At 38.7% G+C, this 72089-nt stretch overlaps 1 protein-coding gene across 1 annotated transcript; it reads left to right on the top strand.

Annotated features, from left to right (window-relative positions):
* Window positions 1–23813: 23813 nt before the first annotated feature.
* On the top strand, window positions 23814–56075 carry KRTAP11-1 (keratin associated protein 11-1; the record flags this gene model as incomplete). The annotated part of the gene is made up of 4 exons (XM_079921459.1): window positions 23814–23940; window positions 27518–27601; window positions 28691–28830; window positions 55536–56075. The coding sequence occupies 4 exons, from the start codon at window positions 23814–23816 to the stop codon at window positions 56073–56075; spliced, it is 891 nt and encodes a 296-aa protein (XP_079777585.1).
* Window positions 56076–72089: the final 16014 nt, after the last annotated feature.

Below are 72089 nucleotides of genomic sequence, written 5' to 3'. Positions count from 1 at the left end.
CATTCTCTACGTCTGTGTCTTTATTTCTGTCCTGCCCCTAGGTTCTTCAGAACCATTTTCTTTTTGATTCCATATATATATATGTGTTAGCATACCGTATTTGTTTTTCTCTTTCTGACTTACTTCACTCCGTATGACAATCTCTAGGTCCATCCACCTTACTACAAATAACTCAATTTCATTTCTTTTTATGGCTGAGTAATATTTCATTGTATATATGTGCCACATCTTCTTCATCCATTCATCTGTCGATGGAGACAGGTTGCTTCCATGTCCTGGCTATTGTAAATAGAGCTGCAATGAACATTGTGGTACATGACTCTTTTTGAGTTATAGTTTTCTCAGGGTATATGCCCAGTAGTGGGATTGCTGGATCATATTGTAGTTCAATTTTTAGTTTTTTAAGGAACTTCCATACTGTTCTCCATAGAGGCTGTATCAATTTACATTCCCACCAACAGTGCAAGAGGGTTCCTTTTCTCCACACTCTCTCCAGCATTTATTGTTTGTAGATTTTTTAATGATGGCCATTCTGACTGGTGTGAGGTGATACCTCATTGTAGTTTTGATTTGTATTTCTCTAATGATTAGTGATGTTGAGCATCCTTTCATGTGTTTGTTGGCAATCTGTATGTCTTCTTTGGAGAAATGTCTATTTAGGTCTTCTGCCCGTTTTTGGATTGCGTTGTGTCTTTTATATTGAGTTTCATGAGCTGCTTGTATATTTTGGAGATTAATCCTTTGTCTGTTGCTTTGTTTGTAAATATTTTGTGCCATTTTGAGGGTTGTCTTTTTGTCTTATTTATTGTTTCCTTTGCTGTGCAAAAGCTTTTAAGTTTGTTTATTTTTGTTTTTATTTCTATTTCTCTAGGAGGTTGGTCAAAAAGGATCTTGCTCTGATGTATGTCATAGTGTTCTGCCTATGTTTTCCTCTAAGAGTTTGATGGTGTCTGGCGTTACATTTAGGTTTAATCCATTTTGAGTTTATTTTTGTGTATGGTGTTAAGGAATGTTCTAATCTCATACTTTTACATGTATCTGTCCAGTTTTCCCAGCACCACTTATTGAAGAGGCCGTCTTCTCTCCATTGTATATTCTTGTCTCCTTTGTCAAAGATAAGGTGACCATATGTGCATGGGTTTATCTCTGGGCTTTCTATCCTGTTCTATTGATCTATATTTCTGTTTTTGTGCAAGTACCATACTACTTGATTACTGTAGTTTTGTAGTATAGTCTGAAGCTGGGGAGCCTGATTCCTCCAGCTCCATTTTTCGTTCTCAAGGTTGCTTTGCTATTCAGGGTCTTTTGTGTTTCCATACAAATTGTGAAAATTTTGTTCTAGTTCTGTGAAAAATACCATTGGTAGTTGGCTGGGATTGCATTGAATCTGTAGATTGCTTTGGGTAGTATAGTCATTTTCACAATGTTGATTCTTCCAATCCAAGAACATGGTATATCTCTCCATCTCTTTAATTTCTTTCATCAGTGTCTTATAGTTTTCTGCATACAGGTCTTTTGTCTCCATAGGTAGGTTTATTCCTAGGTATTTTATTCTTTTTGTTGCAAAGGTAAATGGGAGTGTTTCCTTATTTTCTCTTTCAGATTTTTCATCATTAGTGTATAGGAATGCAAGAGATTTCTATGCATTAATTTTGTATCCTGCTACATTACCACATTCATTGATTAGCTCTAGTAGTTTTCTGGTAGCATCTTTAGGATTCTCTATGTATAGTATCATGTCATCTGCAAACAGCAACAGTTTTATTTCTTCTTTTCCGAGTTGGATTCCTTTTATTTCTTTTTCTTCTCTGATTGCTGTGGCTAAACCTTCCAAAACTATGTTGAACAATAGTGGTGAGAGTGGGCCACCTTGTATTGTTCCTGATCCTAGTGGAAATGGTTTCAGGTTTTCACCATTGAGAATGATATTGGCTGTGGGTTGTCATATATGACCTTTATTATGTTGAGGTAAGTTCCCTCTATGCCTACTTTCTGGAGAGTTTTTATGCTAAATGGGTGTTGAATTTTGTTGAAAGCCTTTTCTGCATCTATTGAGATGATCAAATTGTTTTTCTCATTCAGTTTGTTAATATGGTTTATCACATTGATTGATTTGCATGTACTGAATAATCCTTGCATTACTGGGATAAACCCCACTTGATCGTGGTGTATGATCTTTTAAAGTGCTGTTGGATTCTGTTTGCTAATATTTTGTTGAGGATTTTTGCATCTATGTTCATCAGTGATATTGGTCTGTAGTTTTCTTTTTTTGTGACATCTTTGTCTGGTTTTGGTATCACAGTGATGGTGGCCTCATAGAATAAGTTTGGGGAGTCCACCGCTTCAATTTTGGGATGATTTGTTGTCTATTCAGGTATTCCACAGATGCAGGGCGCATCAAGTTGATTGTGGAGATTTAATCTGCTGCTCCTGCAGCTGCTGGGAGAAATTTCCCTTTCTCTTCTTTGTTTGTGCAGCTCCTGGTGTTCAGCTTTGGATTTGGCCCCACCTCTGCATGTAGCTCACCCTCTGGCATCTCTTCACTACCCAGACAGGAGGAGGTTAAAGTAGCAGCTGATTAGGGGGCTCTGGGTCACTCAGGCCTGCGGGAGGGAGGGGTATGGAATGCGGGGCAAGCCTGCAGCCACAGAGGCCATTGTGACATTGCACCAACCTGAGGTGTGCTGTGTGTTCTCCTGGGGAGGTTGTCCCTGGATCACGGGACCCTGTTAGTGGTGGGCTGCACAGGCTCCCAGGAGGGAGATGTGGATAGTGACCTGTGCTTGCACACAGGCTTCTTGGTGGCTTCAGCATCAGTCTTAGCATTTCATGCCCATCTCTGGTGTCCACGCTGATAGCTGCAGCTCGTGCCTGTCTCTGGAGCTCATTTCCAGAGTGCTCTGAATCCCCTCTCCTCTTGCACCCCAAAACAATGGTCTCTTGCCTCTTAGGCAGTGCCAGTCTTTTTCCCGAAACTCCCTTCTGGCTAGCTGTGGTGCAGTAGCCCCTTCAGGCTGTGCTCATGCAGCCAACCCCAGTCCTTTCCCTGGGATCTGACCTCTGAAGCCTGAGCCTCAGCTCCCAGCTCCTACCCACCCTGGAGGGTGAGCAGACAACCCTCTCAAGCTGGTGAGTGCTGGTCGGCACTGAGCCTCTGTGCAGGAATCTCTCTGCTTTGCCCTCTGCATCCCTGTTGCTGCGTTCTCCTCTGTGGCTCTGAAGCTTCCCCCCTGCCCACCCTATCGTCTTCACCAGTGAAGGGGCTCCCTAGTGTGTGGAAACTTTTCCTCCTTCACAGCTCCCTCCCAGAGATGCAGGTCCCATACCTATTCTTTTGTCTCTGTTTTTTCTTTTGCCCTACCCAGGTACCTGGGGAGTTTCTTGCCTTTTGGGAGGTCTGAGGTCTTCTGCCAGCGTTCAGTAGGTGTTCTGTAGGAGTTGTTCCACATGTAGATGTATTTCTGATGTATTTGTGGGGAGGAAGATGATCTCCATGTCTTACTCCTCCACCATCTTGAAGGTCCCCCATATCTAGTGTTTCTAAATCAGAAAGAGTCTTTGACTTGTTTTTGGCTTTGCTTCTGATTTTCCTTATCAAAACACTGTGAACATTTTTCTTTTAATCTGATCAAAACAGACTAAGTCTGAAATCATAAGTGCTTCTTGCTTTTATATTTTTGGAATTCCATAGAAAATGCTTTCATTTGAGTAAACTGTGTTGTAGGCAGAACACTATGGTCTGAGGAGGTAAGGATGATTGGGAGGGAAGGAAATATAAGGCCTCTAGACTCTATCATTGTATTAAAAGACAAACTGAACTGTTCCTTTAAGATTCTGATTATTTCATAGGCTTCTGTCCAAACATTTCAAGGGGAAATGTGTTTTTGGGTTGGGTGTTTTGCTCACTAGTTTGGGTTACTGCCAGCTGGAGAAAACGCTGCTCTGGCAGTTTGCAGTCAAACTGGAAGTACAGGGTATGTGGAATCTCCTGGAAAGTGTTCTCTTGAAATTCCTAGTAGTCAGTGTGCATTGAATCTGTACATTGAATGTACAGGTACATTTGGCTGGAACTGGTGTGTGTTTCATTGCTGGCTGTGTCCCATTAGCCCAGAGCCAAGTACTATGAGCTCCTTGGTGATTCACGTGGGACCCCTGAGGGGTGGGCACTGGCATTGTCTGTGAGCTTCCGAGGCAGGGACTGTACTTAGTCCCGTGGAGATTTCTGTTCTCTCAGGAACCTTGCTGGCAACTTTTCTCTATAGGACCCATAGCATCTCCTGTATGAGGGCAGAGGAGGCTGGTTATGAAGGTAGATTGGGAACTTGGCTTCTTATTTCTTGTTGAAGTTTTTCTCACTCTGATTCTTCTTCTCAGCCACTGAGATACAGACTCAAAGCCAAATTGTGTTTTTCCTTTTGATGAAATTTTGTTTCATTAGCTCCTGTGTACTTTGAAAGAGTGGCTAAAGACATTAGCTATAGATGGAAAATACAGGGAAGGGAACAAAAAGCCTCAATCTTATAGATTTGTGGAGAAACTGAGCATGGGAAACTCATGAGAAGAAGTAGAAATGGAAGTGGGGAGAGTTGTCCAAGGGAATTCAGGAGAAATGGGCCTAAAGCAGTATCTCCTTCAAACTCTATTTTGTGAAATCAGAATCACAGGGGTGCTTGTTTTAAACAAAACAATAAAACAAAATAACAAAACAAAACAAAATCACACACAAAAAATTTTGACCCCATTTCAGATTTACTGGATCAAAGTGTAGAGGGGTAGAGTGGGGTGGTGTTATGGACTGAACTGTGTCCTCCCCAAATTTATATGTTGAAGCTCTGACCCCCATGACCTTAGAATAATCTGACCATATTTGGACATAGGGTCTTTCAACAAGTCACTAAATTAAAATGAAGCCTAAGGGTTGTATCTAATCCAATCTGACTGGTATCCTTATAAGAGGAGGGAATTTGGACCCAATCCAGTGACACTGTGATCTTGGACTTTCAGGCTTCAAAACTGTGAAAAAGTACATTTCTATTGCTCAAGCCACCCAGTCTGTGATGCTTTGTTATGGGAGCCCTAGCAAACTAACGTAAGTGGAATAAGCATTTTTAAGATGTTCCGCAAGTGATTTTTATGCACAATAAAATGAAAGAATCACTATTTTAGGGTTTGGAAAAATGAATCTGAATTGGATCCCATTTGTTTTTTAAATTTGCTGAGCAGCAGATTAAAATGATCATCAGGAGGAATAAAAAGGTGAAGAGGAGGGAGGAAATTCAAGTCCACAAATCCCTATTGAATAAGTACAAAATACAGGGCCAGGTGAGTTTTGTTTGGTCTTCAGGACCAAGCAGATAATGGAATCAGATACCAGGTCTTGGCACAACATCAAAGGGCTCAGCTTCCAGGCACATGGTGTCCCTGCCACCCTCCTCGACTCAGCTAGGTGTACTCAATACTGCCTTCTTTATCCTCAAAAATAAACAATTGGTGGTGTCCAGTCCTTAGAAGTAAATGACTAGTTCATTTCACAAGCACCGAGTCTTGACAAGCATGAGACAAGCAGGTCACTAGGGCACGAAACTTAAGGAGGCAAGGTTGTGTAAGTGCTGACTCTACCTGTGTATGAGACAGAGAGCTAGGGTCCCTGGGCATAGAATTTAAGAAGGCACTCACTTAAAATTTTTGTTTTAATTTTTATATAACTTTTAAAGTTTACTTTCCATTTACAGTTATTACAAAATATTGGCTATATTCCCCGTGTTGTACAATACACCCTTGAGCCTGTATTACACCCAATAGTTTGTAACTCACACTCTCCCACCCCTATGTTTCCTACCCCCCAACTCCCACTAGTAACCACTAGTTTGTTCTCTATATCTGTGAGTCTGTTTCTTTTTTGTTATATTCACTAGTTTGTTGTAGTTTTTAGATTCCACGTATAAGTGATCTCACAGTATTTGTCTTTCTCTGTCTGACTTACTTGACTTAGCATAATGCTCTCCAAGTCCATCCATGTTGTTGAAAATGGCAACATTTCATTCTTTTTTATGACTGAGTAGGATTCCATTGTATGTATATACCATATCTTCTTTATCCATTCATCTGTTGGTGGACACTTAGGTTGCTTCCATATCTTGGCAATTGTAAATAGTGCTGCTATGAACATTGGGGTGCACGTATCTTTTCAAATTTGTGATTTTGTTTATTTCAGATATATACCCAGGAATGGAATTGCTGGGTCATATGGTAGTTCTATTTTTAGTTTTTTGAGAAACCTCCATGCTGTTTCCACAGTGGCTGTGCCAATTTTCATTCCTACCAATAGTGCACAAGGGTTCCCTTTTCTCCACATTCTTGCCAACATTTGTTATTTGTAGATTTTTTGATGATAGCCATTCTGACAGGTGTGAGGTGGTTTTGATTTGTATTTCCCTGATGACTAGTAATATTGAGCATCTTTTCATGAAGCCTGTGAGCATCTTTTCATGAAGGCTCTCACTTTTGGATCTTGGCAGTGCAAGGTGAGCACTAGCACAAACTTGCTTCCTTAAGTTTCAGGCCTTAGGCACCTGCTTGTCTCATCCTGGTTCAGGCCCTGGCACTATGCAATGGGAACTAGTCCATTTCCCTCTAAGCACATCCCCTACCTTTTGTATATTTTTGCAAATGAGGAAGGCAATGTTGCATGGATCTGACTGACTCTAGGAGGGTTGCAGGGACATCGTGTCCATGGAAGCTGAGCCCCTCAGTGTTGTGTCAGGCCTGATGTCTGCTTGATTCCTGGTTCTTCTTGGAACTGAAGGCCAAGAAAAACCTTGCCTGCTTATTGACTGTGGTCAGGTTGAGTGAGGGTTTGGGGACAGGTGGGGATAATTCCTCACCCTTTCTACATGCTTTGTGCTAACAGCACTTTTGTGCACCTGTCTGGTGCATTTAAGGGAGTGCAAACAAAAGCTGGCAATGTTTTTGTTGAGTTTCCTGTTGGCTGAAGTTTGCTTCTCCTGCAGGGTGAGGTCTAGTCTAAGGATTATCCAGTCTTAGCACCAACCCCAAGGAGTCTTTCAAGTTCATCTCATCAGTTCTCAACATCAGATCCAAAAGTAAATGATCATAGAGTGTTTAGGGATTTTGGGATAATTGAGCAGAACCCCTTATTCTGCTGATGAGAAAATTGAGACCTACAGAAGGGAACTGACTAAGCAAGATATCAGAGCAACATACTGGAAAAAGAGGAGCTAGCAACTATGTTTAGATACTTAGGCCAAGTTCTGTCTCCCACACTAGGCTGAGTCAGACCACGCAGACGGCCAGGTGGTTTCTTAAGGGATCTATTTAGCTTCCTTAAATGCTGAGGCCCATACAAAAGGACATGCTCAATGCCTCCTTGATAGGTCCCAGATCCACACGGGAGGCACTTCTGAAATACAGTTGAGCAAGCTGATGTTCAGCTTCTCCCTCCAGCTGTCACTAAACAGGTGATTTCTTCTCAAGAACAAGTGAATGTGTTTTTTCATTAAAAAATGAAAGAATTGCCCTAGGGTATTGCCTTAGAGGACTGAAACTAGAAATCAGCATTGTGCTAGAGCCAGGAGTTCATACCCTGCTGTAGACAAGGAATCTATAAACCTGCTGAAATTATATGAACTGTTTTGTATGTTTTGCATGTTGGTTAAATTTATACGTTGACTTGACTGGGCTGAAGGATGCCCAGACAGCTGGTAAAACATTATTTCTGAGTGTGTTTGTGAGGGACTCTCTGGAAGAGATTAGCATTTGAATCTGCAGACTGAGAGAAGGTGGGTGGGTGTCATCCAATGCATTGAGGGTCTGAATAAAGCAAAACTACAAATTGTGGGATTCTCAGCCTCCGTGGTTGCATGAGCTAATCCCTCCTAATAAATTTCTTTCTACATATCTATATATGCCCTACTGGTTTTGTTTCTCTGGAGAATGCTGCTATCACAGTTTCTTTATTTCATTGCCACCATTTCTTTTCTCTTCACCAGTACCTGGTGGGAAGTGTGACTTCACATGATAACACAGCAAAATCATGTCATGAGTGGCAGTTAGAAGTAAATTAGGTTTACTTGTCTTGTAGATGCTACAGTGTGAGGAAGGTAGGATTTCTCTCCACACTCCCAGTGTGGGGACCCAAGTAAGAACCCCTGGACTTGGAATGACTCTCAAGCAGCATCCTGAGCTTCAGCCATGAAGGACTGTGGGAGGATGGTACCAGGAGTGCAGTGGAGTGGAAAAAGAGGACAATTTGACCAGGGTACAAGGGCTTCCTGGTGCCCATCCAAGGTGACTTTGGCTCTGATAAATTTAAAGCCAACCAGTTGGGAAGAGTAAGGAAAATTCTGCACTATTTTGTGACAGCTGAGTGTGTTTGTGACCAGCTTTGAGCAAGACTGAATTATTTGTCCCTAGGAAAACAGTATTTTATAGCAGTTTAGGAGTGTGGAGCAGAGAACTGGACTGATCAAATCCAAATCCAGTTCTGCCACTCATTAGAGAGGTAGCTTTGAGCAACTTATCTAATATCGGTGTACCTTTGATTTCTTATCAGTTGAAGGATAACAATCATAGCAGCCACACCCCATTTGGTACTTCTGAGGCTTAAATGAATCAAAGCAGTGTCTGGCACATAGTAAGCTAACAAATATTAGCTATTAAATTGCCAGGGACAATGACATATGCACTGGTCCTGGAAAGAATAGTCATCAGCTCTCTAAAAATACCCAGTCTTGTCAAATACAGTAATGTCCTTAGGGTTGGCACCTCAAGATTTTAAGTTAAATTTTGTCATTTTGTGCTTCAGTAAGGAAGCACCGTTTGCTGTACTTAAAAATTCTCGTTCTGAGTAGCAAAAGCATTAGAAAAGAGGCCCATAGTATGAGTCAAAGGCATTGCTTTGTTTTTATAACCTGGATTCTCCTGAAAGAAGGAAGTTGGTTGGCAGATTTAAGTGCTTGTTTCTAAGATGGTTGAAGTGTTATTTCTCAATGAAATTCTGGCAGCTTGCTGCAACAACATAACTGGCAGGGACAGTTATAATTCTTGCCCTTGTTTTGGCCAGCACTGATACCTTGTGGGCAGCCATCACTGTAGTGCTGTCTTCCTAATTCTCCAGAGAACTTCTCTGTTCCCCTTCTCCCCTCCCACCCCCAATCAACAACTGGGGATTATGTAAGTTTACCCTTTGGAAAACTTCAGAGGTCAGAAAACTTAACTTGCTCTCTCTCCCCTTTATTCAGGAATGGGACCCAAGCTGCCAGGTTTTAGAAAGCTGGAGCATTTCAAATCAGACCACCTGCTTTTTAAATGTCAAAAACAGCAGCAGTGTTTACAATTCTATAAAACAAATATTCGCTAGTAACACCAAAAGCAAATTTCAGGGCATTATGTATCCACTACCAGGTGAGAAGACTCAAAGACTAAGAACCAGGCAGGTAAATATTTGGCTCTCTATGTACAAATAACATGAAAGTCCTCTTCTTCTCACACTTTAAAAAAAAACTGTTTTGTTAATGCTGATAAAAACATGGTATGTTTCCTTTGGTGCTTACTTTAACTTCAAGACATATACAATGAATCTAGTGTTTGTTTTTATATAATAGTCTTATTCGTTTCTCCCCTTTGCTTTAGGCCTGGGGAGAGTGCAGGTATTTCTGAAATTCAGGGAAATCCATGTCTTTTCCAATGCTGCCTCTGGTTTTTTGATAGCATTTGTGTAATGAGTAATTCTTGTGCCATCTTGTTCATCATTATATGACCTTTGAGAACATTCAAATTTTATTTAGTGATTCTGTGCAGCATCTGTGTTGTCAAGAAGGAGAACACTTAGGGCCAGAAATAGGACATATATCCAGGACATACATCCAGTCTACCATCCTTTTGCATGGATGCTTTTTATTCTTCCTTTCAGAAGTGAGTTTCAGTTTTCAACCACACCTATATATAGGTTGTTAGGTAGTTGGGTATGTCTCTTTAATTTTCACATTTGTTATTTTACTTGGAATTCCATTTTTTTACCATAATGTAATTGACTTTTCACCTGAATGTCTGAGCATCTGGTCAAAGGTTGCTGTTGGACTGCACTCCCCAGGCCTGCAAGCCCTGTACTCGCCCAGCCTCAAGACCGAAGAAAGAACCTGGAGTCAGTGACAGAGACATCAGTGGTTTAATTGATAGGAAGAGCTTACATGTCTGAAGCAATGTCATGGAAATAGTCTTTGCTCCCAGAGGAAGAGGGAGATTACCAGTTATAGGGGGAAGTGATGTCAGGTTAGCTCATCAGTTGCCAGGGAAACCAGCAGAGGAGTGTGTCCCTTTGATAAACTATCAGAGTGGAGGTAGTTCTGATCTAAAGATTAGAACATTCCTTAGCTGGAGCCAAGGGCATGTACATAGGAATTTACTGATTAGGCTCTATGATTTAGAGGGAAGGTCAGTCAGGTGAATAGGGTGTACGTAAGGCAGGGACTGGTCGAGCAGGGGATGCACAGAAAGCAAGAAAACAGCCATCTTGGGTGGGCTGATCATAGTTTCCAACACCAGAGTCTGTGGCAGAAGTAGTGATGTTTGCAAACTAGCAGTTAGGGAACATTCAAGGAAATCTGACTTCTATAAACTTAAACAATCAGGAAGTTTACTGGGTTATGAGCAGTCCACAGGCAGGGCAGGATTTAGGTTAGAGGATCCTGTGTTCAACAGTGTCACCAACACAGGGCTCTCTGTCTGTCCTTGCTGCCATTTAAAGAATTGGCATCCTTCTAAACTTTGCTTCCTCTCTTGCTGAGGCAATTGGGGCTAAATGCTACATCATTCACTTCCTCAGGGGACACACAGAGAAAAATCTCTTCAGTTGGTTGAGATCAGATTGGACCAGGGACCCGAGCCTGACCCCAAAATTATTGCTAAGAGAATGCTGTGTGCTGCTTCTTTGGGCTGTTTCACATTCCACAGAGACTGGATTTCCATGATTGGTTTAAACCATTGTTTGAGGTTTGAGGGTGCATCAGAATCACCTGAAGGGCTTGTTCAAACAATCTGTTGGAATCCACTCCTAGAGTCTACGATTCAGTAAGACTGGGTGGGAGCCAGCTAATAATTTGTATTTCTAACCACTTTCTGGTTATGCTAACATTGCTGGCCTTGGCTCACCTTTTGAGAACAACTGGTTTAAATTCTTAGAATCCATCTCTGAAGCTTATTTCAATTCCTCAAACAAACTTTGCTGCAACAAAACAGTCAGGCTTGGAACGGACTTTAAACAGGCATAGTTTTCCCTCTGCAATCTTTTCAGATATTTTTCTTCTACCACTGTTACTGAGCAGAACCCTGTGGGGTTCCTGGGCACAAAAGACTTTCTGTGTCTCCCATTTCTTTGTTACAGGAAGTAGGCTTCATTCAACCTCCATGACCTCCCCTGAGTTCCAATGGAAGGTTCAAACAGTTGCTAATTAGGGAAGGGAGGGGATCCAGAGACAAGGGAGGAAGAGTCAAAAGAAACCATAGTGTAGCCTTGGGGCAGTGTCCTGGTTCCCCATCAAGAGATATACATAACAACATCTTTGAAACTGTTTTGCAGATACTGAAATCCCCACCAGGTGGGAGAAGTTAAGGGTATGGTGTCCACAAGCTCGTAGACCCCAGACTGGTTGGAACCAGAAGGTTGATGATGCTGATTCCTACTCCACCATCAACCAGTCAGAAGAATGCCCGTGAACTGATCGTGCCCTCTTTGACTCATTGCTATAAAACTTCTCACTACGCTCTCCAAGGGGGTACACACAGTTTTGAGGGCATTAGCCCGCTGTGGCCTCCTTTGCCTGGCAAGGCAATAAAGCTATTCTTTTCTACTTCACCCAACACTCTGTCTCTGAGAATAATTCGGTGTCAGGGTACAGAGGCTGGATTCAGCTTAACTATCTCCTGTTCCCCAGCAACTTTTCTGTCCTCATTCCTGAACTATGGATCCACAGCACCCTCCTCTTGGTAGTTTCTCATCCTGAACTATGGATCCACAGCACCTTCCTCTTGGTAGTTTCTCATACCGCTTCTTGTCATCCCTCCCCATTCCAGAGCAGCCTTTTCTGATGGTGTTCAATGCTCCAAAATGGTCCTCTTTTCTTTTATTCTCGGCCACTCTCCAATGTAAAATTTTACTCCTTCCGTTGCAGATTTCAGTTATTAGGTTGTTATGTGACTAGCTAATATGACTGTCCTTCCCATGATATAGTTACATTTTATAAGAAAATGATGTTAATTCAAATGACTCTCTAGTTTTTGACATGTATAAGGGAAAGTAGTCCATGTATAAGGGAAAATAGTCCTTCCAGATATCCTTGAACATTTCTGGGCATGCTGTTTACTCCACTTCAAATGAGACAGAATAATGATACCTAGAATCTAGAAGGTGAAAGACTCCACTTATAGCAATATTTTAGAATCTAAAATCTAGATTTAATAACCTATTTTCTAGTCTTCTGGATTGTAAGCCTAAAACCACTGAGAGGGCAAGCCAGGGAGTCAAGACTTCTGAGACACATACTGCTAAATTGTGATCTCGTAATTTACTTATTTTGGCTTTTTTCTTTTTAAGAGAGAAATTCATTTTGAGAGTAAGTAAAACACATGCTGTGCAATGTAAGTGATACTCTAAACCTTACTGATCCTCACCTTTATAGAAGTAGTTTAAGTTATGATGAATTCTAACAGCACATACGGCCTTCAAAATAAGCATTTCTATGGAATATAGTTTAGTAAACAAACTTTTATACACTTCTTATGCTTTCTAAAGTAAAATTCATATGCTTTGCTGTGCTAAGCCTAGTTTGAAATAATGTTGAGAACAGATGGCAGGGTGAAAATTTTGATGAATAGCATAATTCTTTTAAATGAAAATCTCACAAGCAAATTTTCTTATCTTCTAGGAAGAAACATAGTATTTATGATGAATCAGTCAATGCTGAATTTACTGAAAATTTAATGTGTAGATCTCAACACTGTATTAGGTGCTATAGAGGAAATGAAAAAGGGTAAATACACATCTTACACTCAGTTGTTCCAAACTGGAATGAATGTTAGGATTGAATGTTGTTTCCTACTATAAATGCAATTAGCTTTCTTTTTAAAATAAGCATTAAAAATTTTAAACTATCTGGATTTACTTTAGATATTCAAAAAATGTGAGATAAGAAAATAACCTTCTTGTTCTAAATTGCTTGTCAGTTAAGCCCAAACCATGTTTTTGAGTAGTCCATCCTTTTTATCCTATTTGAACTGTCCCTTTGATCATTTCCTAAATTATTATGTACCTGGTATCTGTTACTGGACTCTAATATGTTTTATTGTTCTGACATTATATTTTTACGCCAGACTGTTGTCGACTAAAAAAGAATGCACAACCTAAAACTTGAGAGTTATGTTTTATTCGGTGGACAAAACTGAGGACTTAACCCTGGGATATCATCTCAGATAACTCTGAGAGACTGCTGTGAAGGGGTAAGGTGGGAAGCCAGGATACATAGGAGGTTTTGCAGCAAAAGACCATGTAGTCGGAACATCAGAAGATTACTGTTAATTAAAGAAAACCAGATATCTCAAGTAAAGGAATTTAGTGCTTTTCCATTTATGGAAAGATGCGAAGTCTGGGCTCATTGAAGTCATTTATTTGATATGCACCTCCGTTATTTTGAGCCAGCATCCTCTGTTTTCTCATCCTGAGTCTCCTCAGGGTGCACCACTGGGAAGGCTGCAGTGGCTAACTGTTAGATGGGGGCAAATCCTACTTCCATCCTGAGTTCCCTCAGAGCTCACCACAGGGGAGGCTGCAGTGTGATGGTTTGATGGCTGCAACATCTTTTGTTTACTGATACGGCAGGTGGCATTTTTAGTTCACACTGTTTTCACCACTCTTCTTATTTTGATTTAAGTTGAAATTTGATTAGGATTGTGTTACAGTTACAGATCAATTGGCAGGAAATTAATATTATTACTGACTTTTTATGATGAGGTATAAAGTGCATGGCTCTAGGCAGACCTTTATAAGTTATGTAGGCTACTTATATTTCACATTAAATATATTAATATGCTTTTATGGGTGTTTTCTAAATGCTTATTTTTGGTTTATGAAAAAACACTTGATTTTTATATTTTTACTTGTAAACAATCATTTTACCAAAGTATTATATTTCTAATAGTTTTTCAATATAGTCTCTTTGTTTTCCAGGGAAAGAATGACCTCTTCTGAATATAGCAATAATTTTTCCTCAAAGATTACAAAAATGTTACAATTTCTCTTCTGTATTGTTGAAAACACTCAGCTGGTTTCCAGTTTCCCCCATATTGGGCAGCAACTAATTCCTTTGCAGGATAGGTGACCCTCTGCTTTCAGATTAGTCCAATTTACTGGTTAAGCTTGCCACACTGGTGGAAACTGAGGGTTCACATGGAATTTCTGTTCTGTGATTTTTCCATCAGCTCCTGTAGCTTTTCTGCTGCTGCCATTCTTTAAAGGCAAACAGATTCTAAGCAGATGGTTTGCCTTTGCTTCCATTTTCTACCTTCACCTGCAGTTGTTACTCTTTCAGAGAAAGCACCCCTTCCTGCTCTCCATGCCATCCTTAGACTATGTCATGATGAGGAATCAGGGTCAGAGGAAACAGCAAGGTATCATGTCTTTTGTACTGTTGCTGATTTTTTCCCATAGTCTTCATTTTCTCCTTTAGTGTGAAGAACTTCCTTTGTTACTTTTTATATCCATGAATTTTTGGAGATTTTGTTGGACTGAAAGTATCTTTATTTCACCTTCATTTATGCAACAGACCCTTGCTGTTTATAGAGTTATTTCAATAGTTTAAGATTATTCCATTGTTTTCTGTTTTCTATTGTTTTTGATGAGAAATGGGTGATCATTCTTACTATGATTTCCTTGAATAGAATGAGGATTTTGTCTTCTGGCTGCTTTTAAGGTTTCATCTTTGTTTTTGGTATTCAGCAGTTTGACTATAATGTGCCTTTGTTTGTTTGTTTTTAAAATTCACTTTGTTGTTTGTCACATTCTTGGATCTGCATGTTGGTGACTTTCATCAGTTTTGGAACATCCTTGGCTATTAGGTCTTCAAAATTTTCTTGCATCTCATTTTCTCTCTTTTCTTCTGTAAGACCAGTTATGTGAATGTTAGTTCATTCAATATTTTTGTCTCAGATCTATGATTTTTTTGTTTTTATGGGCTTTTTATTCTGTTTTGTTTTCATTCTATTTCCTCTTGTGTTTCAGTTTGGAAAATTTCTATTGATTTGTTGTTAAGTTCACTGACCCTTTCTTATGCTTTGTCCAGTTTTCTATTAAGCCCATCTAATGAAGTTCTGTTTGGTCCTTTTTTTTTTCTTTTTGCTTAAAGTCTCCATTGTTCCTTTAAACTATTTAATCTATTTAAAGTTTAATATAATTATTTAATATAACGTTTTAAAAGTTACTCCATCATCTGGGTCACCCTTGGATCTGACTCTATTGACTATTTTTTTTATTTTTTAAAATTATTAATAGGCTTTATTTTTTTTAGAACAGTTTTAGGTTCACAGAAAAATTGAGTAGAAAGTGCAGAGTTCCCATACACTCCCTGTCCTCACCCTCCACACACATACAGCCTCCCCAGCTATCAACATCCCATGCCACAGTGGTACATTTGTTACAATTAATGAACTTAAACACATTACTATCACCCAAAGTCCATAGTTTACATTAGGGTTCACTATTGGTGTTGTACATTCTATAGGTTTTGACAAATGTACAGTGACATTTATCCACAGTTGTAGTATCACATACAGAATAGTTTCGCTGTCCTAAAAATCCCCAGTGCTCTGCCTATTCATACCTCCTTCTGCCAGCTTCTGGTAACCACTGATATTTTATTCTTTTATTTGCCTTTTCTAGAATGTCATATACTTGGAATCATACAGTATGTAGCCTTTACAATTTAACTTCTTTCATTTAGTAATATGAATTTAAGTTTCATCCATGTATTTTCATGACTTGTTCATTTCTTTTTTAGCACTGAATATTATTCTGTTGCCTGGATGTACCACACTTTATTTATCCATTCACCCATTGAAAGACATCTTGGGGGCTTCCCTGGTGGTGCAGTGGTTGAGAGTCTGCCTGCCGATGCAGGGGACACAGGTTCGTGCCCCGGTCCGGGAAGATCCCACATGCCGTGGAGCAGCTGGGCCTGTGAGCCATGGCTGCTGAGCCTGCGTGCCTGGAGCCTGTGCTCCATGATAGGAGAGGCCGCAACAGTGAGAGCCCTGTGTACCGCCAAAAAAAAAAAAAAAAAAAGAGAGAGAAAAAAGAAAACAAAGGAAGACATCTTGGTTGCATCTACATTTTGGAAATTTTGAACAAAGTTACTATAAAAATCTGTGTGCAGGTTTTTGTGTGGACATAAGTTTTTAGTTCATTTGAGTAAATGCCAAGAAGCACAATTGCTGGATCATTTAATAAGAGTATGTTTCGTTTTGTAAGAAACCACCAAACTGTCAAAGTGGCTGTATGATTTTGCATTTCCACCAACCAGCAATAAATTAGGGTTCCTGTTGCTCTACATCCTTGTCAACACTTGGTGTTGTCACTATCTTTGATTTGGGGCCTTCTACTAGGTGTTTAGTGGTATCACACTGTTGTTTTAATTCACAATTCTATAATGACATGATATTGAACATCCTTTCATACACTTATTTGCCATCTGTGTATCTTCTTTGGTGAGGTGTCTCTTCAGGTCTTTTTCCCATGTTTTTAATTGGGTAGTTCATTTTCTTTTCACTGAGTTTTAAAAGTTTTTTGTATATTTAGCCTAACTGTGTTTTATCAGATGTATCTTTTGCAAATATCTTCTCCCAGTCTTTGGAATCTTTTGGGACTCTCCCACTTTTCTTATTCTCTTGATGTTGTCTTTCAGAGAACAGAAGTTTTTAATTTTAATGGAGTCCAGCTTATCAATTTTATTCCTTTCATGAATTGTGCCTATGATGTTACATCTAAAAAGTCATTGTCATAGCCAAGGTCATCAAGATTTTCTCCTATGTTATCTTCTAGGAGTCCTATAGTTTTGTGTTTATATTTAGATCAGTGATCCATTTTGAGATAATTTTTGTGAAGGGTGTCGGGTATGAGGTTTATGTTTAGGTTTTTTTTTGCACATGGATATCCAGTTGTTCCAGCACTGTTTGTTGAAGAGACTATTTTTGCTCCATTATACTGTCTTTGCTCTTTTGTCAAAGATCAGTTGACACCTGGGGTGGACCTAGAGTCTGGGTAGGGCACCAGTCCATTTCTGACTGGGAACCTGGTTTTGAGGGAGCCATCCTAGACATTGGGGCCACCGGGGAGGGCCTGGTGCTGGAGTGAGTCAACAGCCTCACTCCACAGTAGCTGGCCTGGTCCTTGGCCCAGACAGAAGCCTGGGTTTGTGGGTGCCCACCTGAAGTGCAGGTTTGCAGGGGCTGATTGGGAGGCTGGTGCCCCAGGAGCTGCTTGGGGCCATGGGAGCCAGCTGGCACTGGGGTATATCAGGGATTGGTCTGGGTTTGGGGGAGCCTGCAAGGAGTCACCCAGGGCTGCAGGAGTTAGCCTGATGATGGGGTCAGCAGGCTCTGGGGTTTGAGGTGAAGGCTGACGTTCACTTCACTCTCCTTTTCTCTGTTCATGTTGGGCTGTCTGGTCTTGGGGGAGGTGTAATGGGGGTCATGTGAATCTATCTCTCCTACCCTTCTCAATGTGTCCTTTCTTATTTCTGTGCTTCACTCGGTGCTATAATCCCTCACCTGGAATCCTTGGCTCTTGTGAAGGTATTTTCTGGCATGGGAATAGTTGTTCAATTTGATGTGTTTGGGGTGGACAAGAATTAGAAATTCTTATGCCTTCATTTTGCTGATGTTATCCCCATGGAATAGGTTTTTGAGAGAATGCTGGGAGCAGCATGAGCTGATATAGTTTCAGAGGGCTTTGTGGCAGAGGTGGGGCTTGAATTGAACCTTGAAGAACTATTAAGACTAATAAGAGTCTAAGGAAGCAGAGAAAACCTTTCAGGCTTGAGATCAGCAGAAAGAACAATTGGAAAGTAGGAAGGAAAATTAAATATTTTGCAGAAGTTTATTGATTGGAGCAGAGATTGCATTATGAGAAACAATGGCTAGGTAGAATAAAAACACTATAAACAGCTTTGAAAATTAGGCAGAGTTGTTTGGAGTTGGCACAGAAGATAACAGATGACACTCTTGATTTCTAATATTTGGAGTGATGTGAGAAATATTGTGTTTTAGGAAGAATACTATGAAAACATTATTCAGAATATATTTCTAATGGAGGTGGTGGTGAAGGTGTGGGATGGGAGTGGGAGATGAGTGAAGAAAAACAAGCATAGCACCTATCTCCCCAAAACAGCTTTTTCCCAGTTAACTAATTAATATCAAATGGAGGTACTTTTATATATCTTCCAGGCAAGAAAACTTTGAATCATTTTTACTTCTCTAACATTTATTTTCTGAATTCATGAAATCTACATATAGTTGAATGTGGCTCTTTTGGCATGTATATTTCTTTCTACTCTTTTTTTCCTTCTTTCTGGTATCCCAGACCCTTTCAAAATAGTTAGCTGGGAGGGAGGTGACAGACATGTTTAATGAAACATGAAGACTGGACATCTAAATGGAGATGTCCTCTATGAAGTTAAAAATATGAGACAGAAGCATAAATGATATTTTAGGATTGGAGAGGATAATGTGAAATCATCCAGCTAGCTGCAGCTGTAGGAATAGATAAACTTACTGAAGGGGTATTTGTCCTGACAGACACATATAGAAAAGAATATGTATAAAGGGAAAACAAAGTCCTGGAAGATAAATGAGGAAAGAGTACAGAGTATGCGTAGAAATATAAGGGTTATATAGATAAGTTAGAAATGCATAGTTTGAGGAAGGTGAAAAGAAAATCATAAGAAATTAAGCAATAGATTTGAATGCTTCAGAGGGTTAGAGCAGAGTGATGATTCAAGAAGGGATATTGAATTGTAAGACAAATAAGTTATTGTTCTCCAGTAATGATGAACAGGGTAGGTTGGATTAAGCCTCCCACTAAAAACAAATAGAAACTATGAACAAAATGTTAAAAAAGTGGTTTATCTGTTTAAAATCATTAGAAACACCTGGGTTGACTCACTCAGAAAGGTGAGCCTGGCACTTATGGCTTTTTTTTTGGCATCTGCTAAATCTGGAAGAGATCATTGAGAAGTTGAGATACTGGGCAGAAATTTAACAAAATCTGTAGCTAGGGACAAGAAGATTAAATTCCAGGAGTTTCTAGTGGGACAGGGTAACTTTTCTTATTTTGGGTTGAGAACCCAAATGATTAAGCCTGGGGAGTTGGGGTGAATTGGAACACAGCCAGTCCTTGAAGGGACTGAAGTCGCACTCTGAATTTTCTCAATTCCTAAAATTGAATTAAAAGCAATTCCATATGGAAATGAATCACATAAAAAATTTACCACTGCAAAACACAAAGTGTAGTACAGAAAGTTAAAATTAGGAAATACAGAGTGTAAACAACACTGTGAAAAAAATGATTTGGAGCCCCTGGGGCACTGAAGAGAGATAATGGGCCAGAAGCAGTGTGTGATAGGGAGCGAATCTGAGAACTTTCTAAAGTTAGCAAAACATATTGTCACAAAGTCAATCATCTTTATGGACCCCAAGCAGGAGAATAACAAACAAACCAATGTAGTCTTGTCATAATATAACATCTGAAAACCAAAAACGAAGAAACAATAATAAAAGCATCCAGAGGAGAAAAAGGCAAACTACTTTCAAGGAAACAACTATTAGAGTGACAAGCAGACTTTAGAAGAGAAACAATGAAAGCTAGAAGGTAATGAAATGTTATCTTTAAAGCGTTCATAGTAAATAACTGCTGCGGAGAATTCTACACTCAGTGAAAATACCTTCCGAAAATAGATAAACAGCATTTTCAGATAAGTAAAAGCTAGGAGAATTTATCACTTGTAATCTACACCAAAGAGAGAAGGAACGTTATTCAAGCTCAAAAGTTGAGCTACAGGAAGAAATAAAGTACAACGAAAATGAGGAACAGATGAACAGGTTTAAATGAATAATGACTATGTTAAAAATAATAGTAGAGCCCCATGAGAAAATAGGACCATATCATACAAGTGGGAGGGGAATGAGTGAAGTTAAAATCTTCCAAGTTCTCTGCACTGACCTGGAAAAGAGAAAAAGTGCCAAGTACATTAGACCTTGAGAGCTGGAGGATGAGTACTGTCACCTTTAAGGAAGCTGCCAAAAGAATTGTAAGGCAGATATTACTACGAAGATAATAGTGAGAAAAATAATGGAATATAAAAATACTTTATCCAAAAAACGAAGAAAAAAATGAAGAATTAATGAGACAAATAGAAGGGGCTGAGTACGATAGTAGATATAAACCCAAATATGTCACTTATTATAGGAACTGTAAATGAACTACTTCTCCAGTTAGAACACAAAGTTTGTCAAATATGTTAAAAAAGTTAATTATATGTAGCTTATAAGAGATGCAGTGGTTGAGAGTCTGCCTGCCGATTCAGGGGACAGGGGTTCGTGCCCTAGTCCGGGAAGATCTCACATGCCGCAGAGCGACTGGGCCCGTGAGCCATGGCCACTGAGCCTGCGCGTCCGGAGCCTGTGCTCCACAAACGGGAGAGGCCACAGCAGTGAGAGGCCCACATACCGCAAAAAAAAAAAAAGAGATGCATCAAAAGTATAAGATTAAAAGTGAAAAAAAGATGAGAGAGGGCATATCATGCAAACTCTAACAAAAAGAAATCTTGCATACATACTCGATTACATACCAGGTAATATGCATTTGTGAGCAAAAACAAGATAAAGAATAAAGATGGGGTGTTCAAAACAATAAATATTCAATTCCCCAACCTGGAAAAATTCCAAATCTTAACAGAAAATTGTAAAATGTCTCTCTCTCAAAAAAAAATATTTGAGCAAGCAGACAAGAAAACCAGTAAAGAAATATAAGATCATGAAAAACATGAATACTATCTAATTAGAGATATAGAAACTATAGCCAACAACTACAAAATATACATTATTTTTAAGCACACATGAAACATTTACATAAATTGATCATATGCAAGGCCATAAAGCAAATTTCAACAAATTTCAAAAGATTAAAATTATGTGGAAAATTTCACTGAATACAAAAAAATTAAACTATGAATCTATAACAAAAAGTTAACTGGAAAATCTTAACTTTTGGGAATGAATACACTCCAATTGACCTATGGGTCAAAGAAGATTTCATAATGGAAAATAATAGATATTTTGAGGTGAATGAAGTAAAAATACTACTTATAAAATATTGTGGGATTCAGCTAAAGCTGTGTCTAAAGGTTAATATAGATCCTTAAATACACATATTATATCAAAAGAAATTTGAAAGTCAACAGCATAAATATTTCCAAAACATGTATCTGACAAAGAGTGTGTATCTTACAATCCAATAGTTAGAAAGCAGTCTAATTTAAAAGTGTACAAAGATTTGATCAGCTACTTCACAAATGAAAAGAGCCAATAAGTACATGAAAAAAAGGCATAACATCCTTGGTTATCAGGGAAAGACAAAATGAAACATCAAATGAGATATTATCACACATTATTAGAATGACTGAAATTAAAACAACTGACAATACCAAGAGTTGGGGAGAATGTGGGATAATGTTGTTAGTAGGAATGCAAAACTGTTACAACTACTTTGGAAAACAATATGGCAGTATCTTATAAAGTGAAATACTCACTTAACATATGACCCAGAAATCCCACTACTAGTTATTTAACCAAGAGAAAGGGAGAACATTTGTGCACATTTTATGTCAAGAATGTACAGAGCAGTACTGTTCATAGACACTTAAAAGTGGAAACAATCCAAAGGGCCATCAAGTGGTGAATGCATAAACAAACAATAAACAAATTGTGGTATTTCTGTACTATGGAATATTATTTAGAAATAAAAAGTAGTAAAATATTAATGCATGGAACATGAATAGATCTCAAAAATATTATGTTAAGTGAAAGAAGTCAACACAACTGACTACACAATCTATTATTTCATTTACTTGAAACTCTAGGAAAGGCAAGACTATAGTGATATCAAAATTAAGATATTTCATGGAGAAACTAAAAAAACAAGAGTGGCAGACTTCCCTGGTGGTGCAGTGTTAAGAATCCACCTGCCAATGCAGTGGACATGGGTTCGAGCCCTGGTCCAGGAAGAACCCACATGCTGCAGAGCAACTAAGCCTGTGTGCCACAACTACTGAGCCTGTGTTCTAGAGCCTGTGAGTCACAACTACTGAGGCCACATGCCACAAATACTGAAGACCGCACACCTAGAGTCTGCTCTGCAACAAGAGACGCCACCACAATGAGAAGCCTGTGCACTGCAATGAAGAGTAGCCTCCGCTTGCTGCAAGTAGAGAAAGCCCGTGTGCAGCAATGAAGACCCAATGCAGCCAAAAATAAATAAACAAATAAAATTTTTGTTAAAATTAAGAGAAAAAACAACAAGAAAAAAGAGTGACAGAAGATATTTGCTTAAGTAACTGACAAAAAGCTTGTATTAAATTATATAAAGAACCATCAGAAATCAATAAAGAAAACACGACTTAATAGAAAAAAATCAAGAGTGTTGAACAGGCATTCTACGAAAGAAGATATCCAATGGCCAATAAAAATATACAAAAAAGTGCTTTTCTTTATTATTTATTAGGAAATTGCCAATTAAGCATACAGTGAGGTGTAATGTATGCACCAAAGTGGCTAAAGCTACAATGACTGACAACACCAAATATTGGAGACGCCCTGGAACAAAAAAGAACTTTCGTCTACTGCTGGTGAAAGTAGACATTAGTATAATTGCTGATTATCTATTAGTGTTAATATATGTATACACCATGCTCTTGAAATTTTACTCCTAGCTATCCAACAGACGTGTGTGCATTAAGAGACTATAAGAATGTTTATAGCAACTTATTTACAAAACAGAAACAGGCTCACAGACATAGAAAACAAACTTATGGTTACCAAAGGGGAAAGCGGTGGGGAGGGATAAATTAGAGTTTGGGATTAACATATACACATTATTATATATAAAATAGGTAAACAACAAGGTTCACTGTATAGCACAGGGAACTACATTCAGTATCTTGTAATAAACTATAATGGAAAAGAAAAAAAATAAGAATGCTCACAACAACAATATTTGTTATAGTTGAAATTGGAAACAACATAAACATACATCAATAGTAATATGGGTAAATAAAATGGTGGAATAGTCAGTCATACAAAGCAAACACCTGTACAACAAAAATAAATGAACTGCTGTTGCATGCAATGGCATAGGTGAATCTCATCACCAGAATGTTGAATGATGTAAGTCAGACACAATTCCGTAATAAGGCAGAAACATGATTCCATTGATAAAAACCTGAAAAACAGGGAAAACTAAACTCCAGTGTTAAGCATAAGGAAAAAGAGCATCTTTGGGGAGAGGGGAGACTTCGTGATTGAGAAGAAGCAGGAGGGAATGCTTCTGGGATGTTGGCAATGTTCAATTTCCGGCTCTGGAAAGTGGCACAAGTGTTTTCTTTGTGATAAATTATTGATGCTTGTTTTTGTCTCATGCATTTTTCTGTTTGTGTGCTATACTTTATAATAAAATAAGGAAAAAATGTAAAGCAGTCATGGTGATCTTCAAGAGAGCAATTTCAGCAGCGTTACTGAGACAGGTTAATATAGAGAAGCCTTGGCAAGAGGTAGAAACAACAGTTAACAAATCACTTTCACTGGTGTTTGGCAGTGGAAGCAAAGGTCAGAAAATAAAATTTTCTATTTTCATTATTCTGGTACATTTTAGCTATTAGTTGAATCTTTTTTTGTTCAGGAATCAAAAGACGTAAATCTGCCTTTTTATTTCCTGATACTTTTCCATAAAATTCTAATGGTGTTGGTTCCTTATCTTTATTTGAATATCTCTTCAAATTGCACTAATATTAGGTTTTGGAAGAAATAGACCTTCTCTTATAAAATGCTACTTTTGTAGTTTTGTTCATTCCATATGACTGCTGGGACTGGAAATCGAGGGAAGGCAGGGGATGTCTCAGCTGTACAAAAGAAAGATACTTGGTTGAATTTTTCCATTTTCCCTTTGAGGATTGCTGAAAAGACTTTATGCTCCTAGTGTTGCATAAGATTCTCTGTGGATGAGGAGACTTTGCCCCTATGGCCCCTGAAAGCAACTCAGCTGAACCGAATGTCTAAAACAACCCATGTGCTGATAACAAGAGAAATTGGATGAAAGAGTGCCTACTGCTGTTAGGACTCTTATCACACCATATTATGTGATCTGCTTCCATATTTAAGTCTCAAAAAATAAAATAAAATGAGAGTTAAAATTGGTAGTGCAGCAGTTTCTTACAGAAAGAGTTCTATTCTGGCTCAGAGATAAAAAAAAAAAAAAGTGGATTAAGAAAAAGAAGAGAAACTTCACAGATAACTAGCCAGAAAAGACTAAGGCCAGGAATGGGATATTATTCTGCTGCCCTGATAGAAGAATTGTTTTATTCAAAGTCCTTTTGTTTGGAAGTGACTATCATTATCATGACTTTACTTTTTGGATCATAGAAGAGAGAAATATTAAGAGATATACAAATCTAATCAATTTTCATTTCAACTATCTCTATGAGTTGTGGTCCTACCAGCCAGAATTTCATCTGACCAAACATCCAAATCAGATGATTAGATTAAGAATTATGCCAATGATCAAGAAAATTTACTACTGAATTTACTGCAAGAACATTAATGTTAAGAATTTGTTTTATTCCATTATTTTCTACTTAAAAAACACTGAAGCCATCTCAAGCAATTTGGGGTTCCCATTTCAGCAAATGGAAGTGGGAAATTCACTCTAAACTATAACTCAAAAATTCATTTAATATTTAATTCATATTCAACTTTCCAAAGTTTGATCTCAAACAAATCTATGCAACAACAAAGCACCTAGAGCTAAGTGTTCTGCTTCAAACGTCAAGCATCTTGAAGGTAGGGTTAGAATTTCCTTCAAAATCACTCAGTACAGATATAATAATGAGAATTCTTGATACACTTATCTTAAATGAATGGGTGATACATTTCTAATGACTAATTTGAGGAAATATATCTTTGATTTCCAATTTATTTTTGCACACTCTTATTTAGAACACTGATGATTTTTGTACTGCACTTCTAAGGATTGTAATTTTAGGGAATCTCATTTCTTTACCTACATCTAGCTTGTATATGTCTGCCTTAAGGCACAATCATGATTTTAACCATTCTCCAGAATGTACTGTTTTGTTAGAGAATAATCTTGTATCATCTTGTGTTATGAAAAATATTGCATTGCATTGCACATTAGAACAAAGATGGACTTACCATAGTTTCATGTGTCACTGAGATATGAGCCAATTTTGTTTACTATTAGTAGTTAAATTTCATCTGTTTATAATCATAATTATTCAGAGACTCAATTTCAACTGTTTTGAGGTTAGTTGCCTAGATACTCTTATTTTAATGAGTAGTTCTAGATTTGGGGGCCCTAAATGAAGGATTAGGCATGTTATAAATAACCAGCCTACTCAGGATTCCCTTGATTCAAACAGTAGACAAACTGGCATTAAAGGAGTCCAGTAGAGTGAATGCATTAATGGTTGTTCTCTATTCCGCATCCCTCCCTGTACTCACTCCCTTTGCTTTGCTCTGGGTTGGGTGTTTGTTCTATTCCATCCTTATGCTCTGGGCTCAGCATGTGATTTGCCTTGGACGATGGCATGTTAACAAATGTGACCCCCCCAAGCAGAGGTTAAGTGCTTGCATGTTTTTGCTTGTTCTCTTGCTCCTCTGTGATCACCCTGAGAAGATGCCTGGCTGGCCTGCTGTAAGATGAGATGTATAGGGCAGAGTTGAGTTGTTCCAGACATCCCAGCTGAGGCCACCCTAGATCAGCCAACAACCACCTACTCCCAAACTTGAGAGTACACCCAGCTGAAGCCAAAACTTCTCAGCTGAACCCAACCTGAACCAACAACAAAAACTCCTAAGCAAAATAAGTGCTTATTATTACTGGGTTTGAGTGGTTTGTTACATACCATTATTGTAGATAACTGAAGGTAATATTGTTAATGTCTATATTTTTGGCTAAATTGGCAATGAAGCACTTCCAAAACTCATTCATTTTGCTTATTTGATGGTCAGAGCTGGTGAGTAGGAACCTTCAACACATTTCAAACTTGATCACTTGAAAGTACAGGAATACAAGGCAGGGAAGTTTGTTTTGCCCCTTCTCAATTGCAGCTGAGTCCTGAGTTTGGGGGACAGCGGGTGTAAAGTCAGGTGATGAAGGAATCATCACCAAAGCTATAGCTGGGTGGCAGCAGGTCCCTCTACTCTGATACAGGTTCCCTCATCAGCCCAGGGGCAGGTAGAAATTGAGAGTGGTTGTTCTTTCTTTGTGTTCCCCATGCTCTATTCTTCATCAACTGGTCAGATACATCCTCACTTAATGGGAAGAGAAAACCACCAGGGAATATTTCTCACCCTAGGAAGCATTTGAAATGTGTAGATCATGTCTTTCTAGTTGCTAAATAATTATTTCATCTTGTTCAGTGAATTATGGGGAGCCTCAGATTACATACATTTTGAGATTTCTGACTTTAAGAATGATGTATAATTCCATCCTGATGTTTTTACAGTGTAATATGGAACCCAGTGCACATGTATTTCTGTAAGTAGATTCTTATTTAATAATAATATTACCTTTCTCATTTTTCTACATTAGCACTGTAAAGCTCCATGTACTCATCTGAGTTAACGTTATCAGGGAGAAAGGAAAAGCAAAAAATAACCCTGAGAAATAGTGTTTGGTTGATTCTGCTCATAAATCATGTTATTTCACAAGATTCTGGGAAGCGTCATTGCTTCCTGCTGCAATGGGGCCATTTTGCAGCTTTAAGTTTTGAGGTGACTCACCTGAAAATTGAGCTAAAAGCAGACTGAATGAGATAGTTCACCCACATGACGAATGTGAGATGGGAGACTCACCGAGACTGAGATTCCTAAAGGTGTTCTCTTTATCTCTCTCTCACTGCTTTTCTTTCCTCAAGGTTGACCCACTTGGAAAATTTTGGAATTTCTAGCTCATTCGTTAATTTAAAAATATTTATATCCTGACCTTCAGATAATAATGGCTGTGCTAATTTGTATAACACACCACTTCTATCTCAAATTGCCTTAGCAATAACTGAAAAACAATTAAAGAAATATCAGGAAGCAGACATCACCATTGCAAATTATGGAAAGGGGCCACTAAAAAGTTGGGAACATTGAATAATTTCTTTTATATTTAATGCAGATTTTTCCAAAATGAAGCAAGGCAAGGAGGATACAGGGCTGACTGATACTTTCAGCAGTGCTCCTCTGGTGGCTAGTCTGGAGGGTGAGCCCTGCAGCTTATGGTGAATTTTGGAGAAAGTCCAGGACATCCACTTGATGCCCGTTCAGGGATGTGGATCCATAGCAGATGAAAGCACTGTATTAGGAGACTTTAGAGTTCATGCAAGATTCACATAAAGAAGAAAACTGCATGTCAGGTGAGATTTCTTCCAGACACATTGAGTTTTCTATTTGATGTGGTAAGCAGCAACCTGGGGAAGCAGATCTTCTATGAACTTGGTATTATGGATGAACCAAAGAGAATAAAAGACCCAAAGCTGATCTTTAGTAGAGTGGACCACCAGAAAGAGTTCCTCCTTTATTTCCTCAGCCTCTGGAACAGCCAGCTACACATGTAAGTTATAGAAAGTAACCTTGCTGTTTAAAGTCTACAAAGAACATTTTAAGAGAAATGTACAATTCAGTGAGGGGGATCCAAACAGCATAAGCCATCCTCATTAAATATGGATGTACCACATCAGAACAGCTCAGTGTGGTACCATATCAAATGTCCTAAGTCCTGAAATGAAAAGGATGGCAAAGAAGTTTTATTTCTTTTTAAAAATATATTTGTTTATTTATTTTTGGCTGCGTTGGGTCTTTGTTGCTGTGCACGGGATTTTCTCTAGTTGCGGCGAGTGGGGGCTACTCTTTGTTTCAGTGCGCGGGCTTCTCATTGCGGTGGCTTCTCTTGTTGCAGAGCATGGGCTCTAGGCATGTGGGCTTCAGTAGTTGTGGCTCATGGGCTCAGTTGTCTGCAGCATGTAGGCTCTTCCTGGACCAGGGCTCGAACCCGTGTCCCCTGAATTGGCAGGCGGATTCTTAACCACTGCACCACCAGGTAAGCCCAGAATTTTTATTTCTAAAACAAGTAATTTCCATAGGAACGAGAACAACTTTAGAATAGGCCCTTTGTGCTTTTAATAAAACTCTAGAAAATATGAAGCAGAACACGAGATAATAAAATAAGAGACAGAGGTTAGAAAGGGAGTCAGGAGACAGAGAGCATAGAAATTCAACATGAGTTGGATGAGGTAGAAAAAGAAGAAAGGGAACTAAAATGTAATAACCCATTTAAAATCTGCATGAGAAGGACTAAAATTTGCATTACAAGGATTAAAATGGAAAAGCTTTTTCTATGATGCAAGGAATCATAATGTGGAAGACAAATTTGAGAAGCTTTTTGAGAATTCAGATGAAGAGGATAAAGGGGTGAAGTTGATGAGAAAGAAGGTATGGTCCATGTACTCTGGAGATGTAACAAAAGGACTGTGGTGTTTTGAATGATCTCATTCTCAGAGTCTTCTCCTGAAACATTGAATTCAAGAAGAAATGGGTCTCCGTAGTGGTTGTATCAATTTACATTCTCACCAATAGTGTGGGAGGGTTCCCTTTTCACTACACCCTTTCCAGTGTTTATTGTTTCTAGATTCTTTGATAATGGCCATTCTGACCGGTGTGAAGTGATACCTCATTGTAGTTTTGATGTACATTTCTCTAATAATTAGTGATGTTGAGTATATTTTCACATGCCTCTTGGTCATCTGTATGTCTTTGGTGAAATGTCTATTTAGGTTTTCTGCCCATTTTTTAATTGGATTGTTTGCCTAAATTTCCATTGACAGATGAATGGATAAAGATGTGGCACATATATACAATGGAATATTACTCAGCCATAAAAAGAAACGAAATTGAGTTATTTGTGATGAGGTAGTTGGACCTAGATTCTGTCATACAGAGTGAAGTAAGTCAGAAAGAGGAAAACAAATACCATATGCTAATGCATATATATGGAATCTGAAAAAAAAAAAAGGTACTGATGAACCTAGTAGCAGGGCAGGAATAAATATGTAGACATAGAGAATGGACTTGAGGACATGGTGAGGGAGAAGGGGAAGCTGGGGCGAAGTGAGAGTAGCAGTGACATATACACTACCAAATGTAAGATAGCTAGTGGGAAGCAGCAGCATAGCACAGGGAGATCAGCCTTGTGCTTTGTGACGACCTAGAGGGGTGGGATAGGAGGGTGGGAGGGAGGCTCAAGAGGGAGGGGATATGGGGATATATGTATTCATAAGGCTGATTCACTTTGTTGTACAACAGAAACTAACACAGTATTGTGAAGCAATTATACTCTAATAAAGATCTATAAAATATAAAAATAAAAAAAAAGAAAGAAAGAAAAAGAAGAAATGGGTCAAGACTTTCACAATTTGAGGAAAAAGATATCTGTCCTTAGAATTTTTTTTTAACGTATTGAGTTTTCATTTACAGGAAAATGCACTTAAAGTACATTTTCAGATATAAATTGGCTAAAAAAAGTATACCACAAATAATGTACTCATTTTAAGCCATTAGAGGTTTTTAAAAAAATAAAAAAGGAAGGAAAACCCAGATTTAGAAGGGACTATTTTTATAGAAAATGATTAATGGTAAATATTGAAAAAAATCTGATAGAATGGAACCTAAATGATTATATATATATAATATTATATTACTATATTATTATAATATATAAATATAGTGTAAAATTAAATAGGTCATAAATAGTTATTGAAAGGTGATAAAAATTTAAAAATATAAAAACAAGGTCATACTAACAAAAATAGAAAGTAGGAAATGAGGGTGGGGTACAGGTAAAAATAGAAGTGTTTTTAAGTTACATGGAAGAGGATAAATGGATATGTATTTTCTGACATAATTTTATAAAAAAATTACAGTTATGTGTGAGATTATTTTTTTCATTGTGAGATATAACATTCTATACAGAATCCTGCACACAACAGTTGTGTAGGGTTTGGCGTGTAATTACAATGTGAACACCAGTGTTACTATCACTCAAGTGAAGAAAGGGCCCTATCCCAGGTCCCCAGAAACTTTCTTTGTTCATCTCTGATCATAAATTCATTCCTCCCCACTAACTTCCCCTCATCCCAACTTCTGTTGCCTTAAGATAACAATATGGTTTGCTTTTACCTGCTTTTAAATTTTACATAAATAGAATATATGAATTATTTTATGTTTTGCTTTTTTGGTTCAACAATTTGTGTCATCCATGTTGTTGATACAGCTTAGTGTGTTTGCTTTTATTACTTTATAGGATTTCATTGTCTATTCATGAAATTAACTAATGTCTTCCACTGTTGGTGAACTTTTGGGTTATTTACAGTTCTTGGCTTTTATGAGAGGTATGTCTAAATATTTTAAAAGGGGATGACATACAGAATTGAAAAAAGATGTATGGTTGAAAAAATAAAATATAATTTACTCCTCAAAATAATAGTAAAAAGAAAACAGCAAGGAAGTGTAAAACAGGAGCTCTAAAATGGGATGATAAAAGTAAATCCAAATATATGGAATAACTGAGAATATATTATCTTTTACTAAAAGGTAAATACTAGACTGAGTCAGAACAATGTCTGAGGGAGAGCCTCTTATCATGTATACTCATAAAATGAAACAATTCCGAAAGGTTAAGAGTAAAAGGGTAGGAAAATCTCCATAATCAAAAAACAAAACAACTGGAGTTACAGTTATAATATTAAACAATTAGGATTTACCATTGTTAAAATCAAAAACAAGTGGAGGTCAGCCTTGAAAATTCCCTGTGCAGACAAAACCAGTTTGGTCATACAAATAAAGCCTAATTTAGCTTACTTTGCAAGACTGACTTGACCTGGGTCATTTCTTGCTTATGCTTCTGGAAATCATAAGTGACACTTGAACTGTTTTCCAAGGTTGACATGAGGTAACCATTAACCAAATTCTTATCATTTAAGAAAATTCTAATATTATAACAAATCACTGTGAAGAATATAAGCTTACTATATAAGGTGCTTAATAACAATATGCAACTGAGCCTCTCTTTATGTTTTGGTTTGAGTGTTCCTGGTTTGCAAACTATTTGGTGTGTGCACAATAAAATTTTACTAATTACTACTTTGGTGATGTACTGGTTTTACTTGTTATTTCTGAACTTTTGACACTGTAAAATCGTTAAATAGGACAAAGAAGGTCCATAATATTTTTAAAAAGTGTAATAAATCTTATGCTCCAAACTGAAAAAACACCAAATTATATAAAACCACAAATTGTTAGAAATTCAAAAACAATTTATAAGTACAGTAGAAATGGAAGACTTTAATATGCTTTTCTCAGTATTTCACAGATGAAGTAGGAGATAAATAAATGTTAAAAAATGATCTGAATTATATAATAAACTAGATGATTTATTCCATATATATTGAGCTATTTTTTCTATAACAAAGGATAAAAATAAAAGATAGTATATAGGTAAAAATTAGGTAAAGAATAACAAAATATAACTTTAAAGGAGAATGGAGAAATTATGAAGATAGCAAAAATTAATGAAGTTAGAAAACACAAAAATAAAATAATTGATGCCTAGGTAAAAAAGGGAATGGCAGATATTGAGAAAATAAAAATTATAAGCAAATATTATTTATAACTCTATCTTAAATAATTTTAAAATCTCAAAAAAATGAATAGGAGAGAATATAAATTATAAAAAGTTATTCAAGAAGAAAAAAATTGAGCATATGAACAAATAATTGAGCTAAATATTGAAAATGTTTGTCAAAAGTTACTTTCTGAAACTGCTTTGGGCTCAGAATACTAAGCTAATAAATTCTCTCACTTTGTTAAGGACATGTAAGAACACAGATCCGTGTTGTGATCTATGAATTGTGTTATGGCATACAAAGAGCTGACAGTATTTTGCCAACTAGTTGTACCAAAATTTGATTATGAAAGTACAAAAAAATTTGATTATGAAAGTACAAAATAGAAAGCCAAAAAACTAATCTCATTTATAAATATAATCTCAACACTCTAAATAAATTTATAGGAAGTTATATTCCAGAAAAATTATAGAATTACATGTTTAAAATAAATTTATTACAAAACTAGTAGAAAATATGGATGAACCTTTTGGAGTGTGAAAGGTCTGTTTAAACATAATTACAAAGGAAGAAACTATAAAAAATAGTTCATAAATGTTTATCAGCAATGCAATGATCCTAATGAAATACAAGAGCCAAAGAGGGAAAAAAATTGCAAAGCTCTGTCTAAGTGCTTGTATGCTTAATACATAAAGGGCTGATATAAATAAAAAAATGAATGCCTTGATATAAAATTGGGCAGAGATGAAAGCAGACAATTCACCAAAAAGTTAATGAACATTACCAATAAACACAAACAAACAAACTTAGCTTCTTCAGTAATCAAAGCATCAGAAATTCAAACAACGGCTTACTATCAAGCTATGATCACTTCATTTTGACCTTGTGGAAGTCCAAAGATATTTAGAAGATCTTGATGTATTCCTAGAGCTTATATTCTCATGCCACCGCTGACTCTGGGTCCCCAGGAATTTGGGGAATTATTCAATGCGTGCTAATTTTGTCAGCCTTGAGTAGACCAAATGTAAAAGTCAGGCTCTTTCCAACACACACACACACACACACACACACACACACACACACACACACACCCCTCCACCCTCCCACCACACACGGTAAGAAGCATTGATGGATATCAGGGGGAGGAAGTGAGTAGAGGTCTTTATAAAGCAAGAGTTTGGACAATTTCAAATTAGAAAGCAGATACTCCCTGAAATTTCCTTCACGTCCCCATCTTTGGAGGAATTTTTGTGGTCTTGTTCAGTGAGATGCCTCAGCCTTGCCATACTGGATTGGCCCATTTCTTTCTCTCCCCCCCGGGTTCTCCGTGGTTTTCCTCTCCTTTTTCTCTTCCCCTCTTCAGCAGTTCCTCTAGTGTAGGTGGCAGAGAAGTTTAGCAGTCTGTTGCCTTGGCTTCTGCTGACAAGTGTGCTCTGAAAGTCTCAACTTCTATCCCCAAGAGCCTATCAAAGCAGTTCCCCAAACAGGACAGTTCTTTATGAAGAACTGGCTGCTGGCTGTTAGGATAATAACGGTTCTGCCACTCTAGTAAGAACAAACATGGGTCTTTAGCAAAAAGTTTGTGTTGGCTGTAGGCTGCTTTGGATTATTCCCTAATGGTCTCTACCAATATTTCCTAGGGACATTTGTTTATCCTCCAGTGTCATTAGAATGACTGTGGACAAGTTTGAAAATCCCCAAGGATTATTTTTTTACCACTTAAGGAATCCTCCTTCAGAACTTTAGGTTCTAAAGTTTAGAAGGACTATCTTTACCCCCGTCACCGTGGTGACTAGTGATGACCCAGTGAGCTGTTCTTGGCCATAGCTATGAAGATTATCAATAGATATAATGCACTTTAATTATAGCCAGCATGGAATTTGAGGATTTGTGTTAGAATCTTGAATCTTATTCCTGATCTAAAATGTGGAACTGTAACTGTTACATATACCAAGTCATTTGGACTCTATATTTCATTAATTGCATGCTATATACATATAGGTAAAAAGTTATGTGTGATTAAGAATTTACTATTATTTTAAGTAAATTGAAATTTTTATTTGGGAAAAACTAGACCCCTACAAAGCCTTCACTTAAATAACAGAGAAAGGGGAATAGAGAACAATTATTTAGTGAGCATCAAAATGTTGCCTCACCAGACTATATGGTATGTCCTATTATCATTTCCACTTACAGGCAAGGAAAGAGACTTCAGGAGGTTAATGCTCAATGTCACACAGCTAGTTGAGCCTAGTTTTTCTATGTAATCTTCACAGAAAACTGAGATAATACATGTTTTTTGCTTGCTGAATCTAAATTGTGCAAATTACCTGGATAATTGGGTTTTCTATAATGGAAATCCGGCAAGACTCTCGATAAACTGGAATTTTTAGCATTTTTCCAGGAGAAGCTCCTTGGTCTTCTTGAGTCTACTGGCTACCCTTCCTTGATTTGAAAGTTTTTTTTTTAAATCATTTCAGTGGTTGTTAAAAAAATTTTTTTTGTCACTCTTTACTTGTTGCTAACTTCTATTCCCAGTATGTCAGTTATAACTAAGACATTGACATTCACCACTGGATCAGTGCAGTTACGGCACTCTCTTAATTGGAAGAGGGTGAATGTTAATCATTTGAATTATTATTATGATATTTTCAGGCCAAGAGTGCCAGGGAGGCTTTTTAATATGGAAATCCACCAAATGATAATAGGAAAAAATTTACTCCTTCCCAGTGTAGTTATAATTTAAAGGCGAAAATAAGTACAATGCAGCTAAATGGAATTATTAGTTGGTCAAACATTGTGACTTTACAAGCTATGAATAATGTCTTTCCTCAGAGTCTCCTCCTAAGATGTTTGCAGTACAACATAGATACCTCACCATCACTTTGTACAATTTGGAATTTAGTTTTTCAGTTTTAGTATTCTCTGGTATAAGAACAAACCTAATAGGATTAACTCTTAATTTATTTACCCCTAAGACATGAAAATCATTGCTCCAACTTTAGGAAGTATAAACTCAATACCAAATTTGGGTAGGGGGCTGAAAACTAGGAAGATTTTTTATCTATAATTCTCTTAAGCCAGATTCTGGCGGGTAATTTGAAAGTGGCAAACTCCCTTATTACTAAATCCCAGAGCCAAGAATTTCCTTTACGTCTCTCTTTTTTGCGTCTCCTTGCACTTATCTGTGAATGACATTTCCAATTCCTGGAAAAAAACACTTGAGTCAGCGATTGTCCACCTCAGTTTTGAAAATTCTCTGGAACTCCTACTTTTGGAAGCGTAGGATAGTCATCTCTCCTTACTTTAAGATAATTGGGGTGAAAACTGTAACACTCAATGACAGTTTGCTTTCTTGTAGAGCCTTTTATGTATGAATCACAAAGCATTTTGCAAACTATAACTTAGTTCTTGCAGCTCCCTGGGGAGGCAGATCCCATTAACACTGTTTTACAGATGCTTATGAAACAGGAGCAGGGTGTTTCAATGAGTAGCTTCTGTTCAGGCAATGAGTCAGTGGGAAAGACTGGTAGAACTTTTGACATGCACCTTGAATGAGATGCCTTAAGAAGGGTGAGGAATTAATAAATGAGCAAGATAAATGGAATCCATTTGAAGAACTGTTTTGCAATGAGCAATCATTGTTCTAATGAATTATTTAAAGTATGTCTTAGCTTAAATGAATCTGAAATTGCACTATATTTTTTTCCTGGCAGCTCACCGTGGCATAAAACTTTTTGGGTCTTTTGGTTTTTGAATTTAACGTTTATGTGTGTATATAAATGGGAGGCTGTGGGACAACTACTAGGGTAATTTTTGGTGGCCCCTAATAGGTGATGTCAATAACTAAAGAGGAAGATATTTAAAATATGCAACAGTAGAAAATACAATGGGAGAAGCAAAAAATAATTTCAATTGATTTAGTGTAATATTTAGGTATGTAACAGTGAACAATTAGAAAACTGGAAGCCACTTTGCCTAGAGGTCATTTAGTTAGTCCAACCTCTGCTACACTTAAAGCATTCCACTTAAGAGAGAATTCTATTTGCTAAAAGTAACTGAGGAGGCAGGACTTCATTAGATAATGTTAGAAATGGCCTGTAATTGAAATGTGTACGTCTATTTGCTGCTGGTGAAATGATTTAGTCATTGAGGGGGGCAGAACAGCTATCCAGGTTGGGTCTGGAGGCTGCACTTTGATTGGAGTTGCCAGAGGACCAGGGTCTCAGCTTTGCCTGCTGAGCCTTTTGGTTTTATTAGTTTACCTGGGGTTAGCAGGCTCTGGAGGACTGAGTCAAGTTAGCCAAACTTGAAAGAGACTGATGTATAAATGAAAGTGAAAATTTAATTCACTTTGAAATCAGATTAGTTTATTTGTGCTGGATATTTAGTGCGTTGTATTTCTAGTAGGCGAGGCCAATTGGGAAACCAAATTAATATCAGAATTCTACTTGAAGAGTCTAGTTCGAGGGTTGGATGATCTGAATGACATGTTCATTATGTCTGAAAAAGATGCATTTGCCCAGTGGACAATGAGAACATCTGCTTGGCTGATCGGATGCCCTGTAGGCCTCTACTCTTCTGCAAAGATTATATTACCCTTGACATGTTTCCATTAGTTGGACTGCAGGTTCTCTAATGATAATTATTTGCCTGGGTATTGAGATGTAGAAGACAATTTAGTCTGAAAAAAATCCATTTAGAAGGCATCTTTTCAAAAGTTGATTATTTCTGAAGCCGTGCACACATTTCATTCATTTTATCTCTTTCATTTTAGATTGATTCTTATTGATTTCTATTACTATGCCCATCTTCTGATTTATAGCCCCAGAATCTGGATGGCACTAAATTGGGACTACTATTATACTTAAATTACATATAACATAATTTCATCTCTCAAATTGCATTGCATATTAATCATTCCTTTTAGCTCTTCCTAGTTATTTTTTAGTTTTATTATTTTATGCCCATTTTCTATTTTTTTTTTTTTTTTTTTTCGGTAAGAGGGCCTCTCACTGCTGTGGCCTCTTCCGTTGCGGAGCACAGGCTCCGACGCGCAGGCTCAGCGGCCATGGCTCACAGGCCCAGCCGCTCCACGGCATGTGGGATCTTCCGGGACCGGGGCATGAACCCATGTCCCCTGCATTGGCAGGCAGACTCTCAACCACTGCGCCACCAGGGAAGCCCTTCTTTTTTTTTTTTTTTGCAACACCTTAGCTATTTTTGTACCTCTCCTAGAATAATATCTAAATCTGAAAGCTTCAGAACCAAAAGTCATTTTTTACTGTGGAGCTTACAGTAGATTTCTGGGCCAATAAAGAGAAGTTGGTGGCTGTACTGGTATCAAGAGGGGAAAAAGATACTAAAGCTAAGGGAGGAAATGAAAGATGAAATTGGGTATCCGGCCCAGTTGATTTTATTCCTGTAGGATCATTTGGTCAACCTTTAGTTCTTTTGTTACTTAGCAAAAGCAATTTCTGTCTTTTGGGTCACCTCATAGTTCAATATCAAAGATAACCATGGTCAGAAAAGCAAGGACAGAGCATTGTTCTAGGATTCCTGTAAGAAGACTGGCCCTTTACCTTGAACTGTGACCTTCCTGACCTGTGGCTAGGTTGCATGCAGGGAGAGACACATCGTCTTAAAACACAAACAATGTTTGTGTTCCGTTTCACCCTCACCCTAAGTAAAGAGACATCCCGAGGAAGCCGACTCTTAGACTCTAAAGCTGAAGCAGAAAGTGGAAGGCAGTCTAGCAGTTGGGAACAATTCACTCTTCTCAGCCCTACTACTCGTATTGGATATTCTTCGAATTTTAATTGCACCTTCATGATTTCCAAACCACAACAAATCACAAAACAATTCCGTCTGAAATGTAAGACTGAATAGTCTTCAAAGGGTGGGTTGAGACTGGTAGAGTTCTCATGGTTTCCAGTGATACCTGAGGCTCCCATATGTCTTACTACTTCATCTGTTATAGAACACACTGATTGTCCGTAGAGTCTGGAGTTTCATAGTGTTTAATGAGAAATAAAACCAGAGGAAAAGATTACTATTGAATGGCTGAAGCTACTTGAATGTACGGAGAATTGTCTTTAGCCAGATGCATTGTCTCTGCGCGTAGGCCTGCAGGTAAGTGGCTGGTACTCTGAGTCAAAAACTTGTCAAATTGGAGAGTTAGAGGGAGCTGTTGAGGTCATCACATTGGTATCAATTCGAGTCACCTTCACAGGGAACTCACAGGAGATAATGAACTGTCTGTCTACTTTGAACATACCTAATAATATAGAATGTGAAATTCAGATTTTTCTCTGAGGGTACCCTAAGTCCATGTCAGGGATTTCCGGTTCAGTTCCGGCATCTGGCAATTCAGGGAATAAGGTAATTTTAGTTTTATGGCCAAAATGATATTTTCAGTCCCACACTCTCATCTAGAATTTTGCCACTCCCCCACCAAGAAGTGACGTCTACTTCACATTCCCTCAGACGTGGGCCTTTGTGATGCTCTGAGACAGAATGTGACCAAAGTGATGTTACATGACTTTGGAGCCTAGGTCAGTAAAAATGATAAAGCTTCTGCCTAGCTCTTGCTTTGAGGATTCTCACTCTTGGAGCCAGCCTCTTTGTTGGAGAACTCCTGGCCACACGAGGAGGCCATGAATAGGTATCCCAGCTGATGGCAATCATTGACTGATAGACACATGAACAAATGATACTTCAGATAACTACAGCCTCCCAGCTCCCGACCCCCGCATCCCTCTATGCAGCCTGCAACAGAGACAAACCAGCCTTGTTGTGCTTTGTCCAGATTCCTGAGCCACAGAATCCATGGGCATAATAAATGGTTGTTTCGTCCACTAAGTTTTGGGGTAATTTGTTACACAGTAATTGATAAGCAGAAGAAGGAGTAGGGCTTTTGGATTATATATGTATGTGTGAGTGGGGTGTTTTTAAGTGGTAACATGCTCAGAATTAAAATAAGTTAAACTTTTAAAAATATTTATTAAACCATTTAAAATGTTTATTATTTAGATATCTATTAAACTATCTTATTAAACCATTAAAATATTTATTAAACCATTGCCATTATTTCTATCCTGACAATTTTTGCCATATTTTCATATTAAGTTCATTATTATTCAACTAACTTTTTTTTTTTTCTTTTTTTTAATTTTTTATTTTGCGGTACGTGGGCCTCTCCCTGTTGTGGCCTGTCCTGTTGAGGAGCACAGGCTCCGGACACGCAGGCCCAGTGGTCATGGCTCACGGGCCCAGCTGCTTCGCGGCATGTGGGATCTTCCCAGACTGGGGCACGAACCTGTGTCCCCTGTATCGGCAGGCGGACTCCCAACCACTGCACCACCAGGGAAGCCCCTCAACTAACTTTTTAATTTATATTAATTCACCTTTTTTTTTCATTAGTCATCAATTTTATACACATCAGTGTATAGATGTCAATCCCAATCGCCCAATTCAGCACACCACCATCCCCACCCCACTGCAGTTTTCCCCGCTTGGTGTCCATACGTCTGTTCTCTACATCTGTGTCTCAACTTCTGCCCTGCAAACCGGCTCATCTGTACCATTTTTCTAGGTTCCACATACATGCGTTAATATATGATATTTGTTTTTCTCTTTCTGACTTACTTCACTCTGTATGACAGTCTCTAGATCCATCCATGTCTCAACAAATGACTCAATTTCGTTCCTTTTTATGGCTGAGTAATATTCCATTGTATATATGTACCACAACTTCTTTATCCATTAGTCTGTCGATGGGCATTTAGGTTGCTTCCATGACCTGGCTATTGTAAATAGTGCTGCAATGAACATTGGGGTGCACGTGTCCTTTTGAATTATGGTTTTCTCTGGGTATATGCCCAGTAGTGGGATTGCTGGATTATATGGTAAATCTATTTTTAGTTTTTTTTTTTTTTTTTTGGCGGTACCCGGGCCTCTCACTGTTGTGGCCTCTCCTGTTGTGGAGCACAGGCTCCGGACGTGCAGGCTCAGTGGCCATGGCTCATGGGCCCAGCCGCTCCGCGGTGTGTGGGATCTTCCCAGACCGGGGCACGAACCCTTGTCCCCTGCATTGGCAGGCGGACTCTCAACAACTGTGCCACCAGGGAAGCCGTATTTTTAGTTTTTTAAGAAACCTCCATACTGTTCTCCATAGTGGCTGTATCAATTTACATTCCCACCAACAGTGTAAGAGGGTTCCCTTTTCTCCACACCCTCTCCAGCATTTGTTGTTTGTAGATTTTCTGATGATGCCCATTCTAACTGGTGTGAGGTGATACCTCATTGTAGTTTTGATTTGCATTTCTCTAATAATTATGATGTTGAGCAGCTTTTCATGTGCTTCTTGGCCATCTGTATGTCTTCTTTGGAGAAATGTCTATTTAGGTCTTCTGCCCATTTTTGGATTGGGTTGTTTGTTTCTTTAATATTGAGCTGCATGAGCTTTTTATATATTTTGGAGGTTAATCCTTTGTCCATTGATTCATTTGCAAATATTTTCTCCCATTCTGAGGGTTGTCTTTTTGTCTTGTTTACGGTTTCTTTTGCTGTGCAAAAGCTTTGAAGTTTTATTAGGTCTCATTTTATTATTTCTGTTTTTATTTCCATTACTCTAGGAGGTGGATCAAAAAAGATCTTGCTGTGATTTATGTCAAAGAGTGTTCTTCCTATGTTTTCCTCTAAGAGTTTTATAGTGTCCAGTGTTACAGTTAGGTCTAGAATCCATTTTGAGTTTATTTTTGTGTATGGTGTTAGGGACTGTTCTAATTTCATTCTTTTACATGTACCTGTCCAGTTTTCCCAGCACCACTTACTGAAGAGACTGTCTTTCCTCCATTGTATATCTTTGCCTCCTTTGTCATAGATTAGTTGACCATAGGTACGTGGGTTTATCTCTGGGCTTTCTATCTTGTTCCATTGAGCTATGTTTCTGTTTTTGTGCCAGTAACGTATTGTCTTGATTACTGTAGGTTTGTAGTATAGTCTGAAGTCAGGGAGTCTGATTCCTCCAGCTCCGTTTTTTCCCCTCAATACTGCTTTGGCTATTCGGGGTCTTTTGTGTCTCCATACAAATTTTAAGATGATTTGTTCTACTTCCATAAAAAATGCCATTGGTAATTTGATAGGGATTGCATTGAATCTGTAGATTGCTTTGGGAAGTATAGTCATTTTCACATTATTGATTCCTCCAATCCAAGAACATGGTATATCTCTCCATCTGTTGGTATCCTCTTTAATTTCTTTCATCAGTGTCTTATAGTTTTCTGCAAACACATCTTTTGTCTCCCTAGGTAGGTTTATTCCTAGGTATTTTATTCTTTTTGTTGCAGTCGTAAATGGGAGTGTTTCCATAGTTTCTCTTTCAGATTTTTCATCGTTAGTGTATAGGAATGCAATAGATTTCTGTGCATTAATTTTGTATCCTGCAACTTTACCAAATTCATTGATTAACTCTAGCAGTTTTCTGGTGGCATTTTTAGGATTCTGTATGTATAGTATCATGTCATCTGCAAACAGTGACAGTTTTACTTCTTCTTTTCCAATTTGTATTTCTTTTATTTCTTTTTCTTCTCTGATAGCCATGGCTAGGACTTCCAAAGCTGTGTTGAATAATAATTTTGAGAGTTGATATCCTTGTCTAGTTCCTGATCTTAGAGGAAATGCTTTCAGTTTTTCACCATTCTCATATATGGGCTTTATTATGTTGAGGTAGTTTCCCTCTATGCCCACTTTCTGGAGAGTTTTTATCATAAATGGGTGTTGAATTTTGTCAAAGCTTTTAAACAAAAATAACTTAATCTCCATCCTATGTAATGATATCCATGAATTTATGGCTTGTATAACCTAGCCATACTTTATTAATACACTTAAAAATAAATATATAACTCTTAAGACTAAAAAGTGTTTAGTTAGTAACTAAAATTATCACCCATTGCATAGTTAGTGTATATCTCACTTTGGAAAAAAAATCCTTCATTTTGGAAAACAACTGTGACATCAAGCTGACAATGAGATCTCTCAACCTTTTAGTGTTTGGGGTGTCAACTCTTAGGGACTAGCCTATTTGAGGAAACAACACAGTGTGATTGACATTACTTGGGAGAAATTAAAAATCTGCTTATATTGTAGCTGTGTTTAAGCACTTTTGCAGTTTCTCATTTGGTCATTTCAGAAATTGCTGTAAAAATGCAAATGTTACTTGTTTGATGCTCAGTTTGTGTACAAGATATTCCTTAGGCTTGCATGGACACAGACATGGATGTACCTTGAGGGGCTCTAAACTAAGGATTAGAAGGACCAGTTATTATTATTATTATTTTTTATTTGCTCCACTCAGCTTGTGGAATCTTAGTTCGTGGGTCGGCAGTGAAAGCGTGGAGTCCTAACCACCGGACCACCAGGGAATTCCTTCACCAGTTACTTTTCTTAACTCAAATAGAAAGTGTTTGGAATCTGGTGTCTCAATCTGAGTTCTCTAAAAGCAGAGCTTGAGACAGTTAGTTTAGGAATCTTATTTCGGGGAATGCAGCGAAGGGGGAGTGAAATAGAGGAGGGAGGAAGGCCACCACAGAAATTGTTATCGAATCACCACTATCACAAGCAACTCACGCATGATTTTGAGGAACTTTCTGAAATAGTTTCAGAACCGTCTACCTGGAGGGTGAAAGGTGGGAACACTTACCCATTGGTTTACATTTCCCGTTGCTCAAGCAAGACCCCATTTCTGGGCAGTGCATACAGGAGTGCAGTCATTTAGCATGGACTTCCTTTGTAGCGGCGTCAGAGAAGACCTAGGACTGGAAGCAAGAAGTAGGTGAGTGGCCCTAAAATGAAGGAAGAAGTGTCTGGGTGCACCACCACGATGTTGGCTTAAGTCTGTGCAAAGAGGATGCAGTAAGAGATGGGATGAAATAATTTTGAACTAGTGTACAAGCATGTCTGATATACTTGGCAATGATGCTCCCTCTCTGAGACTTAGTTTCTCATCAGTCAGATGAGAGAAATAGACTAGAGGACTTTAAGATCCAGTTCTGATTGTCCAATGACTAACCTGAGATAGTACTGGCCTAATGCTATACTGCTAATCCCCTGGATAGGCAGATCAGACCAAGAAGGGTTGGGCTGAAAGGGCATAAGCACAGGTCAGACCAAGAAGGGTTGGGCTGAAAGGGCATAAGCACAGGTCAGCTAGGTGATGCTAAGACAAGACTTATACTTCTCCTGTCTCTTACGTAGCTCCTAGCATCTTTAACCTGCTGGGTACTAAGTAGGCCCTGAATATTTCTGTATTAGGGAAGGATAATACATCTGTGTGACCTGGAGACTTCTCTCTCAGGCCCTATGCATAAACATTACTCAGGTCTGGTCACAAGTGGGTTCACCTCTTATTACTTGAAAGACTGGACATGGAGCACATGCCAGCTACACATAGGATGTCCTTCAAGAGAGTTTGCTGTGGTCTCAAAACTTGGGATTTTACCCATTTTTATTGATAGCACCCTGATTCTGATTCCCAGTAAAGGCATCCATGAAAAAATACATGAATTTGAAAACTGGCATCAAGAAAAAGAGAATGGTGGTTCAATTTAGGATTTTTCAACCTTGATATTATCCTCTGAGGGTTTAGTTGTCTACAAGTCATGTAGCTGGTGATTGCTACTTTCAAGTTCTAAAAGCAGCGACTATTTTGCTGGTCTTTGTTTGCTTCTTTCACTTACCTGCTTTCTGCCTTACATTTCCCTCCAGCCCCAAAGATTCAAATCTTCTTATGATTGATGTTTTTTGAAAAGAGTTTGGAAAATGAATTTCAGTTCAGTTTTGGTGCAAATCACTCAGTCTTTGGGGGTTTATAATGTCTTGGTTAATAGGATTCTGGAGATTCAACCCAGAGGTCTGTGTGAAGTTGGGAAAAAAATGGCAGAGCAATTCAGCCAAGATGTAGTTAATTTTTAAAGCAGTCTTTATGTTCTGTATTTAAATTTCAAATTCTCTTTTTATATTTCATAAGAGACAATGAATAGCTTCAATTTGAGAATGTGAGCATCCTGAAAAAGTGCAGAATGACAAAATCTCATTTTGTGATTTTTAATTTTTCAGCAAGTTAACTATTCCTCCATTTGATGAGACTAAGTGATTTTTTTGAACCGGCATTGGTCAACATTATTACCCCAACTTTGTGATGGAAAGTATCCTTCCAGCATATCAAACCTTCAACCTCCTACATATGCTTAACTCTTTTTACTCTCAAACACTTGGCCTTGTAAGTGATCGCTGTGATTCAGTTTTGAGTGAAAGAATTGCTCATTTCCAGTCTGTGATAATTATTGTATAAGGTTTAGATTATTCTAAACAAGCGAGAGAAAATTACCCATCACGGATGAAGATAATGGGTAGTAGTTCTTTAATCTCTCCTCATCTGCTCTCATCACACCCTACTCTCACTTCACGCCCTGCAGACACAAGAATAATCTTCACAAATCTTTTCGCTGGGTTGAAGTTTCATATTGCATATAACTACGTCATGATAGCTGCTGTCCACATACATTTTTCCACACATTCCAATGAAAGGATGATTTATTGATTTCATTTAACAACATTGTAGACTTAGATTTGTGTAGAGTTTCTTCAAGCTTCATGTGGCTGTCAGTGAATATTTCTTCACCTTTGCATCTTACAGTCCATGCAGATGAAGAGTCTAGGTGCTTGCATTTAAATATTGAATGTACGAGAGTATAAAGTAGCTTTCCTAACTCTTCGTAGGATACTGTAAGACATGAGCCTCTTCTGTTTTCCAGAGAGCCTGCCAGGTGCTAAATAGAAAGCAATCTGTTGAGGAGATCCCTAGATTTAATTACTTAAAGAATCTATTTGTTTTGCTTACTTTGTGACTGGAAGAAAACTAAAATATCATCTTAAAGTGATTTCAAAGTTTGTGAATCCTGTTTTTCAGAAGGGTCTTGCCACCTACATCTGAAAAATCAATTCACTCCTCTGCTGTTCTCTAATAATTAGTTGTACGCTTTGCCATTTTAAATCATTTTAATTTCAAATCATAGTTCCTAGCTATTAAAGGCTTTTTGTCTCTTCCTGTTTTTTTGTAGTGACCTTGCATTTTATTCTAATGAAGTAAAATTGTCAAAAGTATATAGAATGTAAAAACACATGAAGTTTAAAGGTAACAGTGCTTGTAACTTACTGTTTAAAATTTTATTTATTTTTGTTGTCAATTGATGAAACTGGAGTAGAAATAAAGACTACAGTCTTTGTAGTATCACCAATGGAACATTGATTGATTGATTTTTTAAAATAAATTTTTGCTTGAACTGTAATGAAGGCATCTCACCATGTTTAAATATTCCCAGCGTAGGTTGACAGCTCATTCCTCTGTTTTATTTGCATCTCATCTTAGCCAAATATAAGTTGTGTGACTTTGACTAGCCATTCAACCTCCCTGAACTTCAGCTTCTTTGTGTGACATGATACCTAGTCCATAGGGTTGCTGGAAGCATTCAGTTGTGATGGTGTGTGTGAAGCCTCTAACTTAATGCCTGGAAGAGGCTCAAAAAATGTTCATTTCCTTCCTTCTGAAGCTGATGGAAAATATTTTCTAGAATATTTTTTTACTTGTCATTTTCATGCAGTGGAAAAGAAGAATCAAGGCAGAGTAATGATTTCTACAAATCTCTTCTATTCCAGAAATGTGGCAATGTGTACTGAAAACTTCTCCTGTGTCACTTTACCACTAACTTCACATTTTCACTTGGTTGCTTGATTAATTTACATGATGAAGTACTTTTCCACATCAGCCTATGAATCCATGGCTGTTAGAAGCCTGTAAACTACGCATCTATTTTCAAACAAGCAAGCCAGCCCTTGTAGCCAGGGACTGGGACCTTCAAACACCAACTGGGACATTCCCCATGGTGGGAAGAGCATAGTCCCAACCTTGTGGAAAGTAGTTATCTCGTTAATTTCTCTCCCTACTTGAGAACACTCTGCGAGTCACTGAGGGAGTGATGGTCTGATCTCTGGGAATTATAATACCTCCCACAGCACAGCATCGTCTTGTTGGGGTGTGTTATTAGCCTCCACATTAGAGCTGTGGGAAGCTCCCAACATGGCTTCAGTGGGATGAATAGAGAATGAAGCATTTGGCAAAAGGACTTCTGATGAGTTCTAACATAAAGCCGTTTGCTTTGTGTATGTGTAAAATGCAGTCTACTGTAGCCCTCGAATATATATAAATCCATTGTTGTCCCTCTTTCCTACCCCAAATAAACCAGTTTACAAAATGAGTCAGATCTTACAGCTGTTTTGATGTAGAAATATCACCAACCACTTAGGCTGTGTTGAAGTGACTTATTTTGCCAGAGTTGAAATGGTTGTGTACAGACGGATCAAAAGCATTAGTCATTTTGGTGTTGAGGATTGACTCTATTCTAGCAAAAGGAAATAAAGGAGAATGGTATCCTTCTATGGTTTCCCCAAGAATAAAAAGAATAATTAAATGTTATAGTACACTGTTCACACATCCATTCATCAGCAAATATTGATTAAAGGCCTGCTTTCACCACACCAGCAAAGACTGCCACCTGCCATCCACTGTACAAGGAGGGGTGTTGCTCCAGGACCTTGCTTCAGATGTGGAAAAAAAAAAAAAGGAGCCAGAGGTCCTGGAATTTCATTTTGTCTCTGAAACTTCCTAGTTGTGTGATCTTAGCAAAAGCAGATTGCAGGGGGAAGATGGCGGAAGAGTAAGACATGGAGATCACCTTCCTCCCCACAGATACATCAGAAATACATCTACACGTGGAACAACTCCTACAGAACACCTACTGAACGCTGGCAGAAGACCTCAGACCTCCCAAAAGGCAAGAAACTCCCCATGTACTTGGGTAGGGCAAAAGAAAAAAGAATAAACAGAGACAAAAGAATAGGGACGGGACCTGCACCGGTGGGAGGGAGCCGTGAAGGATGAAAGGTTTCCACACACTAGAAGCCCCTTTGCGGGCGGAGACTGCGGGTGGCGGAGGGGGGAAGCTTCGTAGCCACGGAGGAGAGCGCAGCAACAGGGGTGCGGAAGGCAAAGCAGAGAGATTCCCGCACAGAGGATCGGTGCTGACCAGCACTCACCAGCCCGATAGACTTGTCTGCTCACCCGCCAGGGCAGGTGGGGGCTTGGAGCTGAGGCATGGGCTTCGGTCGGAGCGCAGGGAGAGGACTGCGGTTGGCGGCATGAACACAGCCTGCAGGGGGTTAGTATACCACGGCTAGCTGGGAGGGAGTCCGGGGAAAAGTCTGGAGCTGCTGAAGAGGCAAAAGACCATTGTTTCTGGATGCATGAGGAGAGGGGATTAAGAGCGCTGCTTAAAGGAGCTCCAGAGATGGGTGCGAGTAGCAGCTAAAAGCACGGACCCCAGAAACGGGCATGAGATGCTAAGGCTGCTGCTGCTGCTACCAAGAAGCCTGTGTGCGAGCACAGGTCACTATCCACACCTCCCTTCCCGGGAGCCTGTGCAGCTTGCCACTGCCAGGGTCCGGGGATCTAGGGACAACTTCCCTGGGAGAATGCATGGCGCACCTCAGGCTGGTGCCTGGTGCAAAGTCCCACTGGCCTCTGCTGCTGCAGGCTCGCCCTGCACTCCGAGCCCCTCCCTCCCTGCGGCCTGAGTGAGCCAGAGCCCCAGAATCAGTGGCTCCTTGAACCCCATCCTGTCTGAGCGAAGAACAGATGCCCTCTGGCGACCTACACGCAGAGGCAGGGCCAAATGCAAAGCTGAACCCCGGGAGTTGTGTGAACAAAGAAGAGAAAGGGAAATCTCTCCCAGCAGCCTCAGGAGCAGCGGATTAAATCTGCACTATCAACTTGATGTACCCTGCATCTGTGGAATACCTGAATAGACAACGAATCATCACAAATAGAGGAGGTGGACTTTGAGGGTAAGATATATTATTTTTTCCTCTTTTCCTCTTTTTGTGAGTGTGTATGTGTATGCTTCTGAGTGAGATATTGTCTGTATAGCTTTGCTTTCACCATTTGTCCTAGGGTTCTGTCCGTCCATTTGTTTGTTTTTTACTTAAAATTTTTTTCTTTCTTAATAATTATTTTTTACTTTAACAACTTTATTTTATTTTATCTTACTTTATTTTATTTTATCCTCTTTCCTTCTTTCTTTCTACTTTTTCTCCATTTTATTCTGAGCTATGTGGTTGAAAGGCTCTTTGTGCTGCAGCCAGGAGTCAGTGCTGTGCCTCTGAGGTGAAAGAGCCAACTTCAGGACACTGGTCCACATGAGACCTCCCAGCTCCATGTAATATCAAGTGGCGAAAATCTCCCTGAGATCTCCATCTCAACACCAACACTCAGCTTCACTCAACGACCAGCAAGCTACAGTGCTGGACACCCTATCCCAAACAACTAGCAAGACAGGAACACAATCCCACCGATTAGCAGAGAGGCTGCCTAAAATCATAATAAGTCCACAGACACTGAAAAACACAACACCAGACGTGGACCTGCCCACCAGAAAGACAAGATCCAGCCTCATGCACCAGAGCACAGGCAGTAGCCCCCTTCACCAGGAAGCCTGCACAACCCACTGAACCAACATTAGCCACTGGGGACAGACAACAAAAACAACGGGAACTACAAACCTGCAGCCTGCAAAAAGGAGAACCCAAACACAGTAAGATAAGCAAAATGAGAAGACAGAAAAACACAAAGCAGATGAAGGAGCAAGATAAAAACCCAACAGACCTAACAAATGAAGAGGAAATAGGCAGTCTACCTGAAAAAGAATTCAGAATAATGATAGTAAAGATGATCTAAAATCTTGGAAATAGAATAGAGAAAATGCAAGAAACTTTTAACAAGGACCTAGAAGAACTAAAGAAGAAACAAACAATAATGAATAACACAATAAATGAAATTAAAAATACTCTAGAAAGGATCAATAGCAGAATAACTGAGGCAGAAGAACGGATAAGTGATCTGGAAGATAAAATAGTGGAAATAACTACTGCAGAGCAGAATAAAGAAAAAAGAATGAAAAGAACTGAGGGCAGTCTCAGAGACTTCTGGGACAACATTAAATGCACCAACATTCGAATTATAGGGGTCCCATAAGAAGAGGAGGAAACGAAAGGGACTGAGAAAATATTTGAAGGAATTATAGTTGAAAACTTCCCTAATATGGGAAAGGAAATAGTTAAACAAGTCCAGGAAGCACAGAGAGGTCCCATACAGGATAAATCCAAGGAGAAACATGCCAAGACATATATTAATCAAACTGTTAAAAATTAAATACAAAGAAAACATATTGAAAGCAGCAAGGGAAAAACAACATATAACACACAAGGGAATCCCCATAAGGTTAACAGCTGATCTGTCAGCAGAAACTCTGCAAGCCAGAAGGGACTGGCAGGACATATTTAAAGTGATGAAGGAGAAAAACCTGTAACCAAAATTACTCTACCCTGCAAGGATCTCATTTAGATTTGATGGAGAAATTGAAACCTTTACAGACAAGCAAAAGCTGAGAGAGTTCAGCACCACTAAACCAGCTTTACAACAAATGCTAAAGGAACTTCTGTAGGCAAGAAACATGAGAAAAGGAAAAGACCTACAATAACGAACCCAAATCAATTAAGAAAATGGGAATAGGAACATACATATCAATAATTATCTTAAATGTAAATGGTTTAAATGCTCCCACCAAAAGACACAGACTGACTGAATGGATACAAAAACAAGACCCATATATATGCTGTCTACAAGAGACCCACTTCAGACCTAGAGACACATACAGACTGAAAGTGAGGGGATGGAAAAAGATATTCCATGCAAATGGAAACCAAAAGAAATCTGGAGTAGCAATTCTCATATCAGAAAAAATAGACTTTAAAATAAAGGCTATTACAAGAGTCAAAGAAGGACACTACATAATGATCAAGGGATCGATCCAAGACAACATATAACAATTGTAAATATTTATGCACCCAACATAGGAGCACCTCAATACATAAGGTAAATACTAACAGCCATAAAAGGGGAAATTGACAGTAACACATTCATAGTAGGGGACTTTATCACCCCACTTTCATCAATAGACAGATTATCCAAAATGAAAACAAATAAGGAAACACAAGCTAATGATACATTAAACAAGATGGACTTAATTGATATTTATAAGACATTTCAACCAAAAACAACAGAATACATATTTTTCTCAAGTGCTTATGGAATATTCTCCAGGATAGACCATATCTTGGGTCACAAATCAAGCCTTGGTAAATTTAAGAAAATTGAAATTGTATCAAGTATCTTTTCCAACCAAAACGCTATAAGACTAGATATCAATTACAGGAAAAGATCGGTAAAAAATAGAAACACATGGAAGCTAAACAATACACTACTTAATAACGAAGTGATCACTGAAGAAATCAAAGAGGAAATCAAAAAATACCTAGAAACAAATGACAATGGAGACACGACGACCCAAACCCTATGGGATGCAGCAAAAGCAGTTCTAAGAGGGAAGTTTATAGCAATACAATCCTACCTCAAGAAACAAGAAACATCTCGAATATAAACAACGTAACCTTGCACCTAAAGCAATTAGAGAAAGAAGAACGAAAAACCCTGCAAGTTAGCCAAAGGAAAGAAATCATAAAGATCAGATCAGAAATAAATGAAAAAGAAATGAAGGCAACGATAGCAAAGATCAATGAAACTAAAAGCTGGTTCTTTGAGAAGATAAACAAAATTGATAAACCACTAGCCAGACTCATCAAGAAAAAAAGGGAGAAGACTCAAATCAATAGAATTAGAAATGAAAAAGGAGAAGTAACAACTGACACTGCAGAAATACAAAGGTTCATGAGAGATTACTACAAGCAACTATATGCCAATAAAATGGACAACCTGGAAGAAATGGGCAAATTCTTAGAAAAGCACAACCTTCCAAGACTGAACCAGGAAGAAATAGAAAATATAAACAGACCAATCACAAGGACTGAAATTGAAACTGTGATTAAAAGTCCTCCAACAAACAAAAGCCCAGGACCAGATGGCTTCACAGGTGAATTATATGAAATATTTAGAGAAGAGCTAACACCTATCCTACTCGAACTCTTCCAAATTATAGAGGGAGAAACTCTCCCAAACTCATTCTATGAGGCCACCATCACTGTGATACCAAAACCAGACAAGGATGTCACAAAGAAAGAAAACTACAGGACAATATCACTGATGAACATAGATGCAAAAATCCTCAACAAAATACTAGCAAAAAGAATCCAACAGCACATTAAAAGGGTCATACACCATGATCAAGTGGGGTTTATTCCAGGAATGCAAGGATTCTTCAATATATGCAAATCAATCAACGTGAAACCCTATATTAACAAATTGAAGGAGAAAAACTGTATGATCATCTCAATAGATGCAGAGAAAGCTTTCAACAAAATTCAACACCCATTTATGATAAAAACCCTGCAGAAAGTAGGCATAGAGGGAACTTTCCTCAACATAATAAAGGCCATATGTGACAAACCCACAGCCAACATCGTCCTCAGTGGTGAAAAAATGAAAGCATTTCCACTAAGATCAGGAAAAAGACAAGGTTGCCCACTCTCACCACTCTTATTCAACATAGATTTAGAAGTTTTAGCCGCAGCAGAGAAGAAAAGGAAATAAAAGGAATCCAAATGGGAAAAGAAGAAGTAAAGCTGTCACTCTTTGTAGATGACATGATACTATACCTAGAGAATCCTAAAGATGCTACCAGAAAACTACTAGAGCTACTCAATGAATTTGGTAAAGTAGCAGGATACAAAATTAATGCACAGAAATGTCTGGCATTCCTATACACTAATGATGAAAAATCTGAAAGTGAAATTAAGAAAACACTCCCATTTACCATTGCAACAAAAAGAATAAAATATCTAGGAATAAACCTACCTAAGGAGACAAAAGACCTGTATGCAGAAAACTATAAGACACTGATGAAAGAAATTAAAGATGATACAAAAAGATGGAGAGATATACCATGTTCTTGGATTGGAAGAAGGAACATTGTGAAAATGACTCTACTACCCAAAGGAATCTACAGATTCAGTGCAATCCCTATCAAACTACCACTGGCATTTTTCACAGAAGTAGAACAAAAAAATTCACAATTTGTATGGAAACACAAAAGGCCCCGAATAGCCAAAGCGATCTTGAGAATGAAAAACAGAGCTGGAAGAATTAGGCTCCCTGACTTCAGACTATACTACAAAAATACAGTAATCAAGACAGTATGGTACTGGCACAAAAACAGAACGATAGATCAATGGAACAGGATAGAAAGCCCAGAGATAAACCCACACACATATGGTCACCTTATCTTTTTTTTTTTTGGCAGTATGCTTGCCTCTCACTGTTGTGGCCTCTCCCGTTGTGGAGCACAGGCTCCAGACACGTAGGCTCATTTGCCATGGCTCACGGGCCCAGCTGCTCCATGGCATTTGGGATCTTCCCGGACCGGGGCACGAACCTGTGTCCCCTGCATCTGCAGGCAGACTCTCAAGCACTGCACCACCAGGGAAGCCGGGTCACCTTATCTTTGATAAAGGAGGCAGGAATGTACCGTGGAGAAAGGACAGCCTCTTCAATAAGTGGTGCTGGGAAAACTGGACAGGTATATGTAAAAGTATGAGATTAGAACACTCCCTAACACCATACATAAAAATAAACTCAAAATGGATTTAAATGTAAGGGCAGACACTATCAAACTCTCAGAGGAAAACATAGGCAGAACACTCTATGACATAAATCACAGCATGATCCTTTTTGACCCACCTCCTAGAGAAATGGAAATAAAAAGAAAAATAAACAAATGGGACCTAATGAAACTTCAAAGCTTTTGCACAGCAAAGAAACCATAAACAAGACCAAAAGACAACCCTCAGAATGGGACAAAATATTTGCAAATGAAGCAACTGACAAAAGATTAATCTCCAAAATTTACAAGCAGCTCATGGAGCTCAATAACAAAAAAACAAACAACCCAATCCAAAAATGGGCAGAAGACCTAAATAGGCATTTCTCCAAAGAAGATATACAGATTGCCAAGAAACACATGAAAGAATGCTCAACTTCATTAATCATTAGAGAAATGCAAATCAAAACTACAATGAGATATCATCTCACACCAGTCAGAATGGCCTTCATCAAAAAATCTAGAAACACAAATGCTGGAGAGGGTGTGGAGAAAAGGGAACACTCTTGCATTGCTGGTGGGAATGTGAATTGGTACAGGTTCTATGGAGAAGAGTTGGAGGTTCCTTAAAAAACTACAAATAGAACTACCATATGACACAGCAATCCCACTACTGGGCACATACCCTGAGTAAACCATAATTCAAAAAGAGTCATGTAGCAAAATGTTCATTGCAGCTCTATTTACAATAGGCAGGACATGGAAGCAACCTAAGAGTCCATCAATGGATGAATGGATAAAGAAGATGTGGCACATATATACAATGGAATATTACTCAGCTATAAAAAGAAATGAAATTGAGTTATTTGTAGTGAGGCAGATGGACCTAGAGTCTGTCATACAGAGTGAAGTAAGTCAGAAAGAGAAAGACAAATACCGTCTGCTAACACATATATATGGAATCTAAGAAAAAAATAATGTCATGAAGAACCTAGGGGTAAGATGGGAATAAAGACACAGACCTACTAGAGAATGGACTTGAGGATATGGGGAGGGGCAAGGGAAAGCTGTGACAAAGTGAGAGAGTGGCATGGACATATATACACTACCAAACGTAAAATGATAGCTAGTGGGAAGCAGCCACATAGCACAGGGAAATTAGCTTGGTGCTTTGTGACCACCTAGAGGGGTGGGATATGGAGGCTGGGAGGGAGGGAGATGCAAGAGGGAAGAGATATGGGAACATATGTATATGTATAACTGATTCACTTTGTTATAAAGCAGAAACTAACACAACATTGTAAAGCATTTGTACTCCAATAAAGATGTAAAAAAAAAAGCACAAGCAACAAAAGCAAAAACAAACAAGTGGGACCACATCAAATGAGCAAGCATCTACACAGAAAAAGAAAATATCAACACAATGAAAAGCTAACCTATGGATTGGGAGAAAATATTTGCAAACCATATGTCTGATAAGGACTTAATATCTAAAATTTATAAGAAACTGATACATATCAATAGCAAAGAAAAAGATAATTTTATTAAAAATTGGTCAGAGGACTAGAATAAATATTTTTCCAAGAAAGATATACAAATGTCCACCAGGTATAGAATGTTTTAAAATTCCTACCCAGACCCTAAAATCCTATAAATATCGTCAATGTATTTTTCTTTTTAACACACTATTATCTGTAAAATGGTATTCTCTCAAACTGCATTAAATCCAATAAACTTACTTTGTTAGATTAACAGAAAAAAAAACAAAAACAAAAAAACCCACAAAAAAACGGCCTGCTTTCTCCCACTTTCTCCTTCCCTTATCCTTGATGGAGACAGTGACCTTAAAGATCCTTTGGTTTGTTCATAATAAAAGTGCATCCTATCTTACATTTTTGTGTGAAAATAAATATCTTTTGAATATATTGAGCACCTTGGGAGAAAGACACCCTACCCTTTCAAATTAACATAATAATTTAAAAAATTAACTAAGCCTGTTCCACTGGCATATTGATGAGTGTTATGAGCCACTCTTATCCATTGTTACAAGATTAAACATTTTAGGAATAAAGCTCATCCAATTTATTTAGAAAGAAACTTGGCTACATATGCAGTCCCACTTAATTAGCTTCCAATTTGCTTTGCTGCTTGGACATAAAAGGCGAGTCCCACTGCCCTCTAACCTTCCTAGGGGCATCTTGCTCTGATCACCTAATTGATTTTCCAAGCCAGTTTGTACTCTGGATATGTCTTTGTGTCCTTTTTCCTGACAGGTGTTGTCATTGTCATTTTGAAGCATGTTCAAGAATGTTCCTTGTTCATTAGAAGCTCCGTTAGCTATGGGAGGGTGACTGATTAAGTTATGCCTAAAACATTAAGTATCAACAACAACCCAAACTCCGTGTGGGTGTGTAATTAGTCCCAGTCAGAAGGGAGAGAGTGTCATGGTGGAATGGTGGCATGTTTGATGTTACTGTCAGATGGACACTCATTGTATCCAAGCAAAATGAATGAAGGATGAAGTGTGGGCTGGGATGACCAATAACTTTGAAGCTGTCAACCAACCTTCTTAATCCTGGGACTAAGTACAGTCCAGAAGCCTATGATTTAGTTACCAAACTACTAAACTTTCTTTATGAGGATGAAGGCTTCTCAAGAGACAATTAACCTGAAGAGTCACAAGATGTTCTAAGACAAGCCAGTGTGAGCCAAGGAAGCCAGGAAGACCAGGGTGGGAGCCCCACCCACCAGCAAGGATATGTAAAAGCTCGGGAGCCTGAAATGCCATTTACAGTTCAGGAGCCAGTTTCTGCAAGTTACTCACATCTCTCCGTCCGGCACCACGTCCTACAACTGCTCCACAAAGAAACGCTCTTCCAGGCTGATTGGAGGACAATACACTGTGCCAGTGGCCCCAGTTGCCACAGTTTCTACCCCGGATGTCGACTGCCTGAGTGGCATCTATTTGCCCAGCTCCTTCCAAACTGGCTCCTGGCTCCTGGACCACTGTCAGAAGACCTGCTGCGAGCCCACTGCTTGCCAGCCAACTTGCTACCAGCCAACTCCTTGTGTCTCCAGCCCTGTCCAGGTGACCTGCTCTCGGAAGACCACTTGTGTCTCCAATCCTTGCTCAACTCCCTGCAGCCGGCCGCTCACCTTTGTCTCCAGTGGCTGTCAGCCCCTGGGCGGCATCCCTACTGTGTGCCAACCAGTGAAAAGTGTCTCCACTGTCTGCCAGCCGGTGGGAGGAGTCTCCACCATCTGCCAACCAGCCTGCGGGGTCTCCAGGATGTACCAGCAGTCCTGTGTGTCCAGCTGCCGAAGACTTTGCTGAGTTTGCAGGGGCCCGTGAACGAATCAAGACTCCATGACCTGCCAGCTGTGTTTCCAGGATCTTCCAACAAGCTGCCTGTCCCTGAATAGCTCTTCATTGCTGACCCCCTGTTCTAACTGTCTGATTGCTGGCTGCCAGGCTTGAATAAGCTGACTTTGGCAATCTAACATTTTTCTGGCCAGCACCAATCTTGTTTTAAGGGTTTGATCACTGGTGGCACGTATACCTCTGGATGTTTCCAGAAACTTACCACCCATGCCCCAGTCTCTAATGGCTTTGACATGTTTTGACCTAGCTGCTTTGTCTTCTGGCTTGTTTTTGTGCCTCGGAAAAAGGGAACTTGTTTCGCTCTGTATTTCTCAATAAACCTTAATTACTTGGCATTGCAAATGTACGCCTCAGGAGAGTTCTTTATCTGCAAGAATTTTTGCTGTCTGTGAATCATTCTTTGCTGATTAGGTCTGATTTTCTTTTCCAAGAATGGAGTATGGGTTCAGTCACTGTGTTTAATGACAAGCAAGGGATTATCTTATATTTTACTTGGTTAGAGAGTCTTTGGACATGTACTCAAGTAGAGTGAATAGTCCTCTATATTTCCCCCATTTTTTTATGGGCTTGCAGAATAATTTCCATGCAGGACAAAGAAATGTTACCTGAGAAACCAGGTAGTTTGGGGAATTGTACAGAGAAGGGGACAATGGAGTCAGTTAGAGGTTCAGAGTCTTACTTCATCAGAGGACCACAGAGGAAAACTTTGCAAAGGATCCCTCCATGATTAGATGGGAGGCAGGGAGAAGGAGGAAGGATGAAGAAGTCAGTTTCTAGGCCCTGAGGTTTATGGCATCAAAAAGGTGGCTGTAGCTTTCTAGTTCCCTCACTTGCTGCTGTGTATTGGTAGACCCCCAAACATGTTCTGAGTAAACTAAAGTTCTGAGTTTTAGTTAATCTGGGCAGGGAAGACTTAAAAACAAATTTCAAACACATGTTGGTTTATTTTAATACTTAGAGCCTTATTTTGTGCTTGCTTTCAATTGGAGCCCACATGCAGATAAAACAAGCCATCTGGACTGGTGGTCAACATGCTAACTCCTTCTGCCTTTTTTAGAAAGTGAGAACTGACCGCCAGTTGGTTTCCTTTTGTCCTCATTCCCTGTTATGTCCAGAAACACATCTCTGTATTTCCTTTTCAGAGTTGCTCAAGGACAAACAGTAGATAATTTTTTTTTTTTTTTTACAGAAAATGGAGGCACATGAGGTGTGCCTGCCAGGAGCAATGGGTGCCTTTTCTCATAACAGAGGTGCTTAGTGCCTTGTGGAGAATCTGACCATCCACTTCTTTTGTCAGCACAAAATGTTTTTCTTATTTCACTAACAGTTTTTCAGAGAGGCAAAACGTATGGACAATTTCTGGAGGGAAAATTTTCATTTCTTCCTATTACTGACTCTACTCTTAGAAGAAATGTTCCCTCTAATCAAAGAAATGTTAGTATGTGTGACTCACTGTACTATCTCATTAAAGCAAGTCATAGCTTTTACTATACATTGGTTTCATGACTCTTCTTTTTAAAAATAACACCCTGGCTTTCAGAAATGCTCTGGTTTACTCTATAATGGAAATCACTAGGAGAACCCTAGATGGCCCATTCAAAGCTGTCATTTACTGAACTCTCACGTTGTTTATTTCGGTCACTTCACATATGATTTGGAAAATCTGAAGTTTTTCAGAGGCTTACACATTATTAATAATTCTTTTGTTCATGTTTTTTTCTTTAGCTTTCCAGTTTTCAGTAAAAATTACTAGAACAGAGATGCCTTTTTTTTCTTTTTCTTTAGACAGCTAATCATCTTTAAGATTCATGTAGTAGCAATATTTAATAACATAGATTTTATAGACTGAGACGAGTGAACTTTTGCTTGGGCTATTTATTGTGATGGTGTGAACATCCAAGGGTATTGTAGGTATCCTGCCAAGCTATTTCCTTGCTTTTATTTCTGTTTGGGGAATCATCTATTTTGCTATTAGAGCTATTCTATTTATACTTGAACTTTGAAAGTTCTCTCCATTCTTTGCTTTATTTCATAATAAATTGTAAAATTTCAAAGTTTGTCTTTGAGGACAGTCTTTTAAAAGATAGAGCAATGATGATTTCTTTCTCTTCTTGGTCTAGGACCCAGAAATATGTCTTGTATGTAATAGTCTGTAGCTGTGGGGAAGTAGTTCAAGGGACTTTGGTTCAAATCCTGGTTTCTGCCCCTTGGCTGCATGTTTGTTAAGCTCCCTAAACCTTAGCTCATCCGTAAAACAAAGATAATGATACCATCGTATGCCTCTGTTTCAGGAATAAACTGAGACAATAAGTGTGCATCCCAGGTATCACTGAGGCATCCTGTCATTTGATATTGAAGTGAAATTGGCTTTCACCATTTTTCTTCTTTGGTGGGAATCCTGGCTACTCCTAGCATTGCTGAGGAATCCAAGGGTGGAGAGATTGGAGGATGGTGACTTACTGTTTTGTTTCCTAATCTTCTCTGGCTCTGAACTTTTACTTTAGAAGAATTAGTTCATTTTATTGATCTTCTTCTTAGTCTATACTCTGTTTCTGTTCAGACTGTAATGATTCAGACACCATAGCACTGTTTGCTTTCCTTGATTTCCACAAAATCTACTTACACAGGCATTCGTGTATCGAACAGACTTTACTGAAAGTCTGGATGCATAGATGATACTTATACTTTAGTGATGAAAACAACTCAAAATTAAATTTTAGACATGAAGTTCCTTGGCCATTGTCCCTGGGACATTATCACATTCAACTCAAAACCAAATCACTCCCTCCTTTCCTTCCTCCCTTCCTCCCTCCCTTCCTTCCACAAATGTTAGGGTACCTCTAACGTTCCAGCATCTTTGCTGGGTACTGGTTATATGGTTGTGACTTCTGCTCCTCATGGAGTTCATAGCTTAGTTATGTAGAGCAATATCTCTAGACCTTTTATATTTTCCTCTGTATCTTCCACTTAGGGATTCCATGTGCTTTGACTTTTCCCTACAAATGCTTGTAAGTGCTTACCAAAGTGCTATATTCCATAAATTCTCTAAAAAGGTAAAATTTTCTACCCTTTTCTCTTATATGATGCTTCTTAGAATAATACAACTACAGTAAAAGCTGAAAATTCATATAACCAACCTCTGGAATTTGACTTTAAAAATGGTACAAATGAACTTATTTACAAGAGAGAAATAGAGTTACAGATGTAGAAAACAATCTTATGGTTACCAGGGGGGAAAAGGGGGAGGGATAGATTGGGAGATTGGGATTGACATATACACACTACTATGTGTAAAATAGGCTACTAATAAGGACCTACTGTATAGCACAGGAACTCTGCTCAATACTCTGTAATGACCTAAATGGGAGAAGAATCTAAAAAAGAGGGATATATGTATATGTATAACTGATTCACTTTGCTGTATAGCAGAAAGTAACACAACATTGTGAATCAACAATACTCCAATAAAAATTTTTTAAAAGGTTTAATCATTAAAAAAAAATCTGGGAGTCAGAAAGCTTGTGAGACTCAAGGGAATGTACTGATAACCAGCTGAATGGCAAGAATGAATGGTTGGCACATTGGGGTGGAGACCCAGACTGGTGCCCTCTACAGCTGCCCTCTGCCTTCAGTAAAAGTGGGCTCTGCAATTTGACCTTAGCCTTGGTAAATATCACTCTGCCTCTTTTTATTTTTAGGAAGCTACAGCTTGTGCTTAGGAATTTATAAATGGCCCCATATCTAGAGGGCATCGTGTAGCTTTTATGAAAATGAGGTCTTCACTGATTAAGATCCAACTTCTTTCATATACTCCACTTTCCTATATTTAACTGCCTCATGGGCATTTCCAAAAAGATGTCTTATAATCAAATTCAAAGAAATTTTCAAAACTCAAATTGGCCATAGTGTAATTTATTAATCAGGGATGTGATTTATTAATCAGGGTTTGTATTGCACACTTCAGATTATAAAACAGTTAGGATTGGGAACAAGCTCCCATCAGCACAGGTGAGAATCTATTATAAGCAAACACAATTGCTTTGTGTAAGTTGTTCTGTGCTTTATTATAAAAATGGATGATCCAAGTGACAATCTAGTATAAAAATTGTGATAATGATAGTCTTAATGCCTGTAATAAAGACAAGTGATTACTCTGGAGCAGAGCTGGGGATAGTCAAGGGTAGTCAAGGGTAGGACTTGTTTAGAAATGTGTAGATTTCATAGCCATATACTTACAACCATCATTTATCTTTGTGTAAATTTATTTTGGAATTTATTATTGAAATTCCTACATAAAAAATTGTATCCTTTTGGGCCTGAAAGTCAAGCCCCTAAACTCTCTTTTCCCTCCATTAAGCATGTTAATGCAAGTGTTCTTAGGAACACATCAATTGCATAATCGTAGAGAAGGCCGTTTCACTAAAATGAAATATTCTTTTGCTAAAACTTCTTGTCATATTGATTTTTACCTCTTGATTAATGCTGCCACCATCTTCCAAGTCACCTAGGATTGAAATCCTGTCATTGTTTTTCACTCTTCTTCCCCCTAACTTCACACATTTAATTCCTTCTACCATAACAATTCTTTATGTCTTTTTCTTAGCATTTCCTCTAGTCTTACCTACTGTGGGAACTCATTGCCTTTCACTAGAGTATTGTGATTAGCTCCTATGTGATCTAAGTGTCATTCTTCCCTTTCTGTACAGCACTCTCAGATCTATCTGTATTAGTTTGCTAGGGCTGCTGTAACAAAGGATCACAAACTGGGTGGCTTAAACAACTGAAATTTGTTGTCTCAAATTTATGGAGGATGGAAGTCTGAGATCAAGGTGTTAGTGAGGTCCATTCCTTCTGAGGACTGTGAGAAAGAAACTGTCGCATGCCTCACCCCGAGCTTCTGGTGGCTGCTGACAATCTTTGGCGTTCCTTGGCTTGTAGAAGCATCACCCTGAACTCTGCCTTCATCTTCACGTGCCATATTCTCCCTGTGTGTGTGTTCACGTCGTGTCCAAATTTTCTCTTTTTATAAGGACATCAGTCATATTGAACTAGTGACATACCCAACTCAAGGATGACCTCATCTTAACTAATTCTATCTGCAGAAAACCTTACTTCCCAGCAAGGTCACATTATGAGATACTGGGGCTTAGGACTTCAACATATGAATTTGTGGGAGGCACAACCTAACCCATAAATCTGATAATGTCACTTTTCCACTCAAAAATATCAAAACATGTTCATTACCTGATGAATGCTGTTAAGACTTGCTGGTGTGACATTCATAATTCCCAGAAGAGTATTTAATAAATGTTAATAAATATAAGAAGACTACAATTTTTGAATTTTTAAGTTATTTATTTCTATAATTGAAAGTCTAATTAATAATAGTACAGAGAAACAGAACCAATAGGATGTATGTGTGTAGAAATAAAGAGACAGAGAGAAAGAACGGGAGAAGGGAGAGAGCGAGAGAGATTATTTTAAGGAATGGGCTTATTGGATTATGGAGGCTGGTAAGTCCAGTCTCTGAAGGGTGGGTCATCAGGATGGATACACAGAGAAGAACAGATAATACAGTTCAAGTCCAAAAGCTGTTTGCTGGCAGAATTCCTTCTTGCTTGGGGGAAGTCAATCTTTTATTCTATTCAGCCTTCAACTGATTGGATGAGGCCCACCCATGTTATGGAGAGTAATCTGCTTTGCTCAGTGTCCACTGATTTAAATCTTAATCTCATCCAAAACACCCTCACAGAGGTACCAGAATAATGCTTGACCAAATATCTAGGCACTGTGGTCCAGCCAAGTTGACACATAAAATTAACCATTACATGCATCTTATAATTTATTGGAAGAAATAAATGTGGGTAATAATCCTAAAGAGAAGAAATAGTTTTTCAAAAAAGATTGTAGTGATTTTCTCACAGAAAAGTTGTCACCAAACTGTTATGGGTTTTCATAAAGATAAGTATGGAAACATTACATTTTATGGATTTGGGGAGCTTAACTGGGTTAATTACAAGAACAACACTTTTTGTTCATTTCTACATTTTCCTAGAATTCTTCTTTTGATTAAAGTAGACTTGGTAAACAGGTATAGTCATGGTCTATGTTGCTGTGTCTTTTTTACCAATCAGATTCATGCAACTATACATTTATGAAAAGGTAAAAGATTGCTGAGAGACCAGAAATCATATTAAAAAATAAAATGTTCAATAATCTTTGCATTCTTCTTTTTTCCATAGTAGATAATGAAATATGGAAATAAAACTCACCAGAAAGTGAAGCTACTTTACCTTAAAACTTACTCCCTGGACAAGAGCTATAGTTATAAATCCCAGGATTAAGAGGTGCATTCATTTTCAAATTGATTTGATTAAAATGAGGACAGAACTCAGTTCTTCTGGTAGCCTTTAGCAAGATATTAATTCATTGACTCTTCCCTTATGTCAGCATACTGGAATGGGTTTGGAAAATTTCTTTTTTTAAAGAAAAGCCTGAAAATGGTCTAAAAAGCATATATAATGTACTTCTGGAAATCAGAAATTTTGGAAGAGTGGCAGCTCTCTTCTAGAAAAATCACAGGACTTGGGGTTAAGTCTGGTGATAAATTCAGTTCTACTACATTGATGTTAAGTTAAGTGGTTTGATCTCTCAGAGCCTCTGTTCCCTCACGTGTAAAATGGCTATAATAATTCTATCTTCAAGTATTAACTAAGGTGATGCTCATTGCTGCATAGTTTCAACAGAACACAATAGGAGTTTATTTCCTGCTCATCCCCAGTCTTGAATGGGTGTTCCTAAGCAGTGGGTAGCTCTTCTACAACAGCTGATTTGGAAACATAGACACTTTCTATCTTGTGACTTTTCTAACCAAGGATTCTAATGTGGCTGCAGAGGGGTAAAGAGTGTGGGATTACAGGTGGGGAGTTTTTATGAGACAGCCTTGGAAGTGGTATGCATTGCTTCTGCCCACTTTTCAATGTCAAGTTCCCAGTCATATAGTCACACTTAAGTGCAAAGAACTGGCTCATATGATCTAGATGCAGGCAAAAGAGGAAGAGAAAAGAAAATGAGTTTGGTGAACAGCAAGCCTGTGTCTGCAATGTTTCATAATGTGGTTGTAAGATGGAAGAACACATACATGAAATAAATCAGAGAAAGACAAATATGGTATGATATCACTTAACATGAAGAATCTAAAAAATACAACAAACTAGGGAATATAGCAAAAAAGAAGCAGACTCACAGATATAGAGAACAAACTAGTGATTACCAGTGGGGGCAGGGAGGGGCAAGAGAAGGGTGGAAAAGCAGGAGATATATACTATTGGGTGTAAGATAGGCTCAAGGATGTATTTTACAACACAGGGAATATAGCTAATATTTTTTTAATAACTGTAAATGGAAAGTAACTTTTAAAATTGTATAAAAATAAAAAATATTGAAAAAGGAATGAGAGTATAATATAAAGATCTGACTCATGGTGGGCGCTCTGAACCTGGTGGATGAATCTGAATTAGATTTCTATTTGTATCCATCCACGAAAGGAGCTCTGTTTTAGGAAGCAGAATGTATGAGAAGGGATTCACTTGGGCACTAATCTAACACTTCATGCGCTGCTCACGGCATTGAAGGATCTAACTTTCTAAGAGTTGTTATTTTTTAAACCCAAGGAAAATACTTCTAGATGGTTGAGATGTAAATAATTCTGGTAATGTCTACAAGGACTGGGAATTATTTAGATATTTCTAACGAAGTAAAATGGGAATTGACCAGCCAACATCTCTGTGAATGAAACGCAGACACATAATGTTATATTTCCATCTAGTAAACATAAGGCACATAATATCTTCTTGAGTGATGGAGTCCTCCATTCTGACTGCTATTTTCATTGTGTAACAATATCTTTTTTTTTTTTTTCGGTACGCGGGCCTCTCACTGTTGTGGCCTCTCCCGTTGCGGAGCACAGGCTCCGGACGCGCAGGCTCAGCGGCCATGGCTCACGGGCCCAGCCACCCCGTGGCATGTGGGATCTTCCCGGACAGGGGCACGAACCCATGTCCCCTGCATCGGCAGGCGGACCCTCAACCACTGCACCACCAGGGAAGCCTGTAACAATATCTTTGTAAGATATTAGTGCTGGGAGAGACTTTAGAGGTCAATTTATATGACTCCCTCATTTGACAGATAAGGAAATAGGACAGGAGTGACTTGTTTGTCCAATAAACATAGTCAGTGATGGAACCACTAAATGATGTTTAATTGAGTGTTTCTTTTTTTATAGAGATATGCAGGTCGCACAATTCAGATACTGCAGCTCCTTATTCACTCTCATTTCTTGACGAGTTGCTCTGCATGTAGTCTGTCCAGGAGTATCACATGCTATGTCATCACTGTCAGATTCCATATTCTTTACAAGGGCCCCATAAGCCTTTTTCATTCAGCAAAAAATGATTGGTAGTTTATTTGAAATTCAAATGTAACTGGTAGTCCTTTATTTTTATTTGTTAAATCTGGCAACCTTACGCAGGATACACTTAGGGAACTACTCTTTTCTCTAGAGGACTTAGCTGGCTCTCTAACAACAGAGGCCTGACCACCCCTCCTGATGTCCATCCTGTCCTGTTGGACACGCCCCCCCACCCCACCCTGCCAGCGGTCCTCAGGACACATGATGGGCCAGTGAGGCTAAGCTGGCATACAACTCACCACCTGCAAAGTGGTAGGTTGTTCTAGTTGAAGATTCTACCGAGCCCTATCTCTCACAACCAATCTCTTGTTCTCTTTGTCGACTCAAGACATCTTCCTTACCCTCATCCTCTACTGTGTCTAATTCCCACTACTAGTAGTCTTAGTCTCTGAAGTCTTTGTTTAAACTTATAGGTATGTCCCAGTTGAGACAAGTATTTGTTGACAAAAATTTGTTGTTTATTTGAAATTCAAATGTATCTGGGATTCTGTATTTCATCTGTAAAATTCTGCAGAAGTCTTGTTCGATGTTATACTAATTTTGGAACGGAAAGAAGGAGTTCCATAGGGTAAATGTTTGAAAAGTTCAGGTCCAATTCATTTTACATGATTTGCTTTCTCACTCCTCTCAGATTCTTAATATTGCTACTATGTACTGTGAATCTCTGCTACAGAGACATAGTATTCAAATGTTCATCCATCTATCATCTATCTATCTATCTATCTATCTATCTATCTATCTATCTACCTTCTTTTACTGTTTTAACCATGAAACCCCTTCATCTTGGAGCATATAGTGGGACTATCGTTCTGTGAAATGTATTTTGTAGAACACTAATGAAGAGCAGTGTTAGTTGACTCAGAGAAAGCAGCATGCAAGATGTATTCCACTCTTTCTCTAATATAAGAGAAGGATGAGAGATATGGGACCATATGTATATGTATAACTGATTCACGTTGTTATACAGCAGAAACTAACACACCATTGTAAAGCAATGATACTCCAATAACGATGTTAAAAAAAAAAAAGAGAAGGATGAGAAGACCAAGAAGGTTACATGAATTTTAAGAAGAAAAATAGAAATATCCATAAGACTTGCAGAAGAGCCTGTACAGCGTAATTTTCATGGATCATTGAATTGTTTCCTCTTCTGCATTTTGTAATATGAAAGGTCAGACAGGCTGGCTGATCCAATTCTTCTCCGATTTAAAGTTAAGTCCGCCAACTTCCAGTGTTCCCTATGTACTGTTAAATTAACACGTCTAGGCCGTGTCTTATACGAGTGGCTCTCAACAAAATTATTTGAGGCTGCTTGTACCTCTGGTGCAATGAAAAGGCAAACTACATTTATGAGTGAATAGTGCTGACTGAGCTGTGTAATCTTTTGATGGGTAGTTTGGGTCTTTCAAAGTGAGATGTGACATTTGAATGCCAAATAAAGCCATTGCAAAACAACCAGAAACCTTTAGCATTTTAGAGTAGTTTTTTGATTCTCTTTATTTTTCCCCAGAGAACTTATTTCTGTGCAGAACCTATCAAATGAGTGATTTTTCAAAGCTTCTGACTAGTCTCTTCAAGATCATAGGAAAGATTAATGTTTTAGAATTTTGATTAGATTCTCCTCCTATTCCTTCCTTCTTTATTTCTTATTTGATGGCTTTATTTTCTCATTTTATCCCCTAACTTTGCATATCCCCCTGAGAGGAGATGCATAAGATGACCTCAGGAGACATCGTATTGAAAAGGGAGTTTCTGGGAACTCTTGAGGTTTCATTCACACATTTAAAATTGGGGACACTGGAATGACCTTATAGTGTAAACTGTTCAGTTAATCATTCATTTACCCAGCTAATATTTATTGAATATATGTTGGTAATTGGATAGTCTCTCTTTCTTATGAAGATTCTAATATAGCAGGGAAGCAGATATATAAACACCCAACTAACGTCAAATAAGTGCCTTAGTAGGGAAACATAGATAAAGTGCTGTGGATCTAGAGGGTTAGTAGGACCAATTTTGCTGTGGGTGGAGACATATGGGAGGGTTTTCAGAGGAAAATAATTTGAATTGGGTCTTAAAGAATAGATGAATTCACAAGGTCCAGTTAGTTAAGGGAGTAGGAGTGTTGGGTGGGTTTAGAGTGAAGGGAGAAAAAGGAGGGTAGCTTCCCATAGATTAAACAGTAAGGCCCAAGTTGTGGAGGCATGAAAGCTTATAATGAGTTCAGAAAACAGTGAGTTCCAATGTGACTCCAAAAATTATTATAAATGAATGTTAGGCACGAAAGACAAAGCATGAATCAAGAATCCCTTTCTTGGGCTTCCCTGGTGGCGCAGTGGTTGAGAGTCCGCCTGCCGATGCAGGGGATCGTGACCCGGTCCGGAAAGATCCCACATGCCGCGGAGCAGCTGGGCCCGTGAGCCATGGCCCCTGAGCCTGCGCGTCCGGAGCCTGTGCTCCGCAACGGGAGAAGCCACGACAGTGAGAGTCACGCGTAACGCAAAAACAAACAAACAAACAAAAAAGAATCCCTTTCTTGGGTATCTCGAATGTCGTGTGACGCATTTAACCTTTTAGCTTAAGTAAGAAGGAGCCATGCAAGGGTTGTAAGAGTTCTCTTTATCTGATAACCACAGAGACCTGTGATGATAGATGCTTGAGGTGAGCTCTAAAATACTGGTGCTCAAAGATGACTTTGAAGTTTCTATTCTGGAAGATTGGTGGTCTGTCATGTCTTAGCTATGAGAGGGCATATAACAGAAGGATAAGTGAGGCGGACTATAGATAATAATTTTTATTTAGAGACGACTGCATTTGAGACATCTGTAGAACATCAGGTGGGTATGAGCACGTGGCAATTGGATCTTCAGGCGTAAGCTGTGCTATTTCAGTATGGCTTTTTCTGTAGGCAGAGGGAGAGGCTTAATTACACTCATTGACATTTATGTGGTGACTCTTTCATGACCAAGTTCTGTGTATTTCTACTGATCATTTGCTATGTCTAGAAAGAAATCGTTAGAAATGATTTTTCTAACAAATCTTTGGTAGGTTTTGGATACTGTGGATAATATAACGTATTAGGTTGACAATGGCTTGGCAATGATACACATCCAAGAAACAAACTAATAAAGTCATATCAACAAAGAGTAGTCCCTTGATAAATGTCAAAGGTGCATGAATTTAATAACTTACTGCTACTCAGTGACTTTGAAAATATATGTTTTATATGACTTGGTTAAAGTGGTTTAATTTCTCTCCAAGTTAAGGTACATTTCTTAATGAGCCAGGAAATATTAAGATTAAGAAGAGAGGATTTTTCAAACAATTAGTATGCATGTGGAGAGGGAAGGTTCTGGGAGTGAAGCCACACTTTTTAATGAGGGAAAGGATATAGATGTCCTTAAGCAGAAGGGGACATCAAACTCCAGGAATTTATTTTTCCCTTCATATCTTATCTTTCTCTCCTGACACAGAGAGCCACAGTTCTTTCTCTGGGATTTTGCTCTTGGTGTCCTTAGGGACCCATGAGTCATAAGGAGTGGGCCTTAGAGGTGTACTGCAAAAGAAAATGTGGGCACAGTGTCTTCCATTGGTTTTGAGTTTGAAAGCTCAAATTCCGAGGTCCATGGTTCTGGTTCTGGAGGTTAGGGGTCAGAGACCATGGCTGCCATTGTGTCTACTGGCCATGGCACTTCTGAATTCAATGGCTGTTGAAGAGTTTGCAAGTAGATCCTGAATCTTCACACTCTTCTTTGCCTATACCTTGGAATTCAGATTTCTGCAATATTGTCGTTTATCTTTGTACTTCAGTGAGAAGAATCCAGATGATATTCACCCAGGGTGTAGTTTGTGTAATATTAAAGATAAAATTATTTCCCCAAATATTTTTTAAAAATCAGCATTTTTCTCTTTTCTCTTTTCTGCTTTCTTAGTTTCTGTGCATATTTTTATGTTTCTTGTTAAAAGAAATGACTCCAGTTCACTTGACATGGTTGGCACATCTTGTCATTTATTTGGGTTATTTCATTTAATTCACATGATGACTGCCTCTTGCACGAAGAAAAAACGTTTTGTTTTTCCTTGAAGCAAGCTCAAAATAGTTATTCTGCTGAGGGCATGTTGACTTAACATGTTAGAACAGAATTATACAGAGCTCTAGTTCCATGAATTATCAAAAATAAATAACTCTTCTCCCTCAAAAAAATCAATAAATTTGAAAAATACTGGATGAATGAAAGTAAAGCTGGTTTCTTTCCTGTAGATTTTATCTGAGCTTTTAATATTCTAATGTAACTTGGAATGCATCCCAAACACTTTTCCCCCTAGGATATCTTGAAGGACCAGAGTCCCATTAAACACACTCTCTAAAGCAACGGTCTCCAACCTCTTTGGCGCCAGGGACCACTTTCCTGGAAGACAATTTTCCCACAGACCGGGGTGGGGGGGGGGGGTGGGTATGGTCCAGGCCGTAATGTGAGCGATGGGGAGATGTGGGAGCCGCAGATGAAGCTTCGCTCACTTGCCCTCCTGCTGTGCAGCCCGGTTGCTAACAGGACCGGCACTGCTCTGTGGCCTGGGGGTTAGGGACCCCTGCTCTAAAGCCATGCATTAAGGTATAGAGACCCAATTGAACATGGATAATTTTTATTAAATTGTGGTTTTCTATGTTAGCTATCTAATTTTTGGAAGTTTCGAGATGTATTCATTTTCAGTATTTTAAATAGTTAAATAGCATAAGAAAGAAAGCTTTTCAGATTTCAAGTTTCAGTCTTAGCCAACCCTCTTTCTCACTCGCCAGAGTGATAACAGTTTCTTATAGCCTCTTTCAATGTATGTGGTACGTGTCATCAAAGTATTTTATCTGAGCTCATACAAGTACGATAGGTTTAGGTAACTGACACAAATTCATGGTTGCATGTGTGTGTGTGTATCTAATCAATTTGAATTCTAGAATCTTTTAATTAGATTTCATATAGGCTAAATCCTACCTGATGCAAAGATGAGGTTAGGAGTTGCTAGTCCTTTGGGGGAAAAAAGGTATACCAAATTGCCTAGAAAGTTATGCTAAATGGATAAGCGGGAAGAAGCATAATATATTTCAGTAGACTTGAATGCAATTCATGTTTATATAAATCCCAAATGGGAAAGGATTTAAGACAATATGACAAAATTTGGGCAGTCATGATATACACTGTGTGAAATATGTAGGCTCTATCTCACTATTTCCCTTATGTACCCTTGTGTATCTGAATCGACACCGTCTTTGAGGCAGGAGATAGATGGGCTCCAGGCTAGGCATTTACAACTGATCTCCTGTTTACACCTCCCGGGGTGAGAAGAAGATGAGCTCCAGGCCAGACATTCATTACCAGCTCACTATTTACATTTCCTGAGGTGAGAGACAAACGGGCTCCAGGACTACATATTTATGACCGCACTCCTGTCTATATTTTGAGATCTGCACCTTGATATAAGAAACAGTAACAGGAATAATGTAGATAACTGGACGTTGGGCACTATTATGGCAGGGACAGAGAGGGGCTAAACCTGTTAAAGAGGTCATACATTTCCCATCCTTGGAGCAAGGGAGACACTGTACATGCACAAAAGCCTTCATGGGGTCAAAAAGACAGGGGATGCCAGACCATAGCCAGTCCTGCTATCTTCCTCCCAGAGGCCTTTACGATGAAATCCATCTTGACTGAGGGACGCGTGTGCACCCAGGGGAGGGTCCAGAGGTAAATTAGCCATGGGGGTCAAAACAATACTATTGGCCAAGAAGACAGACATCCGGAAAACTGCCCCCTTAAAAAGAATTTAATCTTCCCAAAGGTGCGATTCTCGTGATTCTCTCACTGAGTTCGCCAGTGCGTCTTTCTTCATGTACTCTGCTTTTCTAATAAACACTTCCTTCTATACCTTCCGTTACCTTGTCAGATTCTTCCTTTCAAAGTAGACAAAGGACTGGGGAGTTGGACTTCAGCTGCTGGCCCCGTGGTCTAGTGAGTAAGATCCTGGTTTCCATCCAGGCAACCTGGGTTTGATTCCTAGTCAGGCAGCTGAGATCTTTCTTCCAGCTACTGCTCACTGCTGCTTGCTGCAAGCTGCTGCCTACTGCTGCCTGCATCCGAAATCATCTTGACCTTGGCCCTTATTATCATATGTCTGACTGTTATAATAGCTGGCTAATGGGTTTTGCTAACTATAACCTCTTATCCAAATTAGTATTCTGACTGCACTATTGTGATCTCATAATCAAACTTCATTAGTTCCTAATCATTTATTAAAATCATCAAGGTGTAATGGGTAGGGCATTGGATTTGGAGTGAACAAAGTCATGTTTTTGAGAACCACTCATGATCTCTGCAACCTTGAGCAGGTCACTTAATATCTAGAGGTGAAACTATTTCCACCTATAAAATTCATATAATAATGGCCTTGCTGCCTGATTCATAAATTTGCTGTGGGTTTTAAAAAATATGTAAAGGGTCTTTGTAAACTTTGAAACAAAACATACATGGAAAGTACTATTTTCGCTCTGCCAAGTCTATATTTCTTAGGCTGGCAATCAATGACTTACTAGGCCAGAAATACCTTCCAGTGTATTGACCATTTGCTTGTGTGAATAAGATACTTCATTTAAAATAGAAAGTTATCTATGAAGGCCTTGGGCTTTTATACCTAAACATCTTTTTTAAGTTCCTTTTCCGGTTGAAATTGTGCTGTCCTTCAAAGAGGCATTGAGCTATTATTTCTTCATGAGGTCTTCTGTATTAGTTTCTTAGGGCTGCTGTAACAAATGACTCTACACTGGGTGGCTTACAGCAACAGGAATTTGTCTCACAGCTGTGGGGTCAGAAGTCTGAAATCAAGGTGTTAGCAGCAGTGTTCCCACTCCCTGCTCTAGGGAAGAATCTTTCCTTGTCTCTTTCAGGTGACCCCTGGTGTTCCTTAGCTTGTGGCAGCATCTCTCTGGTCTCTACCTCCGTCTTCACATGGCTTTCTCCTGTGTTTCTGTGTCTTCTTTTCGGTTTCTGATAAGGATATTTGTCACTGGATTTAGGACCCGCCCTAAATCCAGGAGGATCTCATCTCAACATCCTTAATTACTTTTGCAAAAACCACAGTTATGTGTCCTGGGCGTCAGGACTTGGACATACATTTGGGGGCTACTATTCAACCCACTGCACCTTCCTAGGCTATTCCAATCTGATTTGTTTGGCTAATATTACATCTAAGGTTATACCTCATATGCAATCTTAGAAGAGCTGAGAACACTGGCAATGGTAAAAAGTACGTTTTACTTAGAAAAGCACATTAAAATGTATAAGAGGAAGTTTTTAATAAAGGTAATTGTGGAACCTGTTTGTACAGAGAGTAGAAAAAACTGAAGATGAAAACAGTATCTCTAGTCTTCCACAACAGTTGCCATTGTGGATGATGTGCAAGTTCTCCTTCATGTTTCTGGGGGCTGGCTGTTTTCACCAAGGGGACTA

The sequence above is a fragment of the Stenella coeruleoalba genome (genome assembly GCF_951394435.1).
Source record: "Stenella coeruleoalba genome assembly, chromosome: 5".
Taxonomy (NCBI): domain Eukaryota; kingdom Metazoa; phylum Chordata; class Mammalia; order Artiodactyla; family Delphinidae; genus Stenella; species Stenella coeruleoalba.
The sequence above is the reverse complement of the archived record's forward strand: the minus strand, read 5'-3'. Positions and strand labels throughout refer to the sequence as shown.